Source organism: Coregonus lavaretus, assembly GCF_964263955.1.
Source record: "Coregonus lavaretus genome assembly, chromosome: 10".
NCBI classification, from domain to species: Eukaryota; Metazoa; Chordata; class Actinopteri; order Salmoniformes; family Salmonidae; genus Coregonus; species Coregonus lavaretus.
Window position 1 is genome coordinate 37,198,637 of NC_139997.1, and position 70,704 is coordinate 37,269,340.

The 70,704-nt window shown below is 42.6% G+C and overlaps 3 protein-coding genes and 1 pseudogene across 11 annotated transcripts in view; all 4 read right to left on the reverse strand.

Annotated features, from left to right (window-relative positions):
* The window catches only part of LOC311135733 (THO complex subunit 2-like), a gene marked incomplete at its 5' end in the record, with an annotated part of 73,662 nt that extends 62,913 nt beyond the window's left edge, over positions 1-10,749 (reverse strand). For both annotated transcript variants that reach the window (XM_084169762.1, XM_084169761.1), the window contains 7 exons: positions 294-427; positions 1,018-1,139; positions 5,299-5,369; positions 5,493-5,544; positions 6,088-6,179; positions 6,436-6,491; positions 10,664-10,749. In XM_084169762.1, coding sequence (XP_084025888.1) covers positions 294-427; positions 1,018-1,139; positions 5,299-5,369; positions 5,493-5,544; positions 6,088-6,179; positions 6,436-6,491; positions 10,664-10,749 — 613 coding nt within the window. The remainder of the gene's footprint in view (positions 1-293; positions 428-1,017; positions 1,140-5,298; positions 5,370-5,492; positions 5,545-6,087; positions 6,180-6,435; positions 6,492-10,663) is intronic.
* A 648-nt stretch (positions 10,750-11,397) lies between these two features.
* On the reverse strand, positions 11,398-27,070 carry LOC311135735 (cohesin subunit SA-2-like). 3 transcript variants are annotated; one of them, XM_084169766.1, is made up of 35 exons: positions 26,858-27,070; positions 26,130-26,232; positions 25,324-25,442; positions 25,089-25,167; positions 24,802-24,957; positions 24,586-24,682; positions 24,369-24,445; positions 24,059-24,263; positions 23,698-23,849; positions 23,206-23,279; positions 22,525-22,648; positions 22,246-22,344; positions 22,066-22,145; positions 21,809-21,916; positions 21,527-21,635; positions 21,063-21,180; positions 20,877-20,980; positions 20,322-20,414; positions 20,076-20,165; positions 19,744-19,947; positions 17,802-17,872; positions 17,602-17,689; positions 17,410-17,490; positions 17,170-17,262; positions 16,806-16,980; positions 16,407-16,546; positions 16,218-16,319; positions 15,958-16,106; positions 15,666-15,794; positions 15,326-15,534; positions 14,161-14,392; positions 13,676-13,786; positions 13,427-13,553; positions 13,259-13,336; positions 11,398-13,029 (listed from the first exon to the last, which is right to left on the reverse strand). In XM_084169766.1, exons 3-35 carry the CDS (start codon positions 25,365-25,367, stop codon positions 13,006-13,008), a joined length of 3,822 nt encoding a protein of 1,273 aa, XP_084025892.1. In that variant the 5' UTR covers positions 25,368-25,442; positions 26,130-26,232; positions 26,858-27,070; the 3' UTR covers positions 11,398-13,005. The 3 variants fall into 3 exon arrangements, with proteins under 3 accessions (XP_084025892.1, XP_084025890.1, XP_084025891.1); XM_084169764.1 differs by lacking the exon at positions 26,130-26,232; XM_084169765.1 differs by having other exon boundaries at positions 25,324-26,232.
* A 5,975-nt stretch (positions 27,071-33,045) lies between these two features.
* On the reverse strand, positions 33,046-60,683 carry LOC311135741 (long-chain-fatty-acid--CoA ligase 4-like). 5 transcript variants are annotated; one of them, XM_084169779.1, is made up of 15 exons: positions 60,649-60,683; positions 50,378-50,614; positions 49,731-49,908; positions 49,458-49,567; positions 49,015-49,153; positions 48,586-48,736; positions 48,130-48,253; positions 47,932-48,003; positions 46,548-46,687; positions 39,161-39,333; positions 37,338-37,412; positions 36,789-36,977; positions 36,441-36,555; positions 35,618-35,775; positions 33,046-35,454 (listed from the first exon to the last, which is right to left on the reverse strand). In XM_084169779.1, the coding sequence occupies exons 2-15, from the start codon at positions 50,603-50,605 to the stop codon at positions 35,297-35,299; spliced, it is 2,010 nt and encodes a 669-aa protein (XP_084025905.1). In that variant the 5' UTR covers positions 50,606-50,614; positions 60,649-60,683; the 3' UTR covers positions 33,046-35,296. The 5 variants fall into 5 exon arrangements, with proteins under 5 accessions (XP_084025905.1, XP_084025904.1, XP_084025906.1 ...); XM_084169778.1 differs by having other exon boundaries at positions 50,378-50,931; positions 60,649-60,679; XM_084169780.1 differs by having other exon boundaries at positions 50,378-50,611; positions 60,649-60,673.
* Positions 60,684-66,200: 5,517 nt separating this feature from the next.
* The window catches only part of LOC311136315 (DNA excision repair protein ERCC-6-like), a 9,127-nt pseudogene continuing 4,623 nt past the window's right edge, over positions 66,201-70,704 (reverse strand). Inside the window, exon 9 of the transcript in view lies at positions 66,201-68,632. The product of the transcript in view is annotated as a DNA excision repair protein ERCC-6-like (transcript). The remainder of the gene's footprint in view (positions 68,633-70,704) is intronic.

Genomic DNA, 70,704 nt, shown 5'->3' on the forward strand with positions numbered 1-70,704 from the left:
GGTACAAAATATGGCGATGTGTAATGTAACCCCCATTTGGGAGTCTAAATGGAGAGTTATTGTCTTTAAAAGTTAAAAATATATAAGCGTCCCAGGAAACATTTCAACCCTCAATTTAAACTGTAAAAAGCACTTCTGCCAAACTTAAAATCTCCATTACTTTCTGGGTTGGTCACAGAAATTATTCATACCTGTCACAGAAAATGCAGCGAGACTAAGAGTGCAACAAGGGCCTGCTGCGTCTTGGCTGTGGAGAACGTGATGAAAATGAAAAAAGACAAGGTATTTCATACCTATTAGGGACTTGATACTCTCTAGGACGACGTGGCTGGTGATGTTGCCTGAGAGGTCTTGGCCCAGCTCAGTGATCAGCTTGGCATAGCCCTCATTCTCTTCCCTCAGCAAGTTGAACTTCTGCTGCTTGTAACTGTAAGGGGACAGAGTCAAAAACAATATGTAGGAGGCCACACTCGGAACCATTCAACATTAGATAAACAACTTCAAACTTTAGGCCCACACATGAATGCAAGTGAAATGATCATTTATTGTGTTTCTAGTGTATTATAAGGTAATAGAACCCTATACGGCCTGAATTACAATGTATTGCAGCAAGGTAGTGTGTGAACAACAGCCTGAAAGAAAATAAAAAACTAAAGTGATGTAATTTCTCTACATTCTGTGCTGACATTACATTTGGCGTTCATGGCAAAGCTCTCATCCTATAGGGTAAATGGTCACATATTAAATGCTACAGCCACAGGCTGCGAGGTGGATAGCCCAGGGTTGGAGATGTAACTTTGGGTTAACAGCACATTCAGCCCAGCTGAGTAATAGAGCTGCCCTGACCTGGGGATAACAGTAGCTAACCCCAGTTCTGGAGGGCGACTATGTGGGTTTTAACCTTTGGCTGGCTACTTGGTCAGACCATTCAATTTATTACATTGTTGACGTTTTGACACTGAACATTACAGGATTTTTGTTTTTTTAAAGATGAAAATAAGTTACTGCTCCACTTACAATAGTTTGGTCTTGATTTTGACGATTTTCTGGTTGAACTGATGGGCTTGCTTTATGAGTCCCAGGGACTCCAGGGTCTCTGGGTCCAGCCTCTCCTTCAGGATGGCATCTGGCACAAAGAACTGAAGAGAGGGCAGGACGAAACAAACAAGTGTTATATAAACCTCCAGGATTCCGCGGTCACAAATATTCCCAGCATATTGTGCAAGGGCTTGCAAAGTTGACCAATCACTGCACGATTTCTGCATAAAACAGTCAAATTCTTGCAATATTATCACATTAAAACTGACCCATCGCCACAGTACAATCACTGCGCGTTTACCGAAAATATGGTTCAATCAAGCCACACATCAAACCTTTTTCCATATCAGCGCATTTTCGCAACAAATTGGACAAAATCATTGCATATCGCCATGCAAAATGTCAGAATTGCCTAAGCAAAATCAAACATTTTTGCCAGCAATAATAACAAAACATCCAATGCGAACTCCTGGAGGGACTCTATAAAGACTAGTAAATAGATCTTATATGGTTATGAACAGGGGTGAAAGAAGATTTAATTTCTTACCGGTATGGGACACCCAAGAGTGCACAATTTTGTTTTTTTGTATAGCCTATGTGTAATCATAGAATTACATATAGAACCCTTATTACATTTTATATATGATCTCTGTGGGCTAAGGCCTAGTAAAGATTTGTCATATCACTTTTAACATGTATTACCTTTTAACATAGCGTGGGTTTCAAGTTTGGGGAAGCTAATTTTCACCATAAACATGCACATTTATAATAAAGCATTCCATGCATCCTTGCATTTGCAGACTTATGTAAGATAGCCAACTATTCCTAATGTGATGATTTGAATGGATAGTCATAATTTAGGCAAATACTATAACTCCATCACTGTTAACAAAAAAATACTTCAATACAGTGGCGTAGAGTAGGCCTAGGCAATGGGCCTATCAGATACATTTCTTGTTCTACTACACTTTATATAACTGGAGATAAAGTGCATTCGGAAAGTATTCAGACCCTTTTTCCACATTTTGTTACGTTATAGCCGTATTGTAAAATGGATTACATAAATACAAATCCTCATCAATCTACACACAATACCCCATAATAACAAAGCGAAAACAGGTTTAGACATTTTTGCAAATGTATTAAAAATAAAACAGAAATACCTTATTTACATAAATATTTCAGACCCTTTGCTACGAGCCTCAAAATTGAGCTCAGGTGTATCCTGTTGTTTCCATTGATCATCCTTGAGATGTTTCTACAACTTGATTGGAGTCCACCTGTAGTAAATTCAATTGACTGGACATGATTTGGGAAGGCACACACCTGTCTATATAAGGTCCCAAAGTTGACAGTGCAAATCCAAGCCATTAGGTTGAAGGAATTGTCCGTAGAGCTCCGAGACAGGATTGTGTCGAGGCACAGATCTGGGGAAGGGTATCAAAAAATGTCTGCAGCATTGAAGGTCCCCAAGAACACAGTGGCCTCCATCATTCTTAAATGGAAGAAGTTTGGAACCACCAAGACTCTTCCTAGAGCTGACCGCCCGGCCAAACTGAGCAATCAGGGGAGAAGGGCCTTGGTCAGGGAGGTGACCAAGAACCCGATGGTCACACTGACAGAGCTCCTCTGTGGAGATGGGAGAACCTTCCAGAAGGACAACCATCTCTGCAGAACTCTACCAATCAGGCCTTTATGGTAGAGTGGCCAGATGGAAGCCAATCCTCAGTAAAAGGCACATGACAGCTCGCTTGGAGTTTGCAAAAAGGCACCTAAAGGACTCTGACCGTGAGAAACAACATTCTCTGGTCTGATGAAACCAAGATTGAACTCTTTGGCCTGAATGCCAAGAGTCACGTCTAGAGGAAACCTGGCACCATCGCTACGGTGAAGCATGGTGGTGGCAGCGTCATGCTGTGGGGATGTTTTTCAGCGGCAGATGAACGGAGCAAAGTACAGAGATATCCTTGATGAAAACCTGCTCCAGAGCGCTCAGGACCTCAGACTGGGGCAATGGTTCACCTTTCAACAGGACAACAACCCTAAGTACACAGCCAAGACAACGCAGTAGTGGCTTCGGGACAAGTCTTGGAATGTCCTTGAGTGGCCCAGCCAGAGTCCGGACTTCAACCCGATTTAACAACTCTGGAGAGACCTGAAAACAGCTGTGCAGCGATGCTCCCCATCCAAGAGAAGAATGGGAGAAACTCCCCACATAGAGGTGGGCCAAGCTTGTAGCGTCTGCCAAAGGTGCTTCAACAAAGTACTGAGTAAAGGGTCTGAATACTTATGTAAATGTTATATTTCATTTTTATTAAATTTGCAAAGAAATCTAAAAACCTGTTTTTGCTTTGTCATTATGTGGTATTGTGTGTAGATTGATGAGGATAAAATACAATTAAATCCATTTTAGAATAAGGCTGTAACGTAACAACATGTAGAACAAGTAAAGGGATCTGAAAACTTTCTGAATGCAGAATCTTTTTTATTACGACAAAAATTATAGGGTAGCCTACTTTGCTGACACTGACAGATCAATAAAAACAATGTCTGATCCATATAATAGGCCTACAAAAAACGGGAGACACAAATACAATATGACATCTATCTAACCTGGAGGAGGAAATTATTGTCCAAAAAACAAACAAAAAAGTGTTACTGACCCAATGATAAAGCAGTGAATATGCACACTCACCAGGGATATGGCTGATGTTCTCCACTGGTGCAAATAAAATAGGCTACTTACTGTTCGCTCAATTAAGTCAAGAATTGTAATAACTAAAAGACAGATTGGAGTCTTTTCATTGTTATCTCTTTACAGCAACAGCCATTTGCTTTCCAAACTGTTTTTCTGCAATTGTATTTTTAAATATTGCGATATGGCTGGCTGGGTCTCTACTTTTCACTGACAGTCGCAACTCAACAATAATCTATTTGGTATTTGCTGTGCGCTGCCCAAATTGCGGGCCCTTCCGACTGTAGGCTATGCGATTTAAAACAATCCACAGCAACAAAAAAAAGAGAAGAAGCTAATGATCCTCTGTGGCCAAATGATGCTTTCTGGTGTAGTTGCTTATTTTGAATAATTAAATGTATTTCTGTGTAGACAGGAGTACGCTAATTACATTTAAATTTTAGTCATTTAGCAGATGCTCTTATCCAGGGCGACTTACAGGAGCAATTAGGGTTAAGTGCCTTGCTCAAGGGCACATCGACAGATTTTTCACCTAGTCGGCTCGGGGATTCGAACCAGCGACCTTTAGATTACTGGCCCAATGCTCTTAACCACTAAGCTACCTGCCGCCCCGGTTTTAATAATTAAATAACACCAATTAATTAGGCTATATAATTTGGCTATTTAATTCAATTTACTTTAGGGAAAGCTTAGCTTCCCCTAGCCTTATGGACCTGTCGCCTATGCCTTTTAACGCGGCATAAACAAACAGTCATGATGTTTTCATCTGATTGTCAAACAATCACTTAACAAAGGCGCTCCTGTAGGCTACCCGCTCACATACGTCCACTCACAAAATAATTCCAGCATCCAAACCCCGACAGTGCACTATACACCCGCAATTTGACGAATGGAAAGAGACATCTGTTACAAAACACCTATGTGTATTGTAATGACATTCTGTGATTGTCATTAGGCCTACACGTGTAGCCTGAATTGATGAGTCCACAGTTGTCCGCAAGTGACTGTCTCAGCCACTCATTTCCGTCTTGTCCGTCTCGGCCACTCATCTCTGCCTTGGCAAAACGTAAGTGTTCTTGTTGAACGACAGCACAATTTGGAGCGTATACCACCCGGTTTCAAGTAAATTCAAAAAAATGTCATGCGGCTGACATGCAGTAATGTTAAATAATGATGTAAAACCCTATCGTTTTTTGGCATTTTGTGTTAATTGTGATAGGCTCACGTTTTACCGGTACGATGTAGCCCCACTACTTATTTTGCCGGGACACGGTACCGGACCTACTTACTTTCACCCCTGGTTATGAACGATAGCAAATGTAACATTTCTGAAGAGAATCAAACGTTAATATAATATTGTAAATTCAGAGCCAATAGTATTTAAAAAAACGTTTGTTCGTATTCAAGCTTGAAACTCAAATAATGTGTGTTTTGCCTTACAGTAGGAAATAGAACAGAAAAAGGCTGAGTTTTCTATGATCAATACTGCCACCTAGTGAAAGTTTGACATCATTTCATGAGAATGTATTTTTGCTCTTCGCAATAAAAACTTGAAATACACTTACCAGACAGGCTCCCACTAGCTGGGTGTAACGGTCTCGTTTGTTTTTTTCCTCTAAAGAACTGGTCTCTATGTCTGTCAAAAGAATGATTAAAACATTACAATATTATGACTGTAATTCAGCAACACATTTTTTGACATTTAGGCAACCAATTGCAAATGACTGTCACAATATGCCCAAACTGAAGTCATACCCACCTAGTATACTGAAAACATCTGCTAAAATGGATGGCATGTCATCCCGCAGTTCCTGGAAATAAACAAGAAATCAGAAGCATTCAAAAGGTACATTCTTAATGAAATTTGTTTGCTGATACAGAAGTTCCAGAAGCGGTGTTTAGCTTTCTTTACAAGCAAAGCACACGGTTTCAGTCTGAACTGAACTAATAATGAATTGGCTGGTCGGCAGAAGAGAGGACCGTTTTATTATGGCGCAGCTGCAAGTGTACCTTCCTAATCATAGCGTCTGTGCCTCTATTGGTAACATTACAAAAATCCCACATTCCAGGGAACACAGGAAAAACTTGTGGATTCATTGAGTTATCACATTAAATACTCTATCAACTTGAACACCTGCTAAATGAACCTCCTTCGATTAATAACCACAAATCAAGAACTAAATACACGTCACTCCTCAATGGCAGATACTGCACTAGTCAATGTTTTCACTAAAAGGACTCTCCTATATGACACAAAACCCTAATTTTGTTAATGCACTAACTAACGCATGGCAGATTTTCTGAGATGACAGACATTGTAGAGAATGAGAGGACTTCAACAGGGCCATACATACCATCATGTCACATAGGACGCTAGCAGCAAGGTCCAGCTTGAAGTTCCCCTGAATGACATGCCAGCAGAGTTCGTACAAAGCAGCCTGTATATCTAGAGAATGAATAAAAGAGGCAAACAGGCAGATAATTACTATCAATACAATGTATCAGTATAACCCCCTTCTCACAAACAGACAACTGAAGAGCTGTTGAGGCGTAAGTTCACTATGATGCTATATGAACATTAGATGACACCTGACATAGCGAGACCCTATCATTGATTGTTACAAAGACTAAATTGTTGCAAAACTAACATGCATACTGTTCTTTCAAGGAGCACAGATGTGTACTTTCATTTTTGAGCTTACCTTTTATTGTGCTGTCATGATTTGTTTTGTCTGCAAGATTCTTACATAGTTGTACACTGAAAAGGAGGGGAAAGGTGATTATTTACTACATATTATCTAGTTTATTTTCAGTGACTAATAAATAGTTATCTAAATGATCATAGAACAGTTAGTGTGCAGTAGTATGTGTAAATAATTTGTACAGTATGTGTTGCAGACATGCAAAATCAGCCTGATGTCAGCCCCCAATTTTAACACTAACTTTTTGTTTGAGTACACCATTTTAAGCATTTTTGCTATGACACTTTAAAACATAGTCCAAAACTGTAATGTCCAGTTACTAGAGAGCTTGATGACAAAATTCTTATCAATGCAAACTGTTGGCAATTATTAAAACAGCGGAAATCGCCCCCATACTACCAAATTCAGTCGACGACATGTTTTCAATTCTAGCTAGCTAACTTTAATACTAGCTGGCTAGTTAGGGACTAGTTAGCTACAGTGGGGGAAAAAAGTATTTAGTCAGCCACCAATTGTGCAAGTTCTCCCACTTAAAAAGATGAGAGAGGCCTGTAATTTTCATCATAGGTACACGTCAACTATGACAGACAAAATGTGGAAAAGATATCCAGAAAATCACATTGTAGGATTTTTAATGAATTTATTTGCAAATTATGGTGGAAAATAAGTATTTGGTCAATAACAAAAGTTTCTCAATACTTTGTTATATACCCTTTGTTGGCAATGACACAGGTCAAACGTTTTCTGTAAGTCTTCACAAGGTTTTCACACACTGTTGCTGGTATTTTGGCCCATTCCTCCATGCAGATCTCCTCTAGAGCAGTGCTGTTTTGGGGCTGTCGCTGGGCAACACGGACTTTCAACTCCCTCCAAAGATTTTCTATGGGGTTGAGATCTGGAGACTGGCTAGGCCACTCCAGGACCTTGAAATGCTTCTTACGAAGCCACTCCTTCGTTGCCCGGGCGGTGTGTTTGGGATCATTGTCATGCTGAAAGACCCAGCCACGTTTCACCTTCAATGCCCTTGCTGATGGAAGGAGGTTTTCACTCAAAATCTCACGATACATGGCCCCATTCATTCTTTCCTTTACACGGATCAGTCGTCCTGGTCCCTTTGCAGAAAAACAGCCCCAAAGCATGATGTTTCCACCCCCATGCTTCACAGTAGGTATGGTGTTCTTTGGATGCAACTCAGCATTCTTTGTCCTCCAAACACGACGAGTTGAGTTTTTACCAAAACGTTATATTTTGGTTTCATCTGACATTCTCCCAATCCTCTTCTGGATCATCCAAATGCACTCTAGCAAACTTCAGATGGGCCTGGATATGTACTGGCTTAAGCAGGGGGACATGTCTGGCACTGCAGGATTTGAGTCCCTGGCGGCGTAGTGTGTTACTGATGGTAGGCTTTGTTACTTTGGTCCCAGCTCTCTGCAGGTCATTCACTAGGTCCCCCCGTGTGGTTCTGGGATTTTTGCTCACCGTGAGATCTTGCGTGGAGCCCCAGATGGAGGGAGATTATCAGTGGTCTTGTATGTCTTCCATTTCCTAATAATTGCTCCCACAGTTGATTTCTTCAAACCAAGCTGCCTACCTATTGCAGATTCAGTCTTCCCAGCCTGGTGCAGGTCTACAATTGTGTTTCTGGTGTCCTTTGACAGCTCTTTGGTCTTGGCCATTGTGGAGTTTGGAGTGTGACTGTTTGAGGTTGTGGACAGGTGTCTTTTATACTGATAACAAGTTCAAACAGGTGCCATTAATACAGGTAAAGAGTGGAGGACAGAGGAGCCTCTTAAAGAAGAAGTTACAGGTCTGTGAGAGCCAGAAATCTTGCTTGTTTGTAGGTGACCAAATACTTATTTTCCGCCATAATTTGCAAATAAATTCATTAAAAATCCTACAATGTGATTTTCTGGATTTTTTTTCTCAATTTGTCTGTCATAGTTGACGTGTACCTATGATGAAAATTACAGGCCTCTCTCATCTTTTTAAGTGGGAGAACTTGCACAATTGGTGGCTGACTAAATACTTTTTTCCCCCACTGTACCCTAATAATTACCATTATAGAAAATGTCTAGACAGTGATAGCTGCCTGGGAACCATGCATTAGGTAAAAATACAACTTATGATAATACAGGTTGTGTGTGGCTATTATAGACAAAGTGGCTAACGTTAACTACCTAGCTAATGTTTTCGTGTAGCAAGAGTCAAGTTGTGGTGCCATTAGCTTGCTAGGTACGCTAGCTAGCTAATTAGCTACACTACATGGCCAAAAGTATGTGGACAGTGCTTGTCGAACATCTCATTCCAAAATCATGGCCATTAATATGGAGTTGGTCCCCCCTTTGCTGCTATAACAGCCGCCACTCTTTCGGGAAGGCTTTCCACTAGATGTTGGAACATTGCTGCGGGGTATTGCTTCCATTCAGCCACAAGAACATTAGTGAGGTCAGGCACGCAGTCTGCGTTCCAATTCATCCCAAATCAAGTCAGGGCTCTGTGCAGGGCAGTCAAGTTCTTCCACATTTCTATATGGACCTCGCTTTGTGCATTTACATTTTAGTCATTTAGCAGACGCTCTTATCCAGAGCGACTTACAAATTGGTGCATTCACCTTATGATAGCCAGTGGGACAACCACTTTACAATATATATATTATTATTATTATTTAATTTTTTTGGGGGGTGGGGTAAGGGGGGGTAGAAGGATTACTTTATCCTTTCCCAGGTATTCCTTAAAGAGGTGGGGTTTCAAGTGTCTCCGGAAGGTGGTGAGTGACTCCGCTGTCCTGGCGTCGTGAGGGGGCTTGTTCCACCATTGGGGTGCCAGAGCAGCGAACAGTTTTGACTGGGCTGAGCGGGCATTGTCATGCTGAAACAGGAAAGGGCCTTCCCAAGCTGTTGCCACAAAGTTGGAAGCACAGAATCATCTAGAATGTCATTATATGCTGTAGCATTAAGATCTCCCTTCACTGGAACTAAGGGGCCTAGCCCGAACCATGGAAAACAGCCCCAGACCATTATTCCTCCTCCACCAAACTTTACAGTTGGCACTATGCATTTAGGCAGGTAGCGTTCTCCTGGCATCCGCCAAACCCAGATTAATCTGTCAGACTGCCAGATGGTGAAGCGTGACTCATCACTCCAGAGAACGCGTTTCCAGTACTCCAGAGTCCAATGGCGGCGAGCTTTACACCACTCCAGCCGACGCTTGGCATTGCGCATGGTGATCTTAGGCTTGTGTGCGGCTGCTCGGCCATGGAAACCCATTTCATGAAGCTCCCGACGAACAGAGGCAGTTTGGAACTCGGTAATGAGTTTTGCAACTGAGGACAGACACATTTTTATGCGCTACGCACTTCAGCGGTCCCGTCCTGTGAGCTTGTGTGGCCTACCACTTCGCGGCTGAGCCGTTGTTGCTCCTAGAACTCTCCCGCTGAAGAGCAGCTCTAGCAGGGCAGAAATTTGACAAACTGACTTGTTGGAAAGGTGGCATCCTATGATGGTGCCAAGTTTAAAGTCACTGAGCTGTTCAGTAAAGCCATTCTACTGGCAATGTTTGTCTATGGAGATTGCATGGCCGTGTGCTCAAATGTATACCTCTGTCAGCAACGGGTGTGGCTGAAACAGCCGAATCGACAAATTAAGGGACGTCCACATACTTTTGGCCATGTAGTGTATGTGAGCGCAAACCGCATGTTGTGATGCACATGCATGCAACGCTATTATTAGTTAGCTAACTCAATGTTCACGAAGTTACCTTGCCAAATAGGTATATAGGTAGCTAGTTATCGAACTACAGTGGGTAGCTACTAGTTAGAACGCACAGTGTCAACCATCAGGCTAGCATGCATCAATAGCTGACTAGTTAGCTAGTCCATTGGCTTTCAGCGCTAAGCTAACTAGCTAGCTGCCTCGGAGGACAGACGGGACTCAAAAGTTATTTAGCTAGCTAGTTAGCATCTAATGGCCTGGGCCAGTGTTGCAGTACAGGGATTGTACAAGTGCTGTACCAAATTATTACTTCAAACAACATTATTGAACTGTAGCCAACTTTATCTTGCTATTAAGAAATAGTTAGCACGCTAGGTTGGCTAATTCACATCGCGAGTTTGCCCGGGTCTTGTACAGGTCAACGATGGGAACCGGTTGCATGGCTCAACAACCATAATGGAAAACTAAATACCAAGACATTCGTCTTCACAATTTAACAATATAATACAACTTACAACTCATGTTTTCCAGATTTTTCCCAGTTTTTGATCCAATCAGCAGGGATAATACGTGTCGCCATCTTCCCCACAATACCACACATAGCCCGGATGTTTAACTGAATGCACATTAATGGTAGCTAGTGCATCGTGGGACGCTGAGTCAATTTGAAGTCTTCCAGTCAGTTGAACCACAAATAAACGTTGGAAGCCTAAAATTACAATGCTACAATAATTAACATGTACGATTTTATGTAGATTAGTGTAAGGATAATAAATTATGCTGTACAGCTCCACTGGGTTTTAGGCTTCTCTATCACTTCAAGTCTTCAGAGCATGTGTTGAGTACATGATGGTTATGTGATGCTGGGAGCCTCTAAATTTCAGTTTATGAACAGTATTCCCGCAAATTCATGGCAGAGGTGAGCACAAAACATTTAAAGATAAAATCCAGTTGACCCACTTGTCAACTTATCCCATTGCCTGTCTCTTAGGATGATGTGTGTGTGCGCGTTTGTGCATATGTAGAATTATCACAACACATATGATCCACAACCCCATTATTGTAACAGTGGCTTCATTATTCTTTAAAAAGACCCATATTCATCCCTTAGAGGTCTACATGATCACCATCCCAGTAATGCCACCAGTGTAGCAACCCCTGACAACCAGTGACTATACTGCACTCTGTCCCGCAGACATTTCATTTAGGTGTAATAGGCCTACTAAAAACTGGTAACACTTAATTCAAATCAACACACAATTGCAGGGGGTTTATTTTGTTCAAAAAGTTACTGGTCTCCAGACATAAATACAAACCATAAATGGTACAGTGGACTTTGTAAATAGAATAAAAAACACATTTATATACATTTGAATATATATATGTATGTGTGTATACATACACATATAGACGTATGCACACACTTTCAGCAGTTCAATGCAAGGACAACAAAAGGTAAATATCAAAAGGACAGTATGAAGCCTACATAAAACAAAAGAACTATGCATTCAAATGATTTTTTAAATTTGTCTAACATTGCTTCAATGTAAATAATGAAAAATATTAAATTCTCAGGTTTGTGTTTTTGTATTTAGATTTTGATATAACATTTTTGCTTTTGAAAATGGAGAGGCGGTGTTTTAAGCTGTTGTGGCTGTATAAAACTATCATTTACAATATTAATGATTACAATTTTACTCCTCCAGAAAAGCTTGTTGGGAATCTGGAAACCAATCTAAAAGTACATAGAGGTAAAGAAAAGTTATTCAAACAAGAATCCTTAGAAAAGACAAACAAAACATTTACCATTTAAATACAAATTCAAAGGTAAATTCTTATGCATAACTGCACATTAGTTAGGAGGTTAATTTAAACCACTTTACATTCTATTTAACCTTTTCCTAAATTAGACTTCAAATTAACTAAAACTGAGCAAATATAAAATGAGCACCGATTCACAATATATTACACATTTCTATAATTGTATAATATACAATTATATATTTCATTATATATAATAATAATATATTATGATACCGTGATAGCTAACCCAAAATCTTACATGTGGTATTTTAGAAACATTCTATAACAAGCTCTCTTACAGACACAACACAGTGGTACAACAGAGAATATTTTGACCACTCTTTTATGCAAACCCTCTGCACAGTATACTTTTGTACCACTCTTCAAAAGCCACACAGCATTCAAAATCATCAAACCTTTCAAAGTGATTCAGAATTTAAACTAAGCTTGTCAATGGGTCAAATGGCATTTGGGAATTATTAGTTCTCCAAGAGGTCTCACCTATTACATTGGAAAAAATAAAAACTGCAGGCCACATCCATTATTACACACCAGAAATTCCATTAAAAGGTTAATTTCTGTACTCTCTATGAGTAATAACATGATTATAAAGTACTAATTTACATCTGATTGTCATTACAAAATATCTATAAATCAAAGTATTCTATAAGTTATAAAAGCAGGACAGACAAACCTCTAAAAAATAATATGACAGAGAGAATTCTGAGAAGCCTGTGTTTCATATTTGCGGTAAGGCCTTCCAACAATATGAAGACATTTCACATTTTCTCCTAATGTATATATGTTTTAATATATGGCTACATGTCATGCCAGATTTTATATTTTAAAAGTATGTCAGCAACTATGTATTTACATGAGACAAAAACCTGCCCATTGATTGACAAAATAAAGGTGAAATTCAACCATTGCTGCCTCACAAGCAAATAGTCCCATGAGCTTATTTTAAAACAATTCTCTACAGAGAATACTTCTCGTCATCAAAACATTTTCGGTAACAACAGTGTCCTCTTCACGCAGATGTACCATAATCAACTTAGAACATTGAAACATTGAGGACCTAAAAAGGAAGAAAATACTCCATTTAAATGTTTAGTTACTTGCTGTATAATATGGAAAAGAATGAGAGAATATGAGTATAGCCTTTCCGTATGCATACCAAAGACATTAACTAGGTATCTGGACTTCACATCGGCACTGCCACTGTTATTGTTGATCATATCGTTTGTTGTACGTTATCTTTAACAATGTAGATATCACTGTACTCTCAATAACAAACCAATACCCACCGAATCATCCATGATGGAAGAAGGATCAAAGTAGTCTGGCTTCAGCTCTGATCTCTCTCTGCGATTTTTCGATGGTGGCTAAACAATAAACAGCAAAGTAAGAAAGAAGAGACACCAAGGCAGTAATATTCATAAATGCACTACTACATCTTTATGAGTGTATTTTACCAGATCAATATCCATAGTGTCGAAATCCATGCCCTCATTGAGATCTTCCAAACGGTCCTCTGACGACATCATTACATCCTCTACTATTGGCTCCTCATCGTCCTCCATGAGTCCTGAACCGCGGCGGCTAGATGGTCAAAGACATGGCCACAAATTACTATATACATTACACACATGGCAGCAAATGACTGTATGTACTACACTGGGGTTGAAACACCACTGTGGTCTGGAAGAGAAGTGCCGTCTTACATTGAGTTCTGCATGTGGCTCCTCATCTTGGCGTACTGCATGCTGGCCCGCTCCTGCTGCTGCCGGGCCTCTGCCTGCTGTCTCTGGGCTAGCATCCAGGTCACCTGGGTACTGAAAACAGAGTCAGACACATTAATACAGACAGTCATACTTATTCAAACAAGAGGCGAACTACCGTGGTTTCATTGAAGATATAATTCATTGTGATAACATTGCATACGTAGCTAAGTAACATTACATTTGACGTTTTAGTCATTTAGCAGACGCTCCTATCCAGAGCAACTTACAGGAGCAATTAGGGTTAAGTGCCATGCTCAAGTGCACAGACAGATTTTTCACCTAGTCGGCTCGGGGATTCAAACCAGCAACTTTTCGGTTACTGGCCCAACGCTCTTAACCACTAAGCTACCTGCCACCCTACAATGGATGGCTAAAGATACTCATGAAAATCAAAAGGTGTTGAGCCATAGAAAGGTGTTCTGTACTTGTAGTCCATGGGGATCTGATGGTGATGCTGCTGGGGGGGCAGCTGTTGGTGCTGCTGCTGCTCTGATGTCATAGCGTAGATACCCATGTAGCTCTCCTCTGGCCTCATTTTCTTGGGGTCCCTCAGCACAGTGGAGGTGAGATGTGGCGAGGGCATCATCACTGGCGTCTGTACGTTCTGCTCCTGGTTCATCCACACCGCATCTGTGCTGCAGCTGCTACTCTCCTCTGCTGCAATAGCAAGGGTTTAATGGGGTTGTTATACAGTGAGCCGACTACTCAGTGCTCAGGTAGACATCTTAGCGTATTGGCTTTTTATAATGCCAACATCAGATAACATCTAGCAAACACTCAATTCATTAAGGTATAATCTTCATTCAGCAAGTTATTTCCCCAAGTGAAAATCTAATTGTACATTTGGCAACATTTATTTTATTGCTTGTATGGGCTTTCAGCATATTTGGCCCAGCTCAATGATCTGACATTGAGCTGCAGGTGACAGATTCTGGAACACAATTAGTTGTGTACACTGAGTGTACAAAACATTAGGAACACCTGCTCTTTCCATTACCTAGACTGATCAGGTGAATCCAGGTGAAAGCTATGATCCCTTATTGATATCACCTGTTAAATATACTTAAAATCAGTGTAGATGAAGGGGAGGAGACTGGTAAAATAAGGATTTTTAAGATTTGAGACAATTGAGACATGGATTGTGTATGTGTGCCATTCAGAGGGTGAATGGGCAAGACAAAATATTTAAGTGCCTTTGAACAGGGTATGGTAGTAGGTGCCATGCGCACCGGACTGTGTCAAGAACTGCAACTCTGCTGGGTTTTTCACGCTCAACAGTTTCCCGTGTGTATCAAGAATGGTCCACCACCCAAAGGACATCCAGCCAACTTGTCACAACTGTGGGAAGCGTTGGAGTTAACATGGGCCAGCAGCCCTGTAGAACACTTTCAACACCTTCTAGTCCATGCTCCGATGAATTGAGTCTGTTCTGAGGGCAAAAGGGGGTGCAACTCAATATTAGGAAGGTGTTCGTAATGTTTTGTACACTCAGTGTATATCATAACACTAAACACTGAGCTTTCAGGTTTAACGCCAGTGAGTCACAGTATGTTGCCCATGCTGTTCTATGGCTCTGTGTCTGCCCCTCACCTTCAGGCAGTTTCCTCTTTCCGGTGCTGGCTGGCTTGGCCTTCTTGCTCCTGATGCTGGAACCTCGGCTGCTGTAGCCGCTGATAACAGACATGGTGTCGTCGTCCCCTCCGGCCTGCAGGGAGTTCCTGTAGGAGATGAGGGGCAGCCAGCAGTCCTCTCGCTGCAGGGCCATCTGGAAGGTCATGAACCGCTCCAGGTAGAGGTGACTGCAGGGGACAGAGGACCACAAGTCAACATCCATGATCTAGTGTCACTGTGGTCTGTCTGGCTTAGGAGAATACAGTCACTAATGATTGACTGCACATAGGACTAAATATAACAGTTTCCTCTGACGTACACTGTCTTCTTGTCCTGACGGAGAAGTTTGGAGGAGAACTCGCTGAGAATGTCCAGGAAGGCAAGGTTGAGAGGAGGGTTTCCCTCTCCCTGGGGACTGGGCTCCTTGAAGGCAAACTCGATTCCATCCCTGCAGCAAGTGCAGCACAAGATAAAATGTTTAGGAAGGAATGGATTGAAGCTGTAAATACTTTAACAGTTCTGGGAGGTTGAGAAGCCTCAAATAGAAGCATGCCTGCAGAGCTGTTAAACCTTTACTTACTGATTTCTACTCAGATTTGCTGCAGGCTTACTTGTGTAACATGGCGATAGCCTCTCTGGTCTTCAGCTGATCCAGGCCAAAGGTCAACGAGAAACGTCGGGCCAGTTCTTTAATGCCGCAGAAGGACGACGACGAGCGGTCAAAGTTGCAGCCGAGGTCAGATAACATCTCATTGAAAAGCTAAAAATAGAAAAAAGTGTTGCAACTTTTAAAACGATCATCAAAACACTCACATTGTTACAAAATGAAGACAATACTTTAATTGAATGTTAATTTCTCCAAAGCTCCTACCTGCTGCAAACTCAGTATGAGGGTCTTGGCACACTGGATCTTGTCAATTTGTCTTGTTTTACTCATCGTTTCCTTGATGATATCTCCATAGTCGTTGTAGTACTAGAGAGAAAAACACACATTTAATTGATTGGCAGAACAGGAATGTTTTCTTTTAAAGGTCTAAATATGGCAGGAGGCCAGACATACCCTCATGTACTGCTTGAAGATATCAGCTCCAGTGTTCATCTCCACCACATTGTAAATGATCAGTTTGCAGTACGCTGCCAGCAGGTTACGCCTCTTGTGTAAGGCCTCGATTTTACTCGCTTCATCATCTTGCTGCCCATCTGATAAAATTAAGAACACTGAGGTAACCCCTTGTAAAACTTCACCATTCCTGTCTCCATATAAGGTGTTCGCTTCAACTCAGAAACAGCTCTGGTGTTTTAACTTGTGTGTGCACTATTCACATTAAAAGCCATTCTCAGCTGTCTCCTTGTGTTGTGACTAGCTGCCAGGTGGGCTGTGTGGATGTCTGGCCTGTGCTGTGTGAGGGGGGTCTGTCTGGCCTGTGTTGTGACTGTCTTCCAGTGGGCTGTGTCTGACCTGTGCTGTTGTTGTCATCGTCTTGGTCGATAAAGACGTGGTCCAGGATGAAGTTGAGCAGCTCGGCCTGCAGGGAGGAGTCTGGCGTGTAGATCAGAGCCTCCAGCTGCTCCCGGCCCGATGACACGATCTGGTGGCTGAAGATCATCAGGGCATCACACAGGATGGTGAAGGCCTGGAACACAGTCAATCAATCAATCAATCAAATCAATCACATAACACCCGTACATGTCAACAGTTGTCACACAGTGCTTTACAGTAATCCAGCCTACACAACAGAGCAGCAACCCCTCAGCACTCACTTAACAGTGAACACACACCTACACAGTTAGGGAACAGACTGACATGACGTAGGACAACCCACCTGCTCTTTGACAGTGGTGTTGACACTGGTGAGGTAGCGTTGACACATCAGACAGAAGGCCCTCATCTGCTTCCTCAGGGTGACCATGTCCCCCTGGAAACCAACAGATTCTCTCAGTATTCAGTACTCACTATTTACTCAGTAAACCACATTCATTATCCAGACACCCAGGGGTGTATAGTCACAAACATTGGTAGACACTGGATAGTCATTAGTCACTGAAAACAACAGTGTGTGTACCTTTGTAGAGCTGCCATCGGAGACCTTGGCTAGGTGCCACAGAATGATGTAGTGTGTGCACTGCATCGCATGAATTACAATCTGGGAAAAATAGAGTATTACAAGGTAAGTGATAGTAAACAGTGGAGATGAATGTGAAACATTTCTGGGGTAGGTGGGTTCGAGGGGATAACAGGGTTATGGTTTAGGTACCTGCTCAGGCATATCGCCATTCTGAAGTCCTGTGTTTAGTAGCTTATAGTTGCTGGTGAACAGGTCCCATTTAGAGAGGTCATGTGCACTGCACAGGAGAAACACAGAATCTAGTCAGATAAGGAGTTATGATTTATCTACCGTTCATTGGTAAATGCTTGGATTACACATTACTTGTTTAATATTGCTCATGGCCTTACTTGTGGAAAGCAGTGATCCTCTTTAGTGTGGACAGGACCTGGTAGGCATCATCCTCATCTGGTTCCTCACCCTGAAACAACAGATAACTAGCTCGTGAAATCCTACACAGCCACGTGTCACTCAATTTACAGTCCCAGTTTCAATTAACACCAATCTGAGTACTACCCTAGAATACTTATTTTTCTTTGACAAATAATCTACAAAGATTAAAGATAGGTAATGTCCTTATGCATTGCCAAATCTGCCATAGAAGTTCTCAATCTGACAGACTGCTCAGTCTCTGAGACACTCAGCCAGCTGAACATAGAATTAAATAGAATACAATTGACATTTTATGTACAGTGGGGAGAACAAGTATTTGATACACTGCCGATTTTGCAGGTTTTCCTACTTACAAAGCATGTAGAGGTCTGTACTTTTTTATCATAGGTACACTTCAACTGTGAGAGACGAAATCTAAAACAAAAATCCAGAAAATCACATTGTATGATTTTTAAGTAATTAATTTGCATTTTATTGCATGACATAAGTATTTGATCACCTACCAACCAGTAAGAATTCCGGCACTCTCACAGACCTGTTAGTTTTTCTTTAAGAAGCCCTCCTGTTCTCCACTCATTACCTGTATTAACTGCACCTGTTTGAACTCGTTACCTGTATAAAAGACACCTGTCCACACACTCAATCAAACAGACTCCAACCTCTCCACAATGGCCAAGACCAGAGAGCTGTGTAAGGACATCAGGGATAAAATTGTAGACCTGCACAAGTCTGGGATGGGCTACAGGACAATAGGCAAGCAGCTTGGTGAGAAGGCAACAACTGTTGGCGCAATTATTAGAAAATGGAAGAAGTTCAAGATGACGGTCAATCACCCTCGGTCTGGGGCTCCATGCAAGATCTCACCTCGTGGGGCATCAATGATCATGAGGAAGTTGAGGGACCAGCCCAGAACTACACGGCAGGACCTGGTCAATGACCAAAGAAAACCATTAGTAACACACTACGCCGTCATGGATTAAAATCCTGCAGCGCACGCAAGGTCCCCCTGCTCAAGCCAGCGCATGTCCAGGCCCGTCTGAAGTTTGCCAATGACCATCTGGATGATCCAGAGGAGGAATGGGAGAAGGTCATGTGGTCTGATGAGACAAAAATAGAGCTTTTTGGTCTAAACTCCACTCGCCGTGTTTGGAGGAAGAAGAAGGATGAGTACAACCCCAAGAACACCATCCCAACCGTGAAGCATGGAGGTGGAAACATCATTCTTTGGGGATGCTTTTCTGCAAAGGGGATAGGACGACTGCACCTTATTGAGGGGAGGATGGATGGGGCCATGTATCGCGAGATCTTGGCCAACAACCTCCTTCCCTGAGTAAGAGCATTGAAGATGGGTCGTGGCTGGGTCTTCCAGCAAGACAACGACCCGAAACACAAAGCCAGGGCAACTAAGGAGTGGCTCCGTAAGAAGCATCTCAAGGTCCTGGAGTGGCCTAGCCAGTCTCCAGACCTGAACCCAATAGAACATCTTTGGAGGGAGCTGAAAGTCCGAATTGCCCAGCGACAGCCCCGAAACCTGAAGGATCTGGAGAAGGTCTATATGGAGGAGTGGGCCAAAATCCCTGCTGCAGTGTGTGCAAACCTGGTCAAGACCTACAGGAAACGTATGATCTCTGTAATTGCAAACAAAGGTTTCTGTACCAAATATTAAGTTCTGCTTTTCTGATGTATCAAATACTTATGTCATGCAATAAACTGCAAATGAATTACTTAAAATCATACAATGTGATTTTCTGGATTTTGGTTTTAGATTCCGTCTCTCACAGTTGAAGTGTACCTAAAAATTACAGACCTCTACATGCTTTGTAAGTAGGAAAACCTGCAAAATCGGCAGTGTATCAAATACTTGTTCTCCCCACTGTATCTCTATGCATCTGAGCCCACCTCCAGCAGGAAGTCCTCCAGGAGTCTGTTGAACTTGTCCACCAGCTCGTCCAGTAGCTGGGACCTGGCGATGTCCACCCTGTTGAAGATGGTAAACTCCTCGTTGCAGAGAGCGTGGTAGGTCATGGAGCACGCCTCCAGCACGTCAGTCTCTGTGTGCTTCTCCACCACCTCCCTGATCTGACGCAGCAACGACTCTAAGTGCTGCACACAAAGGGATGCGAGGTCTCAAACTACATTCTGCCACAATGGCCGCGTGAATAACTTACTGTTAACAATCTAAGGTACGGTAGGATTAGTTGCGGTCCAGGAATATCAGATGATTCACAAACCTTTTCCAATCGACCAGTGGTGTAGATTTCCAGGTCAAAGAACTGCGGCAGCTGCAGTAAGTTGGTCACCTTCTCAGCATCAACGGAGTACTGTGAGGGGAAGATGGAGAGGGTGAGGGGAGCTACAACAAGAGACCTAGCGTTGAGTAATCCTGCATCTATCTGGCAGTCCCAGGGGTTGAGTTAAATATAGCAGCCATGTATAGACTGTAAAGTGACAGTCATGTACACAAATTGATAACTGACCTTGGCCAACAACAGAGGCAACGCCACAGCAAAGATCTCAGTGATTCTCGTCCGGTCATCCAGCTGGGTTTTCTTTTCTTTCGCTGTCAGGACCTAGGAGGATTTTCAGAAGAGCACAATCACATCACAATCATGAGAATGGCTAACCTAGAAAAACTTCCAAAAGGACTAATCTTAGGTAAAAAGGAGTTGGAGAAATCAACAAAAAAAGGCAGAAATGTCAGTCACCTGTTAGCATCCTGTACAAAGGATTAATTGTTGAGTGCTGAGTGCTCCAACTCCTTTTTACCTCAAATGAGTCCTTTTGGACGTTTTCTTGGTAAGCCATTCTCGTGATTTTTGTCATTGAGCACCCCTCCTTTCCTTTATTTGCTAAAGCGCAAAGGCCCACCTGAACTCACATTACAATCATGTTATATGAAAGGTTTTTTATAAAACCTCAGATATCTGAGTGAATGTTCAAACATGTCTTCTGAGCATAAAGCCTTAAGAGCTCACTAGTACTGGAGTTGACCGCTGAGGGGCTTACATTGGAATATGCCAAGCAGCACTCACCCTCTTCCCAGTGCCTCTGCCCACTGGTGGGTGGCACTCACAGGCCTGGCGGATGGCACACAGCATGATCTCGATCAGGGCAGTCTCCTGGTGGTCTGTCAGGGCTGGACAGGACAGGGGAAAACATGTTGAGACATGACAGTTCCAGTAACAGTGTGTGTGTGTGTGTGTGGTGCTGCTCCTTACCCTCCTCCCCTGGCATGGGCTCATCCAGCAGCAGGCTGATCATGCTCTCCCAGTCTTTAAGCAGCTCCCCTGCACACTCCCACAGGCTGTCCACCAGGTAGGCCCCGTGCTCATGGAGCTGCAAACATTCAGAGGTTATCACAACCGAAACACGTCAATAGTCACTTTACCCCTACCTATATGTACAGAGCTACTTCAATTACCTTGTACCCCTGTATATAGCCATGTTACTTTTACTCTTTATTGTTATTTACTGTGTATTTATTCCTAGTGTCGCTACTGTATCGCAATTTTTTTAAATCTTTAACTCTGCATTGTTGGAAAAGGGCCCATAAGTAATCATTTCACTGTTAGTCTACACATGTTGTTTACGAAACATAACACAATTTAAAATGTGATTTTGATTTGTGCCCCAAGTAGGTCACTTCAAACAGAGACAGACTCTTCATGGAGACTGAACACACCTCACTCTCCAGGAAGAAGAAGACGGTGGTCTTAATGAGGTTTCCGTTGAGGCTCTGCCTGCCCCTCCTGGGCATCCCCTCCTCCTCTGGACCTCGATGGCTGAAGAGCCTATGGACACGGCAACATTGAGGTCAGGCTAAATGCTGCTGGATAATTCAACAACAAAAAAATCTGTTTCTCAGCCTGAAGGCATTTCCAACCCAAATAGGGCTTTAATAACAATTACATAAGAGTATTTTTCAGCTTCCACCACAGCTTTAGAGAGCCGGTGTGATACCTACTTCTTATAGAGGAACTCTCCTGCAGCCACAGCCACAGGTCGATGGGCAGAGTAGACCAGATGGTAGACACTTTCACAGTCCTCTGCTGTCAGGACCTCATCACTGCTACTGCAAGGTGACAACACCACACAGGGCTGTAAGGTCTCATCGGGGTCAGCGAAGGGTCAGGAGTGCATGGAGTACTGGACACGAATACGTTTGCTAACGTTGTGAAGGATGAGCAATTATTTAAATGTTTTGTAGACACGGTTACTTACTGCAAGACAAGAGTCAGAAGTTTTATGGCTTGCACTGCAACATCATACTCCTTGTCCAGAGTCATCGACACAATGCGATCCTGTCAATGACAGTAAAGTCAACCATGGCCAACCATGATGTGTGTATGTTATGTACAGTATTTCCCAGTCAGTGGTGAGATGGGGGAGCGTCTGACATACCTTGAAGCGGCTGGTGAAAAGCTCCAGTCGAGTGTTGAGCTCCCGGTTATAGTACAGGCCCTGGAGCGCAGTCAGACACTTGAGACGCACTTCTCCTTGCTGCAGTCACAGGGAGGACAATATTCAAACCACAACGTTCAAACCTCAATGCTGTAGCTTTCAAGTCTGATAATATACCTACTGTTTAAACACACAGTAAATCTTACTTGTATAAAAGAGACTACCCGCAACATGCTTTACAACTCCCACAAATGTGATTTGACATATTGCATGACTCACCTTGTCATGCATGGTCCATCCAACATACTTCAGATAACTGTCATTGAGAAAAGCATCGCTGTACATCTTCATCCATACCCCAATCTCCTCAATGCAGATTGCCCGGACTTCAGCTATGGCATCGCTGATAAACAGAGAAGAAATGTCCAGACTTATTCACAGCCCCCATTACGCTCAATGATCAAATCAATGATTTGATATCTTATGGTAGGGCAGTAAATATTGATTTCATTAGAAAAACTTAAGTGGTACAGCCAGAGGCAGTTCTACTTAGATCAGATATCAGTGCTACATGGTGTGCCATGAACAGCTGTTCTGCCTCAGCAACCGTTGCTGCCTGTTGTTTAGCACAAGATGGCGCCCCAGAGCCTTGGAACAGCTCAGTGAAAGACCAGCCTGCACATCTCAGAGATGCTATATGCCTTCAATGCCTCTGAAGTCTCTCTCACTGCAATGTCAGTACCTGAAGTTGGTTTTCACACAGAGATCGAACTCTCTGACGTCTAGTGAATGCACCCACAGTTCTCTTTTTAGACCCCTTTTAAAAATCCACTACAAAAATACCATTCAAAATATCCACCCTAAAACAGTACATAATTCAAAATATAACACATAATCCATTACAGTTTTAATTGGATTCATTGTTCTGTACGTAGAAAGATGACAAGTTCCAATACATACCGATATCTGTGAACAAACACTCCTTTAAAAATTGCATTCATCATGTTTTCAATTTCGTCTTGATTTTCTTGAAGCTGAAAAGAGGAGACATTTCAAATTGAAAATGCTTTTTACATTTCTAAATGGAAACAAGTGGAGGGCGCACAACCAACGCGAGTCGAGGTGCAACCCAAAAACTAAATGATAATTGAAAAGGAAAAGGAAAATGCGCAACCCTCACTCACCATTAAAAACATATTATTTTATTCTATTAAAAGACTGACGTTTCGGACTTCATCGATGGCCTTCATTAGAAATTGGTTGTCAAGCTTTTAGTTGTTTAAATAACATAATGTTTTAAATGGTGAGTGAGCACTGCACCTTTTCCTTTTCAAAAATGTAATTTCTAAATGGTCAGGTTAGAATTATTAGGACCAGGTCAAGTTATCTTACCCCTCAATACAACAACCGTAAGGAAGAAACGGTTGAGAGACACGAGAAGAACCCACTCACCTCTTTACGCTTCTGTAACAGGAGCTCTAGCCTATCGTTGGCCCTCTTGGCCATGACCTTGTTCCTCTCTGCCTCATACTGCCTCTGAGTGTTGTCCATGTTGATGCTCAGGTTCAGAGCCACGTTCACCAAGGCTGTCATCAATTTCATGGCTGGTAGAGACAACGACTCACTTGAGTGACATCTACTAATTAATAAGGCACTATTTATGTAGACCTGCCTTATATTCAATAGGCCTACATATAGACACAGTGTAGCCCTCATAAAAGATGGCAATGCATACATCAAGCTAGTAGTTTAACAGTGGTTTAACTACAGACTTCCCTCAACTGCCCAGGGTCTGTATTGTGGGAGTACTGACCTGCCAGTGTGCTGGTGTGTCTGAAGGCTCGGACCTGCGAGTCAGACAGGCCCGTGAGCAGCGAGATGACTGTGTCCATCATGTACTCGTCATAGATTATGCTGTACTGACACTGCCGCACCAGCACCCCGATAAACTCACAGAAGCTCGACTTGAACTTCTTCCACAGTGGCCCTGCCATGGTTAACGGGTAGTCCCCGCTGTCCTATATGATAACAGAGAGAAAGAAAATGGGAATAATGTTAAAATATACGCTATAGACAGAGAGGCATAAATAACAATGTACAGTAAGTGTACCATCAGACAGTACCTCGTCAAATTCCTCTGTCATCTTCCTAATGATCTCAGAGTTTTGCATGTGTCTGAACATCTCTGCACTGACAGCACCTGTAGCAAAACAAAAAAGAACAAATAATCTTAGCTCGTTCAATCATCACAAGTAATGGATGCAAAATGATTTAGAAACGTCCTTCACAGCGGATAGTATTCTATTCAACAATTCTATTCAATCCACTCTGGGTGCCTACCTTTACAGCCTGAGCACTGGATGAAAAAGTTGATCAAGTCCAGGAGAGCAATGTCTCGATCATTCTTGTAAGACTCAATCCAGTCATCAACGATGGACTAAAAGAAAAAACACCCATTAGCCATCACTTTAATATGAAAATACTACTATCACCAACATGCATTGAGAACGACTAGTTTATTACCCTATCCTTCTAATTAAAAAAGTTTGAACCAACCTGTGTGGCACTCTTCCCCATTTTCACCACCTCGAACAGGGTCATGCTCTCCATCCCATTCTCCTGGTGGTGGCCATTCACCCGGCCAAGGCCAACACACTTCGCTGCACCACCCTTTCCCTTATCTCCAGGGGCTTTCTTCCCCTTCTTCCCACCCTACAACAGACAGGAATACCATGTAAGTGTTAGTGTACATTGTGTGTGCGCAAATGTAAAGCCGTAGGTGACCATACCCATTTTATTATGGAATCCTTGTGTTGATAGAGGATTTTACATGCAAGTCTCACCTTTCCTTTCCCAAGCTTTGCATTCTTGACATCAGGGTCCTCAAGGTCTGTGTCAGAGGACAACTGTGTATCAGCCTCTCTGTTCAGAAAACAAAAAAAGGTAATTGCAACAATACACACAGAACTAGTTTGAAGGTCTATCTATGCAATACAAAGCCTATGTCCTCTGCATCTTCACGGTTTGCAAAAAAGAAGGTGATACAATTTGCACATTTCACATCTAAGTTATACTTACTGAGGAAACTGAAACTCTGTGTGCAACTCTTGTGCTGCTATCATTTCTTTAACATTTTCTGGACCCACTCTAGTAAGTATGGACTTCTCAGGATCCACCAAAATGTAGGGTAATACAACCTAGAACATATGAAAAGAAAGCTCAAACTTTCAAATGAACAAAAGCAGTCCAAATATGTTATTATGCCTATGTATAACTTGATAACGTGTGTGTAGCTTGATGTGTAACATGGATTAACAGTATAAATAGGAAGTGAGGATAACCAATTCCGTTTGCACACTCAGCAGTTTACAAATTGACTGCTGAAGTCAAAGGTGTATTCATTAGTCGGATTCCGTTGCAAAACGTTTGGTCTGTTGCTAACCGTTTTGCAACGGAAACTGTTTACGCCAAACAGAAAAAGCTTTGCAACGAAAACGAGAGTTTTTACTGGACAAATGCAGGTAGGTCCCTTTCCTTTTCGTTTGTGTCCGTTTGGTTCCTATAGTAAACGGTTTCCGTTGCAAAACGTTTTGCAACAGACAACAGACTAATGAATACACCTTCCATGTGTAGCCAGCTACTGTTAGATGGGTAAATAACATGACACTAGAACCAGAAGACAACAGCAGACTTTACAAATGGGGAAAAATCAGTTATGAAGCCAACAACAATTATTTACGAGATAGCTAGGCCATTCAGAAAGATGCGTCAGCAAATTTCTTTACAAATGAGAATCACGAGCTAACTAGCAACTTGTCGGCTTCAAACAAAACAAAACATTCCTTCCATTTTGAGGACTACTCCATGTAAGGGCAGCTACAGACGTTCTTAAACTACTCCATCTTTGTTCATTGGTTGATGTCGGCGAATGGAAGGTTGGCTAGCTGGTAACGTAGCTATGCATTCTGCGGCTGTCAGACAATGTAACTGTAAAACAGTTAAACAAAACCAAGAATTATGCAACTAGCGACATGTAAGAAAAATTATTTGTCATTCAGTTAGCTGCACACATGTTCAATATAGCTAACGTTACTCCAAAAACAAGCTATCCTTGATAGGGTACAATCCTCTTCCGTGTAAACAATGTTTGACGTCCTCCATCTTTGCCAGCTAACGTTAGTTGGCTATCATTCCTGTTGCTAGCTAACGTTAGCTGGCTATCTTATGGTTAACTAAGAGACGGGTTAACTATAAACAAACACTCGCATGATGTGTTATGGTGATCGCAAGACGATTTAGGTAACGATGCTGACTTAAATCAGGCAAAGTCGCTACACACATCGTGAAAGAACTAGCTAGCTAAATAACTAGTACTACTAGCGTGTTAATAGATAACGTTACAGTCAAGGGAAACGTCAATATGGTTTGATGATTAAGTTAACTGCTAGCTAGTTATTTTGCGACACAACCGCTACTAAAAATCCCAGTTCCTTATTGTATCCAGCTAACATTGATTGTCCTAGCTACATTTAACTAATAACTTGCTAGTTTATTCAACATTACTAGCAACACAGCTAGCTCCCCAAATTTTATCCGCCATTTTACAGCTTACCTCGTTGTTTGACTCAAACACTGTAATCAACCATAAAAATAATCCAGATGTTTCTGAAATTGTCTCGCTGGAACCTTTATTAATTATTACATGTATAATTGGATTTGTATCACACTCTTAAATGTAGATTTGGTCAATTTGATTCCTGAGCAATGGCTATTATTTTTCTCTGCTAGCTAGCTAGCTAGCATGGCTCAGTTTGTTGTCTATGGATTCGTGTCGCCGATGGCGCACCACCTGTCGGTCAAATTGAACAGTACACTTGACCGCAACTCATTTTCGTACAAAACTCATAGGACATGAACATAACAGACTGTTGACGATACAAAATACCGAGAACCATACACATGCAGCCTGGTCTCATAGACTAGACGTAACATAGTAAATGTAAATCTGGGGCACTCAAATTTGTATAATATGTTACGTTTGGAATGGTTACATAAGACAGAAGGTTACTTATAGGGTGGTTGGTCGCGAACATCTAGCAACCCGAAGTTTGCGTGGTCGAATCTCATCACAGACAACTTTAGCATTTAGCTAATTAGCAACTTTGCACTACTTACTACTTTTTAGCTACTTTACACCTAAACTCAGCAAAAAACGAAATGTCATCTCACTGTCAACTGTGTTTATTTTCAGCAAACTTAACGTGTAAATATTTGTATGAACATAACAAGATTCAACAACTGAGACATAAACTGAACAAGTTCCACAGACATGTGACTAACAGAAATTGAATAATGTGTCCCTGAACAAAGGGGGGGGTCAAAATCAAAAGTAACAGTCAGTATCTGGTGTGGCCACCAGCTGCATTAAGTACTGCAGTGCATCTCCTCCTCGTGGACTGCACCAGATTTGGCAGTTATTGCTGTGAGATGTTACCCCACTCTTCCACCAAGGCACCTGCAAGTTCCCGGACATTTCTGGGGGGAATGGCCCTAGCCCTCACCCTCCGATCCAACAGGTCCCAGACATGCTCAATGGTATTGAGATCCGGGCTCTTCGCTGGCCATTGCAGAACACTGACATTCCTGTCTTGCAGGAAATCACGCACAGAATGAGCAGTATGGCTGGTGGCATTGTCATGCTGGAGGGTCATGTCAGGATGAGCCTGCAGGAAGGGTACCACATGAGGGAGGAGGATGTCTTCCCTGTAACGCACAGCGTTGAGATTGCTTGCAATGACAACAAGCTCAGTCCGATGATGCTGTGACACACCGCCCCAGACCCTCCACCTCCAAATCAATCCCGCTCCAGAGTACAGGCCTCAGTGTAACGCTCATTCCTTTGACGATAAACGCGAATCCGACCATCACCCCTGGTGAGACAAAACCGCGACTCGTCAGTGAAGAGCACTTTTTGCTAGTCCTGTCTGGTCCAGTGACGTTGGGTTTGTGCCCATAGGCAACGTTGTTGCCGGTGATGTCTGGTGAGGACCTGCCTTACAACAGGCCTACAAGCCCTCAGTCTAGCCTCTCTCAGCCTATTGCGGACAGTCTGAGCACTGATGGAGGGATTGTGCGTTCTTGGTGTAACTCGGGCAGTTGTTGTTGCCATCCTGTACCTGTCCCACAGGTGTGATGTTCCGATCCTGTCCAGGCGTTGTTACACGTGGTCTGCCACTGCGAGGACGATCAGCTGTCTGTCCTGTCTCCCTGTAGTGCTGTCTTAGGCGTCTCACAGTACGGATAATTTATTTGCAGCATGCCTAAGGCACGTTCACGCAGATGAGCAGGGACCCTGGGCATCTTTCTTTTGGTGTTTTTCAGAGTCAGTAGAAAGGCCTCTTTAGTGTCCTACATTTTCATAACTGTGACCTTAATTTCCTACCGTCTGTAAGCTGTTAGTGTCCTAACGACCGTTCCACATGTGCATGTTCATTAAATGTTTGTTTCATTGAACAAGCATGGGAAACAGTGTTTAAACCCTTTACAATGAAGATCTGTGAAGTTATAAGTTTCTTTTTTTGCTGAGTTTACTTAGCATCTTAGCTAACCCTGCCCTTAACCTAACCTCAACCCTCAGCCTAGCAAACGTTAGCCACTTAAGGCGTCAGCATGCTTTGGTTCGGCTGGCACCTAGCTTAAAATACCTTAGCTTGAAAAAAGCGGCAATAGTACTATTTGTCCATCTTGAGACGCCGTAGCTATCTCAAAATAGTCAGAATTCATCTAAGATAGCTCAAGAAGTGTGTAATTAATGATGATGTTTTTGCAGAGGAAATCTTAGTCGGCAATTTTACATCTAAGATGAGGTGGTGATGAAGGAGTCAGGCGCAGGAGGGTAAATCACAGAATAACAGGCTTTAATCCACAAAAAACAGGTTTACGCAGAAATGCGTCAAACACACTCCAGGGCACAAAACAGGCGCACTGGAAAATACAAGGCACACGGGAAAAATACTCCCGTCGAAACACAACGAGCTCCACCGAGCTTCACTAACCTCCACAATAAACAATCACCCACACAGACAAGGAAGCAGAGGGAACACTTATACCATGACTAATGAGGGAATAAGGACCAGGTGTGTGTGATTGAAGACAAGACAAATGGAGTGATGATAAATGGATCGGCAGTAGCTAGTAAGCTGGTGACGCCGAATGCCGAAACCTGCCCGAACATGGAGGGGAGGCAGCCTCAGCGGAAGTCATGACAGATGTTTGGTGCAGTATTTCTCAAGTGAGAGAATTTGCATGAAAATGATTTGTCTCTCATTGAATGATCCCTACTGTTGACAACTCACTGCCTAAGGGGCATAGACTTAAGCTTGCCTCGAGAAAAACTGTTGTGTGCACGAACAGCCGAAAAAACACAGACCAAAACAAACAAAAACTTCACAAAATGTCGTCATAATATATGCACAAACTGTTCCGGATGGGAAGCATACGGACGACTTCAGCCACTTAGCTAACATTAGCCACAACAAATCGGAATTCGTAACATAGCATACGTTTAGCAAATTCATAACATATTGTACGAATTGTAATTCGTAACATATCATATTAAATGGATGATGGACATCCACAAATTAATACATACCATATGAAATGTAACATATCATACTAATTGGAGTGTCCTGGATTTACATTTACTATGTTACCTCTACCCCTGAGTCCTGGTTGCACCATGAGGTAATATAGGCTTTGCACAGCAATAGGAATACCTTTTTACTCACAAAACATGTTTTATTTATCTAACAGATCATTGAGTTATTATTTATAAGGGGCTTTACATCTCTATACCAGTTTCAGCTCCCACAAACTCCATTCTTTTACTTACCTTTTTCTTGACTCTCACATAATGAAATTATCATGTCAGGTTGTAGGACAGTATTGGAAATCAGGATATAGACAATACCTTTTTTCTTAATTTACAGTCACTAGTGAGTCTACAATCCCCTTGCACAGTCTTCACATTTTGTGACTTAAAATTACATTGAACAGAAATATGAATGCAACATGTAAAGTGTTGGTTCTATGCATCATGAGCTGAAATAAAAGATCCCAGAAATTATTCCATACGCACTAAAAGCGTATTTCTCTCAAATGTTGTGCACAAATTTGTTTACATCCCTGTTAGTGAGCATTTATCCTTTGCCGAGATATGCCACACCTGTCGGGTGGATGGATTATCAAGAAACTGATTAAGCAGCATGATCATTACACAGGTGCACCTGGGGACAATAAATGGCCACTCTAAAATGTGCAGTTTTGTCACACAACACAATGCCACATATGTCTAAAGTTTTGAGGGAGCATGCAACTGAATGCATGCTGACTGCAGGAATGTCCACCAGAACTGTTGCCAGATAATTGAATGTTAATTTCTTTACCATAAGCCACCTCTTTCGTTTTAGAGAATTTGGCAGTACATCCAACCGTCCTCACAACCTCAGACCACGTGTATGGTGTTGTGTGGGCGAGCGGTTTGCTGATGTCAATATTGTGAACAGCGTGTTCCAGTTCCCGCCAATATCAAAGAGGAGTGGGACAACATTCCACAGGCCACAATCAACAGCCTGATGATCAACTCTATGCGAAGGAGATGTGTTGCGCTGTATGAGGCAAATGGTGGTCACACCAGATACTGACGTACCTTTTTTTTAAAAAGGCATCTGTGACCAACAGATGCATATCTGTATTCCCAGTCATGTGAAATTCATAGATTAGGGGCTAATTAATTTATTTCAATTTACTGATTTCCTTATGTGAACTGTATCTCAGTAAAATCTTTGAAATTATTGCATTTATATTTTTGTTCAGTATAAATCTAAAAAGGGATTAAATTTGATCTTTTTTTTACCGATCTACACAACCCACTCCACATTTTCAAAGTGCAAGAAAAATTGTCCAGTGTTGAGGATCAGCGAAGTGGAGAAGTTGTTTCCTACCTTCACCACCTGGGGGCGGCCTGTCAGGAAGTCCAGCACCCAATTGCACAGGGCGGGGTTGAGATCCAGGGCCTTAAGCTTGATGATGAGCTTGGAGGGTACTATGGTGTTGAATGCTGAGCTATCATCAATGAACAGCATTCTTACATAGATATTCCTCTTGTCCAGATGGGATAGGGCAGTGTGCAGGCGATTGCATCGTCTTTGGACCTATTGGGGCAGGATGCAAATTTAAGTGGGTCTAGGGTGACAGGTAAGGTGGAGGTGATATGATCCTTGACTAGTCTCTCAAACAACATCACTCCACATTACTGGCCTGTTTGACAAAGTGAAAAGAAGGAAGCCTGTGTTTAAAAAAATCAAAAATCCACAATTCTGTTTGCAACAAGACCATTAAAGATGCACTATGTAGAAATCACTCCTGGTTGCTAAAATTCTAATAGTTCTTATATTTCAGTTTGTGAAAAAACAAGTAAGTATAGTGTAGAGAATCATTGTACCATCTAAACCGCTGTGAAATATATTTTCCATAACCAAAAGATATTGTGCTTGAAGCTGGTGTACAAAAGAAAGTAAAAGACGCAAAAACTAAACTTAAGAACAGGAAGCATAGAAAGAGTGCACATAGAACATATCTACCACTTCTTAGACTTGCTTTCAATGAGAATGACATATCTATAACTCATTTCTATGTGAATTTGGTTGGGTTGCCCCAAAAGTTACCTATTTCAGCTTTAAGTAATACTGCAAGACAACATGGCAAAGACAAACTTTTTTGCCTAAATAAAAAAACTACAGGTTTGGGTCAAATCCAATACACACCCTCTGTATTTTCAAGTATTGTGGTGGCAGCATCATGTTATGGGTATGCTTGTCATCGGCAAGGAATGGGGAGTTTGTACGGATCAAAATAAATACGGAAGGAGCAAAGCCCAGGTAAAAAAAGTTAAGAGGAAATCCCACCTGTCTACTGAAAACCTAACACTGGGATAGAGTTTTATTTTTCAGCGAGACAATTATACAAATGTTAATGCCAAAGACACACCAGAATGGCTTTCCATTAGGTGTTGAGGGTTCCTGAGAGGTCTAGTCTTAGTCCTGACTTAAATCTGCTTGAAAATCTGAGACAAAGTTTGAATTTGGCTGTCCATCAATGATTCCCAACCAAATTTACTGAGCTTGAGAAATGTTGACAAAAACAATGGATATATGATGTAAAGTTGGTAAAATCTTATTCCAAATGATTCACAGCTGTAATGGCTGCCAAAGGTGCTTCCACCAAGTACTAACTCAGGGGTGTGAAGACATGCACAATCAAGACATATTTTAAATGTTTAATTAATTTGGAAAATGTTCTATAACTTTGTAGGAAAAAAACATCCAAATTAAATCCATTTTTAGATTTGTTTTTAAAATGTTGAAGACTGTGCAAGCTTTGTAGACTTTCACTAGGCACTATGTTACCTGCCATGACGCACTACAATAAACAGCCATGTCCGAGTGGAGCAATGACACATTTGAGTTTGCTGTGAGCCCTACACTACTTACTGAATTTATGAGAGGCACTAGAATCATTCATCACCTCATACCGTGGGCTTGGTTGAAATTCTGTCATTCTTCTTGCTTGAAAGATTTGCAAAGCTTGCCCCAAGGATAGGGAGAATGCATCTTTCTTGACAGTGCTGTGAAATAATGGGGTAGATTTAAACTAGTGAACCTAATTATAAATCATTGAACAATACTTTAGATTGATATTTATCTGACTGACAATTATTCAAATAATAAACAAACATTTTACAGTGGGCAGAAAGCTTTAATATATTCATATAAAAAGAATATGTACTTTCAAATGACATAACCAGAAGGTACACACTGCCCATCCCTATCACACGTTGTTTCATACACATATTAACAGATTTGAATAAATAATACAAATGAACTAACAAAACATCCCATCAATATAAATGAATGAAGAGAATAAGGCTGCATTTACCCAGGCAGCCCAATTCTGATCTTTTTTTCACTAATTGGTCTATTGACCAATCAGATCAGCTCTAAAAAAGATCTGATGTGAAAAGATCTGATGTGATTAGTCAAAAGACCAATTACTGGAAGAAATATCAGCATTGGGCTGCCAGTGTAAACGCAGCCTAAGTGCTTCACAATTAACATAATAAGATGAAAGGTTGGTCTCAAAATAAATACTACTGCTGTCACATTCTTGGTGGATGTAACCCTGAGTATAAGAATAATAAAAACTTGACAAAAAACATGTAGTGGCTTTTGACCTTTCTCACTCCTATTGGAACATAGCCGTGATAGGACTCAATGGATTAGAGTGGTATCATGGCTAATTTGAACAGTGTCTATGTTTCACCCCAATGTGTTGGTCATTGAGGATATTTGCAAAATCGTTAAATTGTATTATATGTTATGAATGCAATGCATCCTGGAATATTATTTTTGGCATTGATTTGCACGTTTCAGTTGTCACGACACCATCAATTCTCTCTTACTGCATTATATGCCACGTTAAACAGCTTCCGAATGCTATAACTCATTAGCTTTGAATTTCTGTACATTTGATGAAGCAAACTTGCTGATGCACAGCATTTTCATTAAGGTTCCACACAAAGTTTCAAGAAGCACAATTGTGACCTTTAAACAGTTCAATAGTACAAATTCATCCAAAAAATGTAAAACGGTTCAACGTTTAACTTGACCTTAATGTACATACAAAATCTTTTACATTCAAGTTCTTTACACATGCAACTCAATTGGATTTTCAACATCATATAATCCAAAAATTACATTGAATTATATTGAGTATTTCATATCTTGATAAACTTTGTATGTGACAAAATATCAAATTTAAGAGCATACAGGCTATTAAGAGGTCCAGAGGTCAGAAATGTAGAACTATTACATTATAAAGATGACTTGAAACTCCAAGTCTATAAATATTGTACAGTATATGACAACAGAGTTGTAGGAAGAGATCAGCATAAAACAAAAAGGCTAAAGGTCTATCTTCATTTTGCTCAAATAAAAATGATAATCCATGCTGTAACATAGCAAGTATGACATTAACCATAGCAATTACCTAGTATCTGAACAATCTAAAACATAACGTGACATACTTGGCTTGGGTTGTGTCACTATGACAATGTCATGAGCAGGTTCAAAACATGAAAACAAAAATGACACAAGCACAGGTGACAGAAATGGCCGACGTTACACTCAGGTTTGATCTATGTGCAATAGCCTAAAGGATTGTTGGGGCTTGGCAGTTGTTATGTGGCAGTAATGTGATCCTATGTACAGAACAAGCAAACAATTTATACAGCAGCACTGTGGGGGCTTGCTCACTAGGGGGCAGCAAAATGTTTTCTTTGCATCAATTACGGTTGACCTTTTTCAAAAGGAGGCCAGATAGGACAGACGACTCAGGAGTTGAGCAAATCGAATTGAGAAAAGGACATGATGACACCTAGCTCCCTTAGACACAAAAATAGTAGTATTTTCTGACATGTCATAATAAATCCCAAAGGCTAATTACAATATGCAAATACAATACTTGCATTCGAATGGCAGTTTTACACAATGCTGTGCGATCTCCAACACAAATAGCCGTAACTAACCAGCTGATCCCTCTGTGCTGAACTTTATGGACTGACATTCATAATTTGACAAAAGAGACGACGTGGAAAGACAATTCTACAGTTCACAGGCATAATGCTTTGAAGCAGGGGTGTCAAACTCATTCCATGGAGGGCCGAGTGTCTGCGGGTTTTTGGTTTTCCTTTCAATTAAGACAGACAACCAGGTGAGGGGAGTTCCTTACTAATTAGTGACCTTATTTCATCAATCAAGAACAAGGGAGGAGCGAAAACCCGCAGACACTCTGCCCTCCGTGGAATGAGTTTTACACGTGCGTTGAAGCATATGCACACGCACGCAAGCATACACACACATTCAGACACGCACACACTCATTTCACTGGTGAAAGTTGTGAGGAAACCGTTCTTAGGTTAGATCGGATGGTGGCTCTACTTCCCTCCGTACATTCTCTCGATATCAGTCTGGAAGTGGTTCTTCAGCTCCTTCCTTTTCAGTTTGAATGCATCCGTCACCAGGCCAGTCTCAGGGGTCCAGGGCTCAGGGCTCAGACGCACTTTCACTGGGATCTCAAAACGCTGCAGTTTGACTGAGGGGGAAAAACACAATGGATAATATAAAAGGGATATGCATGGCATGAACAAAGCCCTCTATTGTCACACACTAAAAGGATGTGTCTATTAATTCTAAGTTATTATCCATCTGGTTAGTCAAGTTAACAGGATGTGTCATAGAGTAGGTGTCAGCCTTACTTGAGACAGCCACCTCTTTGATGGCCTTCAGGACCTCCTTCTCCATGGCTGGGTGGTTACAGATCTCCTCCCAGGCGACACTGATGCCGTTCTTATTGGCCAGAATTGTCAGCTGCTTCTGGTTCGGTACCACAAAGCTTATCACATAGTTCTGGTCACTAAAAGCAAGATAAAATGTTAAAAATGATACAGACTAGGGCCTCCCAAGTGGCGCAGCGGTCTAAGGCACTGCATCGCAGAGCTTCAGGCGTCACTACAGACCCGGGTTCGATCCCGGGCTGTGTAGCAGCCGGCCATGACTGGGAGACCCATGAGGCGGCGCACAATTGGCCCACATTCGTCCGGGTTATGGGAGGGTTTGGCTGGCCGGATGTCCTTGTCCCATCGCGCTCTAGCGACTCCTGTGGCGTTCCGGGCGCATGCACGCTGACACGGTCGCCAGTTGTACAGTGTTTCCTCCGACACATTGGTGCGGCTGGCTTCCGGGTTAAGCGAGCAGTGTGTCAAGAAGCAGTGCAGCTTGGCAGGATCGTGTTTCGGAGGATGACCTTGGCCTCTCCTTAGTCCGTACGGGAGTTACAGCGATGGGACAAGATTAACTACCAATTGGATATCACGAAAATTGGCGAGAAAAAGGGGTAAAAAGTAAAACAATATTTCAAAAAATAATAAGATACAGACTAGACTTGAGCATGCACATTGAATATGTTTTAAGGGTGATACACGTAGAATAACTACTAAAACATAACCACAAACGCATGTGGTGTCAATGTAATAGCGTTCGGTCCTATGTAAAGAAGTGTATGGTATATAATAAAGTTACCTGTTTGCATATGCACAGATGTTGTCAATAAGGGGACAGTTTTTCAGAGCAGACTCCACTTTCCCCAAGGACACGTATTCTCCAGCCTGCAGTTTGACCAGGTCCTTCTTACGGTCTACATGGAACAAACAGAGCAGAGAGGGTCAGTGAGAACACTAAAATATGGCAGCACAGTGTTGTCTACATCTTCTGAGAGGTTTTATGGCAGTTAGCACTGTTTACATCCATTTGAATTGTTTATGACAGTATTGCCACATGGTCATAAAGTGTTGAAGAGGCAGCTGTTGTGCAATGTTCAGTGAACATTGGTGTTATTATTCAGATGTTCTCCACCTCTCAGCCACTCACCCACTATCTGCAGACAGCCATCAGGGTGGATCTCCCCCACGTCCCCGGTACAGAACCACCTCTGGCCCTGCTCATCCACCCAGAAGTCATTGTTCAGGTGCTCACTCTTGTAGTAACCCATGGTAACGTTGGGCCCACCAATCATGATCTCTCCACGGGGGTGGGGCTGGTCCTGGCTGGTGTATCCGCCTTGGGAACACAGTGGGAAGATAAGAGTGAGGCATGGTGGTAGAGAACAGCTGTATAGAGGATTGTTTGGACCAGGAAAAAACCTGGAAGCTAAATCGGGCACATACTGAGAGCCACATGAAAATACGGTAACAACATGCAAAGGAGGCAAATAGGGCAGCTACTAAATGAGGATGTCCAAGTCATCTGTGATACACATACTATAGGTGTGTCAAAATCAATGTTTATTTGTCACGTGCACAGGATACAGGGTGTAACTGATACAGTGAAATGCTTACTTGCAAGCTCTCCTCAACAGCACAGTACACTTTATCATAAATATTCACAAATAAGTGTGTGTCCATAGGCTTTATTACTTACCCTCAACCCAGTCTCGTAGTTTGACCTCACAGCAGATGAGGGGGGCTCCTACTCTCCCAGTGCTGTAGTCTGCCACTGGAGAGAGGAAACACACAATCACAAATAAATAAAATAGTCCCATGTAGAGTTTAATACCTGATGCCAGTAGTAGGCTGCAACCCGGCCTACTAAAAACCAGCCTGGGAATATTTGTCAAATCAAGGTTTTCTTATTAAAGAATAAGCGTCAGTGCTTATGCTCATGCACATCTAAGGCATAGAGCAAGATACACACGTTAGTGATGTGTGGGTTGACTCATAACCCGCAGTCCCTGCGGTTATATCTGAAGAGCGGGTGGGTGGCGGGCCCATTGAATAAAGAGAAAACAATGCATTTAAAAAATCTATAAATCTATAATTGTGTAATTCATATCTACAGGATAGGCTACATTAAGGTTTTTCTTTCATTCTTTTTATCTAGCTTTAGACAAGGGTACAAAAAAGCCTAAGCTTTAGGGCCTAACATTAGCCTACGCACGGCAAATGCACGCCAATCACCAAATGCTTTTGGGAAGATGGGCAGAAAACATTTACGTCGATCCACTGAGGCAAAAAGGACAATGTCAGAGTTTAATTTAAAAATTAAAGAAGGGAGGGCCAGAACAGTAATGTTTGGGAAAGATTTGGTGAAGTGGTAAAAGAGGTTGATAACAGCGGCTATGTTGTGTGATGATTGTGAGGCGCTATACAAATTTGACAGTCACAAGATGGGAACTGTAGTGTTCAGATGGGTTAAATGGAATAGTAACTGAAATCTCGACACTGACTGTAGGCTAAGTGTATAACCTCTCACATAGCCTAACATAATACAGCGCATGTTCTATATTTACGGGTTTGGGTCGGGTGCAGGCCTCAGATTTTGACTTTATCACATATAGTCGGGCGGTTGCGAATGTGTTATTAGCAATTGCGGGCGGGTGCGGGTGAACAAACAGCTGACCCGCGCATCACTAACACACGTGTCCTTCAGATTGACCTGAGATAAAACACAGTGTGGTGGGAGAGTCACAATTATAACACTGTCATATTTAGTTCATACACGGCTTTGAGCTATGAGGAAAATCAAATCATTGCCAACATTGATTTGTTATAAAATAATGTTGTTTGTTTTTAAACTAAGAACTTGTACATTGTCCTCTGCCTTGCAAGAAAATTCAATGAAACTGAGAACACTATCCTGAAGTCCTCTTAAATGATATGACCTTATAAAATCGGCCCCAGTGGTTATTTGGCATCATTCAGCCAACTGTTTCACACTCAAATACTGCTGCGTAGCATCGCACAAGCATATCCTTCCACATTCACAATGCACTGAAAAGTAACTGATACCTGCGTGACCTATACAGCAAAGCCGATTGATGCAAAACAGTTAGATATTTAGTATAGCTGTCATTCCTCTGTCATCAATGATCCCAGTATCACAGAACGTTTCACAGGTTGGGGCTTGAACAAAGACATCTACCTCTGAGAGCATGTGTGTTTAAAGACATGAAACCCTCAGTGCACCTCAATAGATAAAAAAGCCTGAGCAGTAGTCTGTTCTCCGTTTTGGCTAAAGCCCAAATTTACCATGGCATGCATAGGTATAATTCCTCAACAAAAAACACAATGGTGAAGATTCTCAAATGACAGAGCGCCCACCATTCCCCTACACACTACTACTACTACTACTCTGCTGGTGAAGGAGCCAAGGGTGCACTTGGTAATGATACCACTTCCAGGGTGAATGTCATTAGCGAAGGACCCCAGCAGTAGTAGTCCGTGGCTGTGCCTGCCGTGACTCACCCTCTGTGATGGTACCCGCTCCGCAGGTCTCTGTGAGGCCGTAGCCCTGTCCCACGGGGCAGCAGAAGCAGATGTTCATGAAGCGCTGTGTGGCGGAGGACAAGGGCGCCCCTCCTGACAGCATCATCCTGATGTTCCCTCCCAGCTGATCCTTCACCTTCTTAAACAGCAGCCTGACAGAGCAGAGGGGGGGAAATGAACTTATTACTACTTCCTAGTTTAAGATACCCATTGGTCCATGCTTACTGATACAGTTTCACTGTCTGAAATCAAATATTTTGCAATCAACCCTTATCAATCAGAAGGATCCCCTGATAAGCAGCTTGCAATGATGCAGGTTGTTGCATGTTATGATGATGCATACAGATTCTGATCCTGTCAATGGTCTCTGCCATCTCAGAACTAGGTCACATTTGACTTGCAATGGAAGTGAGTCCTAGGGCTGTGGCGGTCACGAAATTTAGTCAGCTGGTGATTGTCAAGCAAATAACTGTCGGTCTCACAGTAATTGACGTTAATTAACAAACACATTTAGCATCTCCTGGCTTCCACACATACCCTACAAGTCACTGATGCAGACCTTTGGAACATCTACATTTAAAAAAGTCTAATAAATCCATTATTTATTTTACACTGGTCTAAAGAAGCATGATATGAAGAAAATGTAGTCTATTTCAGAAGAACTGAATAGCATACTCTGAGTTGTCCTTATGTTAGGTCCTGATCTGGCTATGCCAAACGTCTGTGGGATATACTAGTTCATTTAGCAGACAAGATTTGCTTAGAATTCCATGGCATTATTTTATATTATTTTATAGTATGAAGAATACAATTGAACAAAGCTGAATAAAATAGAATGGATATTTTCTCCAAACGATTTGAGGGAGTGCGCACATGCGGATATTCTGTGTTGAGCGGTTAACAAAGAAATATATATGAAATATGTATGCACTCACTAACTGTAAGTCGCTCTGGATAAGAGCGTCTGCTAAATTACTAAAATGTTAAACGTAAATAGGTAATCCTATATGCTTAATTTGATTTGAATGTATTAATGTAACCTGTTAATTAATGTAAGTTGTTCTACAAACGTTGGGCTATACGTTTTGATTTTTAGTACATTGTAAGGCTGCATGATGCGACTCTAATGATGATTTGAAAAAAGTTGCACGAAAGGCATGAGCTCTGCTTTGTTTTTTGCTCAGGCATTCACAATTTGACAAGCATTTGATAATTTCACGGCCGCATCCCCGTTGTGTGGCCGTAATGCACCCTAAAAAAAGCAATGCCTTTTGCGCTGAAGCACCTCTCACTCACATGGCTCTCCATCACGTGATCAGGTCTTTCTCACAGGCTACAAGTGAAGACAGACACATCGGGGACGCAATTGCACGCCTCCTTATCCAATTCCAAGGTGCATATTGAAGATATTGGAAGAACTTTCCACATTAACTTTTCGTCAGCCAACAAGATGAGTAGGCCTAACGAACAGCAAAAGCACTAGCCTATGTCAATCTACTATCCCCCATAGTACAAAAGTTGACCTATTCTATTCTGTGCGAGAAATAAATATTCCAAACATAGTCTGGGACAGTTGTGGGATGCGATAGATCCCAAATTAATACAACCACTAGCATCAACAAAAACTTTTTTACGCAATGTGGCTGACGCAAAAGATCAGAACGTTTAGCTTTAAATGTTGATAGACTATTAGGCTATTTCTTCACATTATAAGCGCAGCAATGCGCACATGGCAGTAGGGTATAAGCACGAATGTTCCATTAGCGGAAAACACCATTATCAAAAGTGACCGCAAATGCGATTATACATGTAATGGTTTTATTATAAAAGGTGAATTTTATGGTGAAAATTATCTTCCCAAACTTGAAACTCACACACTGCTTATGTATGCCAGCTAGGCTCTACACCCTTGTAAAGCGTATTAATGTGCTTATGTTATTTGGCCACTTTAGTTGTGATACAAACCTTATCAAAACATATAGGCCTATGGGCTAGGCTACATGAGGTGTGCGACTATGATTCGAAAAAAGGCATTGTTTCTTGCCTTATGCTGGGCATCATTCACAAGTGAGAATATATAATTCACAAGTGACAACCTAATATTGTCACCCATCAGACTATTCTTGATTTAATCTTGTCTTTACATATACTAAATAATATATGTGTGAAATTTGTTTTGATTTAGAATGTACCATTATCATGCACCTGTCTCGAAACAGTGGGAGCGGGAAAAAATACATGTAATCTATGCACTTAAATAGCAAATGGAGGACACTTTTCTCGTGGTTCATTTTCATGCCAGCCAGGTTGGCTATACTCCTGTTGTAAAGATAAGCAATGTGCTTAATATTAGGAAAGTTGAGAAATAAATATAGTAGGCCTAGCCTATAGAAAGCTGATGGATCCTCTTTTTTAAAATAAAGGCCATCACTCTGTTTTCTCGTGCAATTGCATAGCCTATAGAAATGTTGCGCAACATGAGCTCATGGGCTCTCATTAAGTGTTTGATTAGATTTGACATTTGCATTGATGTCAGAGTGATTAGAGGGACAATCGAGTGCTGAGTACCAGGCAGTTAGCAAGTTTGGTAGGCTACTGATGACCATCAGCAACATCAGAGCTTGGAGAAGCCTAATTACCATGACTAAACAGTCACGTGGAATTTGACTGCCTTCATGACTCGTGATCGCCGGTGTGGCGGTAATACGGTCACCGCAACAGCCCTAGAAGTGACACACTTCTAGCCTATTTATTAGAATCCGATAAAGTAAAATTGGCAACAAAAACAATGGTTGAGAGGGTCACCAAGAGGCCAATGTCTCTGTCATGCTGATACCAAGAAATGGGGAAAGGAAACTAGACATGACTGGCAGACAAGAAAAGGAGAACCAAAACCAGTCAAAATACAAGCGTGCATTTAACGGATTCCAGGGGACAAATCTATCCCTGCATTTAAAAACCCACGTAGTTTGATATAGCCTACCTATACCTGTTACTTCCATGTAATGGCATGTTGCAAATACTTGTGTTTTTATGTACTGTCACAAATTCAGCCGAGGCTGCCCCTCCACCTTGCTCGGGCAGGTTTCGGCGTTCGTCGTCACCGGCTTACTAGCCACTACTGCTCCATTTATCATCACTCCATTTGTCTTGTCTTGTCAATCACACACACCTGGTACTCATTCCCTCATTAGTCCGTGTATAAGTGTTCCCTCTGCCCCCTTGTCCTTTGTGAGTGATTGTTCATTGTGAGAGTGAGTAGCTCGGTTGAGCTACTCTTTCCTTGTATGTAGCCAAGGTGGATTTTTCCCTTGTGCTAGTTTCGTTTTGACACTTGCTGCGCTTTATTCATGTACACTGAATAAACTCTGGATTTCGGTGTTTTACCTCCTGCGCCTGACTCTGTCATTCACACCTCATCACAGAATCACTCACCTCTATGGAGTCAGCAGGAGAGGAGCGCATGCCTGGAATAGTGGCAAGGGTCCAGGAACATTCCACTATGCTGGCCAGCTTGGGGGAAGTGATGGATCGGGTTCTTCAGGTCGTCCAACGCCTGGAGAGAAGAGGAACCGATCCGTCGAGACCAGCTGGCCAACCGGATCCAGCCATCTACATCACAGCACCCGGAGAGTTCCAGATATCTCGACCACGGGCGTTCGATGGGACGCCGGCTCTATGTCAGGGATTCCTTCTCCAACTGGAGCTGTACTGCTCCAGTGTTAGGCCGGCGCCATCAGATCGATAGCAGGTGTCAGTCCTCATTTCCTGCCTCTCGGGGAAAGCCCTGGAGTGGGCCAACGTGGTTTGGAGAGAAGGAGGAGCCGTGTTGGAGGACTACAGGGAGTTCACCCGCCTATTTCGGGCGGTTTTCGATCACCCGCCCGAGAGGCAGGTGAGCAGCTGGTCCACTTGAGGCAGGGGTGAACTCCCTGGAGTTCCGGATTCTGGCAGCAGGATCCGGGTGGAACGAGCGGGCCCTGATCAACCAGTTCCGGTGCCATCTACGGGAGGACATCCGACGGGAGCTAGCCTGTCGTGACACCAGTTTGTATTTTACCGAACTGGTGGACATGGCCATTCGTCTGGATAACCTGCTGGCAACCAAAGGACGTCCTGGAGGAGGTCTGCCCGTTCCCGCCCCGACCAACGCAGATCCAGAGCTCATGGAGCTGGGTGGTACCGCGCACCAAGAGAGCGGAAGACGACAGTGCCAGTGCCAATCGGATGGCACGAAGGGACATTCCACCACACGTTGTCGTCAGCGCTCTTTTGGGTCAGGAGGCGGCCGGCAGGGCACTCTCGCATCACCCCAGGTATTGAGCACCCACACTTGTTCAGAGCCCTCTGCTGCGCACTGTACCATACCCATATACTTCCCTGATTACATGAGAGTTCCCAAGTGTAAGGCGCTAGTGCATTGACTATCGACCACTGAACAAGGAGACGATTAGATTTAGTTATCCTCTCCCCCTCATTCCGTCAGTGGTTGAGTCATGGAGCGCGCTTCTTCACTAAATTAGATCTCAGGAGTGCGTACAACCTGGTGCGTATCCGAGAGGGAGATGAGTGGAAGACATCATTCAGCACAACCACGGGGCATTATGAATACCTGGTGATGCCCTATGGTTTGATGAATGCTCCCTCAGTTTTCTAGTCCTTTGTGATCGAGGTGTTTCGGGACATGCTTGGTCGCGGTGTAGTGGTCTACATCGATGACATCTTGGTGTATTCCGCTACGCGCGCCGAGCATGTGTCCCTGGTTCGCAAAGTACTGGCCCGACTGTTGGAAAATGACCTGTATGCTAAGGCAGAAAAGTGTATGTTTTTTTCCAGCAGTCCGTCTCCTTCCTCGGATACTGCATTTCTACCACAGGTGTGGAGATGGAGGGCGACCTCATTGCAGCCGTGCGTAATTGGCCGACTCCAACCACGGTAAAGGAGGTGCAGCGCTTCCTTGGCTTCGCCAACTATTATCTGAGATTTATCCGGGGCTTTGGCAAGGTCGCAGCTCCCATTACATCTCTGTTGAAGGGTGGGCCGTCCCGGCTCCGCTGGTCTGCTGAGGCTGACAGGGCCTTCAGTAACCTGAGGGAACTGTTCACCTCGGCCCCGGTACTGGCCCACCCCGATTCATCACTACCGTTCGTAGTGGAGGTGGATGCGTCCGAGGTTGGGATGGGAGCAGTCCTGTCTCAACGCTCGGGCACGCCACCCAAGCTACGCCCCTGTGCGTTCTTCTCAAAGAAGCTCAGCCCAGCGGAGCAGAACTACGGCATTGGTGATCGGGAGCTGTTGGCTGTTGTCCAAGCGCTGACCGTGTGAAGACATTGGCTCGAGGGGGCGAAATACCCATTCCTCGTCTGGACGGACCACCGTAACCTGGAGTACATCCGGGCAGCGAGGAGGCTGAACCCTCGCCAGGCCAGGTGGGCCCTATTCTTCACCCGGTTTGATTTCACACTGCCATACATTCCGTGTATGAAGAACGTGAAGGCAGACGCACTGTCCCGGCTGTATGATACAGAGGAGAGGCCCAGAGACAATACCCCCATACTGCCAGACTCATGCATTGTGGCGCCGGTGGACGCGGATATAGCGCAGGCATTACGCACAGATCCATCTCCACCGCAGTGTCCAGCTGGGCTGCAGTACGTGCCTGCGCTTATCCGTGATCGTCTGATCTACTGGGCACACATGTCACCCTCCTCTGGTCACCCAGGTATCGGTCGTACAGTGCGCTGCCTGACCGAAAAGTACTGGTGGCATGGTCTCATTTGAGTGTTGATTTTTTAACTGATCTGCCTCTCTCTCAAGGGAACACCACCATCCTGGTCATTGTGGACCGCTTTTCCTCTGCCCGGTCTCCCCACGGCTCTGCAAACTGCGGAGGCCCTGTTTACACACGTCTTCCGGCACTACGGGGTACCAGAGGATATAGTGTCTGACCGAGGTCCCCAGTTCACGTCAAAAGTCTGGAAGGCGTTCATGGAACGTATGGGAGTCTTGGTCAGCCTGACCTCTGGGTTCCACCCTGAGAGTAATGGGCAGGTGGAACGAGTAAATCAGGATGTGGATAGGTTCCTGAGGTCCTATTGCCAGGACCGACCGGGGGAGTGGTCGGTGTTCCTGCCATGGGCAGAATATGCCCAGAACTCTCTCCGCTACTCCTCTACGAACCTAACGCCATTTCAGTGTGTTTTAGGTTATCAACCGGTTCTGGCACCGTGGCATCAGAGCCAGACCGAAGCTCCTGCAGTAGATGACTGGTTTCGGCGCGCGGAGGAGACGTGGAACGCTGCCCATGTTCACCTCCAACGCGCCGTGCGTCGTCAGAAGGCCAACGCTGAACGTCACCGCATGAGGCCCCCGTCTTTGTACCGGGGGATCGGGTCTGGCTCTCGACCCGGAATGTGCCCCTCCGCCTGCCATGCCGGAAGCTGAGCCCGCGGTTTGTAGGGCCGTTCAAAGTCCTGAGGAGAATCAACGAGGTCACATATAGGTTACTCCCCCCTGATTACCGTATTAACCCCTCGTCTCTCCTCAGGCCGGTGGTGGCTGGTCCGCTCCAGGAGTCTGAGGTGCGGGAGGTCTCTCCACCTCCTTTGGACATCGAGGGAGCGCCGGCGTACTCTGTCCGTTCCATACTGGATTCAAGGCGCCGGGTGGGGGGCCTTCAGTACCTTGTGGAGTGTGAAGGGTACGGTCCGGAGGAAAGGTGCTGGGTCCCGGTGAGGGATATCTTCGATCCCTCTCTGTTGAGGGACTTCCATCGTCGCCATCCGACTCACCCTGCTCCGCGTCCTCCTGGCCGTCCCCGAGGCCGGTGTCAGAGCGCTGCTGGAGCTGCGCGTCAAGGGGGGGGTACTGTCACAAATTCAGCCGAGGCTGCCCCTTCTCCTTGCTCGGGCAGGTTTCGGCGTTTGTCGTCACCGGCTTACTAGCCACTACCGCTCCATTTATCATCACTCACATTTGTCTTGTCTTGTCAATCACACACACCTGGTACTCATTCCCTCATTAGTCCGTGTATAAGTGTTCCCTCTGCCCCCTTGTCCTTTGTGAGTGATTGTTCATTGTGAGAGTGAGTAGCTCTCCTTGTATGTAGCCAAGGTGGATTTTTCCCTTGTGCTAGTTTCGTTTTGACGCTTGCTGCGCTTTTGTTCATGTACACTGAATAAACTCTGGATTTCGGTGTTTCACCTCCTGCGCCTGACTCCGTCATTCACACCTCATCCCATGTACTGACAATCAATGTTTATGTCTTTATGCACTGACCTTGTATCGGGGATTTTATCTCTATAGAGAGCTAGGAACATGCTGGTATGTGTATGTGCGTGTGTGTCCTCACGTACAGTATACTTACATGTTGCAGAGTGGGGCATCGTAGCCCATTTTGATCTGTTCTAGTTTGTAGTTGTAGCCCAGTTTAAAGAGTGTCCTCTGCACATAGCTCATCTCCTGCACCTTGTTCATTACATTCTTGTAGATGCGGTCCATTATTTCCTGACAGATAATATACAATAAACAGAATAGACAAACATCACGCATCAGTTTGTGACTGTTTTTCTTTTTACCTTATCCATCTCTCTGCTTCCACTTTCTCTACAGAGGAAATCAACACTGCAGGATAGTTATCAAATAACCTCAAAGAATCAACATCACCTGTTAGAGGATGTCCTCTAAACATCTGTAAAGAAGCCAGCCTTATAGTAGGGATATGGGTTTGAAATAATGTCACTATTCGAATAGTATCATACATTTTTGTCGGATATCTGGATATTTGAAATACATAGAGCTGGCGCTCTATTGCTGCAGCCGTTGAGGTTATATGGAGCGGTGTGTGTAGCGAGCAGACGGAAGGAGAGAGACGTCAAGGCAACTCGGCTACAGTCAAGACTAGCTAACGTTTATTTATACCAGCCATAATGTTATTTATCATCCCATATAACAAGACAGTGACTGTCTTGACTGGAGTAGCTTAGCACAATAAAAGGTGTGTATCAATTTAACCTTTTGTTTTTTGAAAATTATTTATTGCTGATATAAAAGATAAGGTCCTTATGCTTCCAAAACCGTACCACAAGCGATGCGTGTTAATGTTCAGACCAAACGTTCGGGGATCTTAACAAAACTCCCCCGTACAGAAGACGCCTTCGTCCAATGACTCTTATGTGTAATGTAATGGAACAGAGTCATGATCAAGGGCTAGGAGTAGCCTAGAGAAGCTAGCTAAGCTAATGGAGGTCACATGCTGCGTAACCCCATTCAGATAAAACAGCCTACCCGTTGGTTACTGATTGTAGCCTACTCCTTGTAATTCAGTAATTTAGTCCATCTTGCATTGCATTAGTGAACTTTCACTACACATGCTACACATTGAACCTCTTTGCCACTTTGATTGGCCAACAATCTACATGAAGGCAACTGGTGGGCTCCCGGTCTTTTTATGGGGTGCACATAATAACTACATTGAACGTTTTTTAAAATTAAATTAATAATTTGAAATGTCATGGTTTATCCTTGTATGTAACAATGTCACATCGATATTTTAATGTAATAAAAAAAAAGCATTTTCAGTGTTAGAATCAGGTTAAAATTGGCCTATACTTTTTTGGGGGCAAAAATGTATACTCACACAAGTATTCGAATAATACGTCCGTTCCGATATTCGAATAACCATGCACATCCCTATTTGATAAAACACTAACAAATCAGTGAAAAGACTAAGGAAGGATGTTGGTTCTTACCGGAACAGCTGCCATCAGAGTAGGCCTCAACACAGAGCAGTCTCCCTTACTGCCTTTCTTGATTTTTGTCGACTGCAAAAGAGAAGCGATATCAAAATAACATTAGATTGTTGCCCACTTTGCAATAAAATTACAAATCCATAAGAAAATATGCAACCTCAACTCTATCTCTTTATATCAAACTGCTGAGTCCATTACCTGGTCAGAGAGTGTTTGTGGTGATGAGTAGCCAATCCTGCAGCCATACGTCATACATGAGATCTCAGCAGTCATCTCCAGCACATGAGCTAGAGGCAGGTAGCCAATGTAGGTATCCTTTGGCCTGCACATGGACACAAACACAACACAATACTGTAAACAATATGAAGATGAGAACAATTTACATCTTCAATATCTGGAACCATTCACGACAGTATACAAAAATAAGGAAGTGGTTATGCACTTCAACAATACTGTGTCTAATTATCAAGTTGAGGAGGAAGAGCGCATGAGTAAATATGTTCAGGCACGGTTATCTTGAGTACATTACACTGTTTGTCTGCTGTTTTTAAAACATTGCGTCAAATTCCCATGTCAGACGCAGAGACCTGACCAGCCTAGTTAAATGGTGGTTAGATACTAGATCGAGGCCCTGTGGTAGAGTGCTCTGCTCACCCCAGTCCTGGAATCCTCTCACACTGGCCCGTCATGCCAGCGATAAGATTGCTGTGGATGATCATGACTCCTTTGGGTTGTCCTGTGGAGCCGCTGGTGTACATGACCACGGCCAGGTCTGTGGGCTGGGGCCGCTGCACCGCTACACTCACTGCCAGGAGCAGAGGGGGACACGTCACTTAATAATGCTTAGAAAAGAAATGGTAAAGTTCAAGCCAGTACATACATTCTTTACTACGTTGTGGAACTAAACTAAACTGCCAGCATATGTGCATATTATACTTTACTAGTTGCTTAGACATTTTACCATCTCTACAATGACATCTGAGCCATATGTAAACTCAAGTTTTAGTGCAAACACTGTTTGACCCAACAGTGTGACCTGTGTGTTTTGTACATGCATAGTTTTGTTGATGTGTTTCCACATACAGTTGTCAGCTTTGGCTCCCAGCTCTTGTACTGCCTGCATGCTGTGGATCTGAATGCCCTCTGGGTAGCCCGTCCTTCTGATGCTCTTGTTGTCCACATAGATAACGTGCTTCAGGTTATGCATTTCTGGCAAAACACTCTGTCAGAGATACAGGAAGACACATATTTGTCTACACATGAGTAATCTCAGCTCGTGTCCTAAATGCCTATAGGGTTCATTCAAGTTTCAATGACATCAGTGTTTGTTTTTCAGGTGAACGACACACCTCAGTTCACACACAAACACCCCATGGCTAATTTTTAATTCCTCCTTGACCTACGGAGGTGATTACACACATCCTGTCTGAAAAGATAGCTCTCTTTCCCACAAAGAGAGGAGCTGAGAAAAGCAGTGTGTAGTTAGGCTGGAATGTGAACCATGTATTTCCCCATATGACTCCTACCTTAAGTTTAGTCTCCAGTAGCTCTGTGCTGGTGATCAGGTGAGTGGCCCCACACTCATTCAGGCCATAGGCCACTGCCTCCTCCCCCAGGGTGGCATACAGAGTGACCACTGCAACACAACCAAACATGTTGTTCACATGCAAAAACACAACACAATGTCATCACAAATATTGCTGTTCTAACAGGAAATATCTTTATAATGCAAACTAGTGGCACTTTATGTGCCAGTGTTGGATCCTCAAATAGGGAAGTGTTTTGCGGTCAATGCCTACATGGAAAGTTGCGTCTGAAGCAGGCTTGTGCAGTGATCATCCACTCTGCCCGTGTCTCACAGAAGATGGCGATGGTACTCTTGGGCTGCTGGCCCAGGGCTGCCAGTCCACTACCTAGATGGCTGATGATCTGGTCCACCTCGTCATAGGACAGCCACCTGTACTCCCCCAGGATCAGCTGCAGCAGAGGAGAGAGCAGGGAACAGGCCATTAGGGTTGGTTCTACTAAGGGCCTTCAGTTCACAGGGGTAAATATCCCACTGGAGAGTCAATTCAAGTCATTTCCAGTGTAAATATTTATGACATTTGATTTAATAACTCAACAAGGAGGGATTTCTGTAACTCAACAAGGTGGTCCTCTGTAGCTCAATTGGTAGAGCATGGCGCTTGTAACGCCAGGGTAGTGGGTTCGATCCCCGGGACCACCCATACGTAAAAATTTATGCACACATGACTGTAAGTCGCTTTGGATAAAAGCGTCTGCTAAATGGCATATTATATTATATTATTATTTCATCTAGGACAGTTAGATATTATATGAAGTTACACAAACTTGCTTTAGGTTACCTAACTTTTGTAACTTATTTGGCAGAACCTTGACTGCACTCTAATTGGTTCCTGGTGAGATGTGTGTGTGATCACTCTACCTTCTTAAAGATCTTGCCGCTGGGTTGCATCTCATTCTCCTCATTTAGGACCTCCCTGGTGCCCAGGCAGTCTGCCTTGCCGAAGCGCTGCACTGCATGCTCAAACAGCTTGTCTAGAGTGTCCTTTCCCTCAAAGTCCTCCCGGGCCAGGTTGTCAATGTTCTCTACACAACGATAGGGGCCCTCAGCTTTGCCTGTGGTGGACTTGGCTTTCTCTCTCTTGGCCATGGTTTTCTTCTTCCCAGCATCAGTGAGGAAATACCATGGGATAAACGTGATGAGCGTGTACAGCCACATCAACAGGTACACAGGCGAGAAGACTACGTAATGCATGTCTACTTTGAACCTCATGTTTGAAGGTGAGGCAGAGGTGAAGAGAAAGAGAGACTTGAGGGAGAAGCGTCTGCTTCAGGGAGAGTTCAGACGGCTCAGCTCTCAGGTCATGGAAAGGTTGCCAAAGCAGTTGGCGGTAATTACAGATTGGACAGGTAGCAGCACATGCACCCAGACAATTCAATGGAAAGGCTTGACACAAGAGGTCTGTGATGCTAGCTCTATAGCAGGGTGATTGGTCCAGAATTGTTGAGCACAGGGGAAGAAGAAAATACATGGAGAAAGAGAAGTATGTTAGTCATATTGTAAAATCTTGTGGACAGAATCTGTGCGTAAACTGAAGAATCTGTCGCGACGGGATGGAATGCGTAGGATAACGAGCAACAGTAGTTCCTGTGTTTTGGTTTTCTTCACTGATTATTAGGACGTATCAGGATTGGGCGAAGGTGGTGTTTAAACTTCTGTATGGGCATGCACAATAAACACAGGTGAAATTAGCAGAAGGGGGTAGGGGAGAGAAGACTTCACAAACCGGAACTACCCATTTCTAACACATATAGACCCAGAACTAAATCACACAGCTGATCAAACTATGAGAGATTTTAGTTCTGGGTTAACCAAGATTAGTTATATTGAAGTAATAGCTAGGAGCTAGCCAGTAGCCACAAGCACGCACTGTGCATTACAAAATCTAATTCATAGACTAGCCAAATGTAATGACTTTATTTGTTTTCAAAGAGGCTTCTTGTATGCATTTCATGTCAAAGCATATATTGCAACACACCAAACCTAGATGTGTTTTATTATTGGGGGGGTGACGGCGTCAAAGAAGAAACAGCTGAGGTATTTAACACATACCTTACCGCCGGTAAATATTGCTGCACAAAATAGCTGAGTTTCACTGGAAGACTTTACTGACTGCTGCAGCTGTACATAAACATCGAGGCCCATGTCTGGTCAACATCACTTCAGTTTAGATTTGACAACATTTTATCTTATCTACACTACTGGTCAAAAGTTTTAGAACACCTACTTATTCAAGGTTTCTTCTTTATTTTTTAAACTATTTTCTACATTGTAGCATAATAGTGAAGACATCAAAACGATGAAATAACACATATGGAATCATGTAGTAACCAAAAAAGTGTTAAAACAAAATATATGTTCTATTTGAGATTCTTCAAATAGCCACCCTTTGCCTTGATGACAGCTTTGCAAACTCTTGGCATTCTCTCAATCACCTTCACCTGGGATGCTTTTCCAACAGTCTTGAAGGAGTTCCCACATATGCTGAGCACTTGTTGGCTGCTTTTCTTTTACTCTGCGGTCCGACTCATCCCAAACCATCTCAATTTGTTTGAGGTCGGGGGATTGTGGCGGCCAGGTCATCGGATGCAGCACTCCATCACTCTCCTTCTTGGTAAAATAGTCCTTACACAGCCTGGAGGTGTGTTGGGTCATTGTCCTGTTGAAAAACAAATGATAGTCCCACTAAGCCCAAACCAGATGGGATGGCGTATAGCCATGCTGGTTAAGTGTGCCTTGAATTCTAAATAAATCACAGACAGTGTCACCAGCAAAGGACCCCCACACCATAACACCTCCTCCTCCATGCTTTATGGTGGGAAATAAACATGCGGTTGGAACACAAAGATACAGCGGTTGGAACCAAAAATCTCAAATTTGGACTCCAGACCAAAGGACAACTTTCCACTGGTATAATGTCCATTGCTCGTGTTTCTTGGCCCAAGCAAGTCTCTTCTTATCATTGGTGTCCTTTAGTAGTGGTTTCTTTGCAGCAATTCGACCATGAATAGTCTCCCGAGTGGCGCAGTAGTCTCCCGAGTGGCGCAGTGGTCTAAGGCACTGCATCACAGTGCTAACTGTGCCACTAAAGATCCTGGTTCATATCCAGGCTCTGTCGTAGCCGGCCGCGACCGGGAGACCCATGGGGCGGCGCACAATTGGCCCAGTGTCGTCCAGGGTAGTGGAGGGAATGGCCGACAGGGATGTAGCTCAGTTGGTAGAGCATGGCGTTTGCAACGCCAGGGTTGTGGGTTCGATTCCCACGGGGGGCCAGTAAAAGAAATAGAAATAAAATGTATGCACTCACTAACTGTAAGTCGCTCTGACTAAAATGTAAATGTAATGAAGGCCTGATTCTCAGTCTCCTCTGAACAGTTGATGTTGAGATGTGTCTGTTACTTGAACTCTGTGAAGCATTTATTTGGGCTGCAATTTCTGAGGCTGGTAACTAATGGACTTATCCTCTGCAGCAGAGGTAACTCTGGGTCTTCCATTCCTGTGGTGGTCCTCATGAGAGCCAGTTTCATCATAGCGCTTGATGGTTTTTGCGACTGCACTTGAAGAAACTTTCAAAGTTCTTGAAATGTTCCGTATTGACTGACATTCATGTCTTAAAGTGATGATGGACTGTCGTTTCTCTTTGCTTATTTGAGCTGTTCATGCCATAATATGGACTTGGTCTTTTACCAAATAGGGCTATCTTCTGTATACCCCCCCTTCCTTGTCACAACACAACTGATTGGCTCAAACGCATTAAGAAGGAAAGAAATTCCACAAATTAACTTTTAAGAAGGCACACCTGTTAATTGAAATGCATTCCAGGTGACTACCTCATCAAATCAAATCAAATGTTATTTGTCACATACACGTGTTTAGCAGATGTTATAGCGGGTAGCGAAATGCTTGTAATGAAGCTGGTTGAGAGAATGCCTAGAGTGTGCAAAGCTGTCATCAAGGCAAAGGGTGGCTATTTGAAGAATCTCAAATATAAAATATATTTTGATTTAACACATTTTTGGTTCGTACATGATTCCATATGTGTTATTTCATAGGTTTGATGTCTTCATTATTATTCTACAATGTAGAAAATAGTAAAAATAAAGGAAAACCCTTGAATGAGTAGGTGTTCTAAAACTTAACTTTTGACCGGTAGTGTATATATGATGCTTGCAGTGTGCAATCATTTCCCAGCACTGGAAGAATGTTAGGTCGGTGTTTGAAAAACCTGAAAGACTACCTGTATGTATTAATGCCAATTGATGGTGCCTTGGTTAAGACATAGAAACATTTATAAAGGTAGAATAATCCGAATGAGCACCACAAGTTGTTAAAAAATAAATAAGTAGGCCGACCCTAGGAAAATACCCCTTGAGAATGATGTAAATGAAGAGACTGAAATACAAAGACTGCAGAGCAGAGTTCAGCAGAGTGGTTATGAAGCCAAAGAGGTTAGGTTAGATTAGGTTAGATGACAGAGACAGCATACATGAAACCTTACTTAACCTTTTAAAAGTAAAACATTTTAAACACTTAAGTAGTATCAATACTTATTTTGTTACTTGGCTATTACATTCTTACTATTGCCACATTTCTGGTGCCACTTGGCAACCCATTCAACATAGGTCTACATTCTAACCTCGATCACCACCATGGCATATGGGCATCACCAGTCTTTTCCCATGACCAAGGCAAACCCAAATGACTTCACTGAAAACTATTCAGGAGAAACCGGAGTCATGACATCACTGAAAACAACTTCCTTGTGCAAACCAGAGACATTTCAATGTAAGCCAAAGAACACATTCTTTCTTTGCGCAAGATTCTCAAAGGTGGCAACTGGCAAGAGGGCAATTCCACGGTAAGAGTGATGCAGACTCTGTTTTTTTCCCACTTTAAAATGTATGTCAAACAAAAACCGATGATTACAAAGTTAAACAAACCATACAACTCTATGCACAAGGACTATATGCACACATTTACTTGAAGAACAGTGCAGATGCAAAGTTTGGTAACAGAATGATGGCACTAACCAGCACACTGGAAAGTGTAAAAAGGGCACCAAAGGTTAATCTGGACTTCATCCAAGTCTAAACAAAAATCCTATTTTAAGCGCTGAACAGATTTTTTAAAAAGTCCATCCTTTTTCTTTGTATCCATTCCACTATCCAGTAAAACCATATCAAATCACTTATAATACAATGAGAGACACGATGTAGCCTAATGGAGGGCAGCTTGACATCAGAGATAAGGGGAACATTTCAGGTAAACTCAAACTGTAATAAAAGTGCCCAACACATCAGACCTACATTCCATTGAAAATTTTCTCTAATTGATATTGCTGCTGATACTGTAACTAGCAGCTGAGCATGTCTAGACAGGATCACAACTTGTAAAATTATAGAAAGGCCACGTTGTCATGCTTGAATCATGATCTGCTACGTTGCCCTGATGGTGAATGCTTGTGTGACTTGACATTCCTCCAGACAGTACCTGTTTAATGAAGGCTCAAGTGCTTTAGTACACAGGATGCTGCCTGTGAGTGCTTATACTGCTCATGTGCCACTGATCTGGCCTAATCCCATTTACTACATAAGCACACCGAGGCCCAGGCATCACAACCCCAAAAGGAATCAGCCACGACAAATTCCTCCTTCAATCAGTATATTTTCTTCATTAAGAAGAGATGATCTACATTCTAAATGTATTATATTATATTTCTATATTTGATATGATGCCCCCCAATAAAATGTCCAACCGCTTTCATTGCTCTTAATTGAAATGATATCCATTATCAGGTATATCAGTCCTTGAAACAGAATCATAATTTTCAGAGAGCCTCAAACATTCGGCAGAGGAAAGACCCTTTACCCTTGAAAAGAGGGGTAATTCAGAGATGGTCTGACTGGCTTTGGATAATTAACACATGCACACACTTCTGAAAAACACTATACCGTTGAAGAGCAGACCGAAACAGTGCAAACCTTTCGGGAGAATGAACAAGAGAAGAAATTGGTTACCTTAACTACTGTTCTGAGGCACGCTAACGAAACACACTTCTTCCTCTTTCCTTGAACAAATAGCCTAGTCCAGATAATGTTTATTGTACACAAGATGTTTATTCTTCACTCCCTGTCTCAGATTTTTCGTTAACTCAGCTGCACTCACAAAGAGCTAACATACATTCTCCTGCTACCACCCACAACTGCTCTCATCCAATAGGAGAGTGTATTGGACAGGAAGTGATACGGTTCCTCTCTACAGTAGTCATCCCAACATACTCAGGGCTGACTGACTGTGACTAACCCTTTTTGCATCATATTTCCAGAGACCACATCTATTAAAACTCTGTTACGCAAACACAGCTGGTTGCTCATAGTGATACACATTACACAGACTGACAATACATTTTTTTACTGATTTAGTTTAATGTATTCCAAGAAATAAGGAGACAGACATGTTTATCCAAGCCACATGATTATTTTTCTTGATGTGCTCTATTGCTTTCAAATCAGCAACAGTGAATTCCTTTCAGCTGTTTCAAGGGAAACATTTGCACTGCCTCATCATCCGACAGGATACTACTACCCACCTAAAAGCATGTCATAGCATGAGGTCAATGACCTTTAACACACTGAAGAATACTGTGTGATGCATGAAATGTGGGACCAAGACTCATGGCAAGGTTGTGTTGTAAGAAATAATATTCAATGCTACTGCAGTGTCTATAAAACAGATGGCAGAAAAATAATGACACAAACCAGCAACACAAGCCTTGTACTGTACCGCAAGCCTTGAACCAAGCCTACAGTGTACATCATACTCCTCATCTGTACAAATTGTAACACAAGCACCTTATCAATACAAAACAGGGTGATGACTGATTTGAAGTAGGTTCACCAGACCTTGGCATTAGTTTTCTATCCTGTTATTAGGACTGATATTGAACATTCTTGGTAAATAAACCATATCAACATACCACCATCACGTTTGGAGTATAACCCATATATAATATGACCCATACATGTATAACCCATATATAATATAATTAAATAGAATACAATTGACATTTTATGTACAGTGGGGAGAACAAGTATTTGATACACTGCAGATTTTGCAGGTTTTCCTACTTACAAAGCATGTAGAGGTCTGTAATTTTATCATAGGTACACTTCAACTGTGAGAGATGGAATCTAAAACAAAAATCCTGAAAATCACAATGTATGATTTTTAAGTAATTAATTTGCATTTTATTGCATGACATAAGTATTTGATCACCTACCAACCAGTAAGAATTCCGGCTCTCACAGACCTGTTAGTTTTTCTTTAAGAAGCCCTCCTGTTCTCCACTCATTACCTGTATTAACTGCACCTGTTTGAACTTGTTACCTGTATAAAAGACACCTGTCCACACACTCAATCAAACAGACGCCAACCTCTCCACAATGGCCAAGACCAGAGAGCTGTGTAAGGACATCAGGGATAAAACTGTAGACCTGCACAAGGCTGGGATGGGCTACAGGACAATAGGCAAGCAGCTTGGTGAGAAGGCAACAACTGTTGGCGCAATTATTAGAAAATGGAAGAAGTTCAAGATGACGGTCAATCACCCTCGGTCTGGGGCTCCATGCAAGATCTCACCTCGTGGGGCATCAATGATCATGAGGAAGGTGAGGGATCAGCCCAGAACTACACGGCAGGACCTGGTCAATGACCTGAAGAGAGCTGGGACCACAGTCTCAAAGAAAACCATTAATAACACACTACGCCGTCATGGATTAAAATCCTGCAGTGCACGCAAGGTCCCCCTGCTCAAGCCAGCGCATGTCCAGGCCCGTCTGAAGTTTGCCAATGACCATCTGGATGATCCAGAGGAGGAATGGGAGAAGGTCATGTGGTCTGATGAGACAAAAATATAGCTTTTTGGTCTAAACTCCACTCTCCATGTTTGGAGGAAGAAGAAGGATGAGTACAACCCCAAGAACACCATCCCAACCGTGAAGCATGGAGGTGGAAACATCATTCTTTGGGGATGCTTTTCTGCAAAGGGGACAGGACGACTGCACCGTATTGAGGGGAGGATGGATGGGGCCATGTATCGCGAGATCTTGGCCAACAACCTCCTTCCCTCAGTAAGAGCATTGAAGATGGGTCGTGGCTGGGTATTCCAGCATGACAACGACCCGAAACACACAGCCAGGGCAACTAAGGAGTGGCTCCGTAAGAAGCATCTCAAGGTCCTGGAGTGGCCTAGCCAGTCTCCAGACCTGAACCCAATAGAAAATCTTTGGAGGGAGCTGAAAGTCCGTATTGCCCAGCGACAGCCCCGAAACCTGAAGGATCTGGAGAAGGTCTGTATGGAGGAGTGAGCCAAAATCCCTGCTGCAGTGTGTGCAAATCTGGTCAAGACGTACATGAAACGTATGATCTCTGTAATTGCAAACAAAGGTTTCTGTACCAAATATTAAGTTCTGCTTTTCTGATGTATCAAATACTTATGTCATGCAATAAAATGCAAATTAATTACTTCAAAATCATACAATGTGATTTTTTGGATTTTTGTTTTAGATTCCGTCTCTCACAGTTGAAGTGTACCTATGATAAAAATTACAGACCTCTGCATGCTTTGTAAGTAGGAAAACCTGCAAAATCGGCAGTGTATCAAATACTTGTTCTCCCCACTGTATAACCTATATAACTAAGGGATAAACTCTGACATAACCTTGAAAATAATGGACGAGCCACTTTGCAGAGTTAATTTTCCCAAGGTAATGTACTGAACAGAGGTGTTTATCCCTCTTTAACCACAGTTGCCAAAGAAAACAATACTAAAGCAAACATTTACCAGTAAAAATAAATAAATAAATAATACATTTTCATTTATATAAGCAAATTCATACTTTCTCATATTTTGGTTGCTAGAGACGCGACCCAGTCGTTCGTTCGATTAGTTCCAGTGAGCATGTTCCGTTGCCATGCTCGCTGGTAATGTTCTTATCCAGCTAGCTACGGATAACACAGTCACAACCTCTGTAGCCAGAATAACAGCAAAGTAGCTGTTTTCTATTGACATTCATTTGGAGACATCCATAACAATGAGCTGATAATGCCCTATTTTGCCTGGCATAGCTAGAAAAGTTTGCCTTCTCATCAGGACACTCGACACTGTTCATTACGAGGAGATAGCATTGTATACAAAACACTAGGCTAGAAGCTAGCTAAATAGTTTGTTGCTAGCAAACCTGCCAATATGACATCCGAATTCAAAAATACTAGTTGCTGAAAACAGCTGGTCAAACTAGAAACATGTGGGAGGATTTGACAGCATAGCGCCACTTGCGTCATGACTGCAACAGTAAGGACCAGAGAAATTAATGTTCATCACTCGCCACTTGCGTGGTTGTTGGTTTAGCTTCCTGTAACGTTAGGTCATCAGATGCTAAAAAAAAAAAGTATCTGCAAAAACAAATAAATGTTAGCTAGCTACGTTTTTCATCGTTGGACCTGCGTTTACATTGTATCCAATTTCGGTTTGTGTGGTTGTTGGTTTAGCTTCCTGTAACTTTGTAGAAAAAAAAAAAAAAAAAAAGGTAAGGTGAACATGTGTAGGGGCTTATTGCGTCATTGCAAGGTGTCCCGATATCTTTTCCAACTGACCCAATATCTTTTCCAACTGTCCCATTATCTGGTTATATAAACTTGGTGGTTCGAGGAGCCCTGAATGCTGATTGGCTGACAGCCATGTTATATCAGACCGTATACCACAGGTATGACAAAAACATGCATTTTTACTGATCTAATTATGTTGTTAACCAGTTTATAAAAGCAATAAGGCACCTCAGGGGTTTGTGGTATATGGCCAATATACCACGGCTAAGGGCTGTGTCCAGGAACTCTGCGTTGCGTCGTGCTTAAGAACAGCCCTTAGCTGTGGTATATTGGCCATATACCACACAAACAAGTCTGTTTGTTTGGTTACCAAGGCGACCACAGTCACTATCTAGTAAACTTGCTAGCTATTTCAGTGGATGTTGAACAAAATTCTACCTGGAAATTAACCAATTTCTAGCAGTAAATGTGTTAAATTATAGCCATGGTATAAAAGTGATAATCAACTCCGGGCTCTATGCTTTCTCTGGAAAATAATGCAAATCCCTGGAAGGATAGTTCCACTCTGCTAGGGTGTCATGGAACACACCTTCCACGTCGTTCATTATTTTCCAGAGAAGCATAGCCCCTCGTTGATTATCCCTTACTTTTTATCCATTATACAATGTCATTCTAGCCAATCAGAAACGACTATTCGCCAACGCTTTGGTATAAACCTGTATATAACCCACATAGCTATCAAATCGTTTCCTCAAACGTTCATTCGTTTTTTATAATTGGGCAATGTTACATGACTTTTAGATTACGGACATCAAATTAATAAATCAAATAAAGTTCCAGTGAGTGAGGCCATGTCGTTGTCTGACCAAAAGTAACCTGTGCACCTGTCAACTCCGTTGACATACATAGCTTCAAGAAAAAAACATACCGGTACTAGTCGTGCTATTTATCCCAACAAATGTAAGACTGTTCACATATCTAAAAATAATCCAGCATATCAAAATTACGACTTTTTTGTAGCTAGCTTCGTGGTATCATTACGAAAATGAAAGGGACAACGAGGGATATAATTTGGTGACTGGCGTTCAGCAACTGTTCTGTAATGTGATGTTTGAAAACAGAGACCCACAATGGAAGACACCCATTATGCGCTTCAAGTATTTTATATTAATAGGTGCTGTTGCTTATTAAAATTCAAAACTATATTTCCGAGATTAGTATGACTTTTTGTTGGATCCCTAGCAAATAAGATAATAGCTAATACCGCTACCAACAAAATAATAATTCACATGTAGCCTGGCTGGCGTGCACTGGCCAGATAGCGCGAGAATCATAAACAAAGACAGGAATGAAGTTGGCATGGCTAGCTCTTTCTTACTACTTCAGAACACACGATATTCAGAACATTCAATATTGACACATTTCTGTAAATAACATAGCTATGATGATAACAGATATTATCTGACAGTTTACTTAGCCATTTCCCTAGCTAGCTAGTATGCTAGCTATACTCAATCTATCCTTACCTCAGACCCCGAGACGTGAGAGAGATCTTCCCAGAAGGATGAATGACCGATAGTAACCTCCAACAGAGGCGACAACCCGGAAATGTTACGTCATATGAGTCCATCTCTCATAACCAATGAGAATGGGTCTGAAGAACATGTTTATTTGATGATAGTTTCATTGAAAAATTGAAGGAAAATATGTGTCACACTTTATACGCATATCAACCAGTTATAAGTAATTAATCTCATCTGACTCTAGTTTACCATTGTGAATTAGGTGGGTCATAATTTAATACATAATCCCTGTAGACTAGGCAACACATCATTGTACTGTATGAAATATAGATGTGAGATAAGTCCCCAATCAGACATTGCATGCATTACCACTATATTATTAATCTCCCACATCCTTTGAAAACAGCAAAAATGTGTGTCTAAATTGCTTTAAGAAATAATAAATACAGTCAGAAGATTGGAGTTGTACCAGTATATAGTAATATTAATTCAAATAAGGCTATATGAATGTTATGGTATCTGAAGAAGACACCTTTGTACAGTTGTGTGTTGACGAGTTTGGAGACTGAACATGCTGCTTTATGGTGTGATATGGTCATCATTATACAATATATGGGTCAGATAATAAGAGCTCAAGTAATAATCAGAGTACTCAGCTTCATAAAACATATACACTACCAGTCAAACGTTTGGACACACCTACTCATTCAAGGGTTTTTCTTTATTGTTACTATTTTTCACATTGTAGAATAATAGTGAAGACATCAAAACTATGAAATAACACATATGGAATCATGTAGTAACCAAAAAAGTTTTTATCAAATCAAAATATATTTGAGATTTGAGATTCTTCAAATAGCCACCCTTTGCCTTGATGACAGCTTTGCACACTCTTGGCATTCTCTCAACCAGCTTCACCTGGGATGCTTTTCCAACAGTCTTGAAGGAGTTCCCACATATGCTGAGCACCTGTTGGCTGCTTTTCCTTCACTCTGCGGTCCAACTCATCCCAAACCATCTCAATTTGGTTGAGGTCGGGGGATTGTGGAGGCCGGGTCATCTGATGCAGCACTCCATCACTCTCCTTCTTGGTAAAATATCCCTTACACAGCATGGAGGTGTGTTAGGTCATTGTCCTGTTGAAAAACAAATGATAGTCCCACTAAGCCCAAACCAGATGGGATGGCGTATCGCTGCAGAATTTTGTGGTAGCCATGCTGGTTAAGTGTGCCTTGAATTCTAAATAAATCACAGACAGTGTCACCAGCAAAGCACCCCTACAACATAACACCTCCTCTTCCATGCTTTACGGTGGGAAATACACATGCAGAGATCATCCGTTCACCCACACCGCGTCTCAAAGACACGGAGGTTGGAACCAAAAATCTCAAATTTGGACTCCAGACCAAATAATACATTCCTCCATTTCCTAATGTCCATTGCTCGTGTTGTATTTGGGCTACAATTTCTGAGGCTGGTAACTCTAATGAACGTATCCTCTGCAGCAGAGGTTCTTGAAATGTTCCATATTGACTGACCTTCATGTCTTAAAGTAGTGATGGACTGTCATTTCTCTTTGCTTATTTGAACTTGCCATAATATGGACTTGGTCTCTCTCCCCCCCCCCCCCCCCCCCCCACCTTGTCACAACACAACTGATTGGCTCAAACGCATTAAGAAGGAAATAAATTCCACAAATTAACTTCTAAGAAGGCACACCTGTTAATTGAAATGCATTCCACGTGAATACCTCATGAAGCTGGTTGAGAGAATGCCAAGAGTGTGCAAAGCTGTCATCAAGGCAAATGGTGGCTATTTGAAGAATCTCAAATATAAAATATTTTCATTTGTTTAACACTTTTTTGGTTAATACATGATTCCATATGTGTTATTTCATAGTTTTGATGTCTTCACTATTATTCTACAATGTAGAAAATTGTAAAAATAAAGAAAAACCCTTGAATGAGTAGGTGTGTCCAAACTTTTGACTGGTACTGTACATCAAACCAAAATAGCAAGCAATAAATGCAATGCCAGTCCTTTGACTATTTAATGGGGTGAGAAATGACTGAAACTTGCATAGACACCAATTGCCTACACATTTTTGCATGACCTGTAACATTTCTGTGGGAAATGGTGATAGGAACATTACATGTGGATAATGGCTAAGAAAATGGTCAAAATAAGCCTTCAAAATCAATTGTATACATTCTGGGAAATTACAGTGCCTTCAGTGCCTCAACCTTGTCCACATTTTGTTGTTACAAATTGGGATTAGAATGGATTAGTCTTTAATTTTTTGGGGGATCTACACCAAAATACTCTAATATCAAAGTGGAAGAACAATTCAATAAAAAATTGATTAATGAAAAATAAAACACTAATAAATCTTGATTAGATAAGTATTCAACCCCCTGAGTCAATACATATTATAATCACCTTGGGCAGCGATTACAGCTGTGAGTCTTTTTGGACAAGTCTCTAAGAGTTCTGCACACCTGGATTGTACAATATATGCACATTATTCCTTTTTAAACTCTTCAAGCTCTGTCAAGTTGGTTGTTGATCATTGCTAGACAGCCATTTTCATGTGTTGTCATAGATTTTCAAGCCGATTTAAGTCAAAACTGTAACTAGGCCACTCAGGAACATTCAATGTTGTCTTGGTAAGCAACTCCTGTGTAATTTGGCCTTGAGTATTAGGTTATTGTCTTGATGAAAGGTGAATTTGTCTCCCAGTGTCTGTTGGAAATCAGACTGAACCAGGTTTTCCTCTAGGATTTTGCCTGTGCTTAACTCTATTCTGTTTACTTTTTTAACTCCCTAGTCTTCGCCGATGATGAGCATATCCATAAGATGCAGCCACCACCATGCTTGAATATATGAAGAGCTCCATGGGATATTCAATGTTTTTGTTTTTGATTTACCCATCTACCACTAGTTGGCCTTCTTTGCAAGGCATTGGGAAACCTCCCTGGTCTTTGTGGTTGAATCTGTGTTTGAAATTCACTGCTCGACTGAGGGAACTTACAGATAATTGTACGTGTGGGGTAAAGAGATGAGGTAGTCATTCAAAAATCATGTTAAACACTATTGCACATAGAGTGAGTCCATTCAACTTATGTGAGTTGTTAAGCACATTTTTTTCCTGAACTTATTTAGGCTTGCCATAAAGGGGTTGAATACTTATTGACAAGATATTTCAACTTTTCATTAAATTGTAAAAATGTCTAAAAACATAATCCCACTTTGACATTATGGGGTATTGTATGCAGGCCAGTGACACAAAATCTCAATTTAACCCATTTTAAATTCAGGCTGTAACATAACAAAATGTGGAAAAAGTCAAGGGGTGTGAATACTTTCTGAAGGCACTGTACTTCTGGCCAAACTGAGAAATTCTTGTTTCCAGTCATGGGCTCCCGAGTGGCGCAGCGGTCTAAGCACTGTACCCTGGTTCGATTCCAGGCTGTATCACAATCCGGCCATGATTGGGAGTCCCATAGGGCGGCGCACAATTGGCCCAGCGTCGTCTGGGTTTGCCTGGGGTAGGCCGTCATTGTAAATAAAAATGTATTCTTAACTGACTTGCCTAGTTTAAAAAAAATAAAAAAGTCAGATTTTTCATTGTGTTACAAACTAACCCATTACAGGGTTTGGTATTGTTGTTGCTAGCCCACCACAGTACAACTCTGTACTACAGAATAAAACTCTTTTTTAAAACTTGCATTTATGAATTACATACACATTACATACAACTTCCAATGTCAAGAATACACTATAGAAAAGAGAATTGTTCAAAATAAACATTTGTTTTAACTAGCCAGTTATTTTCACCATTTGTTTCAACATTGTTTTACAAGACAAATCCTAAAAAACACCACTAAACAGTGACATACATTTTCAATCATGTAGGTCAGGGTTTCCCAAACTCTGTCATGGTGCCCCCCATGTGCACGTTTTGTTTTTTTCCCTAGCACTACCCAGCTGATTCAAATAACCAACTCATCATCAAGCTTTTACTATTTGAATCAGCTGTGTAGTGCTTGGGCAAAAACCAAAATGTGAGTTTGGTAAACCCTGATGTAGGTGACAGCTAATCAGGGATAACAACCTTTTCAGAAATAATATTTCACTAATTAATTATCTCACTGAGCCGACGGTACAGTTGAATTGTCATTAATTGAATTTCAGGATCACCAGTTCTAATGTCAATTGCTTTCAAAAAGAAGCTTAGGGGAATATCAAGTTTCCCCTCAGAGTAAGATTGTTTTCCCTTTTTCACAAGGTTTTTATACTTTTCCTCTGTCACAGCCGGAGAATCGCTGTTGTTGTCGACACCATCCACAGTCTGCTATGTGGCATCTTTGCCACTGGCACATTGGTCAATTCTTTCACTAGAAGCAAGTTCAGGATCACCGGTAGATTCCTCCAAATAACTTTCTTCTTCCTCTCCCATTTCAGATTCTTCAGCAACATACATTGACTCACTTCCACCTTCCTCACCTCCCTCTTCGGTCTCAGTGTTGAAGGTCTCCTATGTGTGTTCACCCTTTTCCGTGGAACCCTCCTTTCCGTGGAACCCTCCTCTCCTCATGAGATCAGTCACCTCACTTGCCTCACAAGATCCAGTTACCTCACTTTCCTCACTTGCATCATCAATGTGCACCTGTGAAACCTCTGTAGCTCAGCTGGTAGAGCACGGCGCGTGTAACGCCAAGGTAGTGGGTTCGATCCCCGGGACCACCCATACACAAAAAAAATGTATGCACGCACGACTGTAAGTCGCTTTGGATAAAAGCGTCTGCTAAATGGCATATTATTATTATTATTTTATTATTAAACCTCAGCTTCCATGTCCTCATCGAGGTCTTCCACATCCTCAAGCACAGAATCCACAAACTAACGTCTTGAGGCCACAGAGGTATTCCCTCCAATGCTTTTCCTGGCTTTAAAGGAACTGGATCCAGATTTGACTGATTTTGGTGTGGAGGATCCCACGCCTTTTAATGATTTATCCAATTCAGTGCTCATCAAATGAGGCCTTTCATCTTCCTCAACATCATCCTCTGCACTATCGTAAATTACTGCTGCTCTTTTCTTTTTCCTGACAGAAGTAATGAACGAGTTCTCTACAGTGTCGTCTGCTTTAGAAACAGGAGAGTTGACATCATGGACATCTGCTACATTCTGTTCAACAGCTCCATTCACAGAGGGCTCGTCATCTACATTTAAGCTGACATCCATCTCTAGCTGGAAACCTGAATTCCTTTCGACATACTCGGATTCCTTCTCTGAAAACATATCACTAGCACTGTCCTCCAACTGTAGATTAGCAGACGCTCTTATCCAGAGCGAATTACAGTTAGTGAGTGCATACATTATTTTTATTTTTTTTCATACTGGCCCCCCGTGGGAATCGAACCCACAACCCTGGCGTTGCAAACACCATGCTCTACCAACTGAGCTACATCCCTGCCGGCCATTCCCTCCCCTTCCCTGGACGACGCTGGGCCAATTGTGCGCCGCCCCATGGGTCTCCCGGTCACGGCCAGCTACGACAGAGCCGACAGAGTCTCTTCAAGAGACTTGTCTATGGGAGAATGATGGTTGCTCTTTATTAACTTTTCCTCAGTCGCAATTGTCACAGTGGGTCCCATAATCTCAATGATTTCATCTACAGCTAGATCAATTAATTTGTTACTCAGATTGTGGATATCTTCCTCGTCACCAGACCCAGACCGGGTAAGATCCACCAACGCAGTGGAGTTGTGGTTATGCCTAGGAGAGGAGGGACTGGGCATTTCCATTGGCTTCTTCTCAGTTGACCCCACTGCATTGTGTTGAGGGGGTTTCCGCAGCCATGCCGGCTCTGTGTTTGACTCAATGCTCTCAGCAAGCTGCGGATGCAAGTCAGACTCAGCCTTCATCAGCTCCTGAGCTTTCTGCACCCTGTTCTCTGTGTACTGATGAGCTTCCTGATCCTCAGGGTCATCATTGTTGTTTTCTACTTCATGTGAGAACATGAGGTCATGATCAGAGATTCCAAATATCTCCATGGAGTGAAGATGGGTGATGTGTTCATCCAATTTTGGATCTGTGCGTCTGCCTCGAGTGCAGTGACTGTAGCTGCAGCTGTGTTGACGAGGATCGAGTGTCTTGTAGCGTGAAGAGATCTTTCAGATCTTGTTTGCTGAAGTACCGGAATGGATTTGTTTTGTCCCCGGTAGTCTGTCGGATCAAGGAATCTTTGAACACCTGCCATCTGTAGATCTTCTCCTCCACTGTACCACAAGTGATCAGTCAGTAGATGACAACGTTCTCAGTTTGTCCAATGTGGTAGGCCCTGTCAACAGCCTGGGCATCAGTGGCTGGATTCCAGCTGGGGTCTCAGTTTGCTGCTGTCAACGTGATGCCGACTCCTCCCACTTGGGTGGTTAGGAGAAAGACAGAGTATTGCTTATTGGTCTGGAACAGTTGGATGCGCCTCTCTCTTTCTGTGAGGTGAGTTACTGTGCCATCAATTCTCATGATCTTGAAACGCTTGTTTACCAGAACCCGTTCAAGGATGTCCAACATCTTCCTTGACTGTGAGAAAACAAGTGTACGATGGCCTTCTTCCTTAAGCCTTTCCAAAAGTGCAATGAGAAACATCAGCTTTCCAGATTCGGATATTAGCGTTTCATCAGATATGTTGTTAATTCTGTGTGCAGCAGACTCATTTTCATCCTCTTGATGGTTTGCGCTTGTTCCTTCTTCTAGGCCTAACTGAGCGACAGCCCTGGCGGAGAGAAGTCTTGGGTGGTCACACAACTTCTTCAGGATATTCAGTTCAGTCAACGGTGTCCTGGTGGTCATCAGCAGCTCCTTGATGTTATCCAGGGATAAGAACTGATTGTAGATGTCCTCCTGAACTGAGCTCAAGTACGTCCAGATGATTAGGTAATTCTTCCTGGTGAGGTTTGGCATTTCTGCACCACCACCACTTGGGACTTTGTTTTCCTTGTTTTCTGACTCCAAGTCCTTTCACAGGCTTTTACACGGTTTTGCGTTTTTCGCTGTACTTCTGCCTTGGTACTCCTTAGGAGGTATGGATTTATGATGGCCATGAGGTTCTCTGACATCTTGAGCCCCAGGGCTTTCTCACCTGGGGTAGCATCCTTCTCTCTTGCACGGGTGATGGGATTGTCATACTCTGTTTTGAAGGTTTTAGACATACCAAGCGAAATCAAAAAGAGCCCACATTTCTTTCAGGTTATTCTGTACAGGTGTGCCTGTAAGTAGTACACGATTCCTGGCAGGAATAGCATGCGCACTTTTGGCTGTCTTGGTTGACGAGGTTTTGATCTTGTGTGCCTCATCCAGGATTGCATAATCCCATTTGAATTATCTGCCATTGTAAGATGAGAGAAGCTCCCAGTTGGTGATCAGCATTTGGTATGTAGTGATGATGACACCACCTATTCTTTGAATCTTCTACAAGTTCCTGTTGCGTTCCACTTTGCTTGTGCCATGAAACTCTTTGACTCTCATTCCAGGAGTCCATTTGGAAAATTCCTTGGTCCAGTTCTTGAGGAGTGAGGTTGGCATGACAAGCAGGGTATGCTTTACCAAGTTAGCATCATACATACCAGAGAGAAACGATATAACCTGAATGGTCTTCCCTAAGCCCATGTCATCAGCTAGGATTCCTCCTTCACGACCATCTCTGTGGAGACCATACAAAAAAGCAACCCCCTCTTGCTGATGTTCATACAGTTTGTAATAAAGTTCTTTGAAAAGCATTAGACCGCTGTTGTTGACATTGACAAAATCTTCATCCTCACTCTCTGAGCCTTGCTGTGCCATCTCTTCTATAGCCTCCTGAAGTGTCTTTATCCTGCTCCGAATTTTATCACTAGGGTAGATGTCATGGGCCAGCTTGAACAGTTCTAATGATTTTGACATGTTTCCTTGTCTGGCAGAATCTTTTCCATCCTTGATGTACCTTTAAATGAAAGAAAATACTTAAATAGAAGAAGTCAGTGATAATCTATACTGAACAAAAAACGCAACATGCAACAATTTCAACGATTTAACTGAGTTACAGTTCATTTAAAGGAAATCCATCAATTGAAATAAATAATGAGGCCCTAATCTATGGATTTCACATGACTGTGCAGGGGCACAGCTATGGGTGGACCTGGGAGGGCATAGGCCCACCCACTGGGGAGCCAGGCCCACCCAATCAGAATAAGTTCTTCCCCACAAAAGGGCTTTATTACAGACAGAAATACTCCTCAGTTTCATCAGCTGTCCAGATGGCTGGTCTCAGACGATCCCGCAGGTGAAGAAGCTGGATGTGGAGGTCCTGGGCTGCCGTGGTTACACGTGGTCTGCGGTTGTGAATCCATAGATGAGGGCCTAATGAATTTATTTAAATTGACTGATTTCCTTCTATGAACTGTAACTCAGTAAAATCTTTGAAATTGTTGCATGTTGCATTTATTTTTGTTCAGTGCATTTGGAAAGTATTCAGACCCCTAAAATTGATTAAATTGTTTTTTCCCCCCTCATCAATCTACACACAATACCCCATAAAGACAAAGCAAAAACGGAAATATCACCTTTACATAAGTATTCAGACCCTTTACTCAATACTTTGTTGAAGCACCTTTGGCAGCAACTACAGCCTCGAGTCTTCTTGGGTATGACGCTTAAAGCTTGGCACACCTGTATTTGGGGAGTTTCTCCCATTCTTCTCTGCAGATACTCTCAAGCTCTGTCAGGTTGGATGGGGAGCGTCGCTGCACAGCTATTTTCAGGTCTCTCCAGAAATGTTAGCTCTGGCTGGGCCACTCAAGGACATTCAGAGATTTGTCCCGAAGTCACTCCTGCGTTGTCTTGGCTGTGTGCTTACGGTCTTTTTTCCTGTTGGAGGTCCTGAGCGCTCTCTCTGTACTTTGCTCTGTTAATCTTTCCCTCGATCCTGACTAGTCTCCCAGTCCCTGCCGCTGAAAAACATCCCCACAGCCTGATGCTGCCACCACCATAGGATGGTGTAAGGTTCCCTCCAGACGTGACGCTTGGCATTCAGGCCAAAGAGTTCAATCTTTGTTTCATCAGACAAGATAATCTTGTTTAGGTGCCTTTTGGCAAACTCCAAGCGGGCTGTCATGCCTTTTACTGAGGAGTGGCTTCCGTCTGGCCACTCTACCATAAAGTCCTGATTGGTTCTTGGGGACCTTCAGTGCTGCAGAAATGTTTTGGTACCCTTCCCCAGATCTGTGCCTCGACATAATCCTGTCTCGGAGCTCTACGGACAATTCCTTCGACCTCATGACTTGGTTTTTGCTCTGACATGCACCGTCAACTGTGGGACCTTATATAGACAGGTGTGTGCCTTTCCAAATAATTTCCAATCAATTGAATTTACCACAGGTGGACTCCAATCAAGTTGTAGAAACATCTCAAGGATGATCAATGGAAACAGGATGCACCTGGGCTCAATTTCGAGTCTCACCGCAAAGAGTCTGAATACTTATGTAAATAAGGTATCTGGTTTTTTTGTAGTAATACATTTGCAAAACTTTATATAAACCTGTTTTCGCTTTGTCTTTATGGGGTAGTGCGTGTATATTGATGAGGAAATATTTTATTTAATCCATTTTAGAATAAGGCTTTAATGTAACAAAATGTGGAAAAGGGGAAGGGGTCTGAATACTTTTCGAATGAACCGTATGTATGTATGTTTATATATATCATAATATAAGCCATTTAGCAGACACTCATCCAAAGCGACTTATCCAAATTATGTTTTTTTTTTTTTTGGGGGGGGGGCTTCAGAAATTACTCACCCTAGACTTCGTTTCAAATAGCATAATTTGCAAGAAAACGACAGACATGGCAACCATGCTGGTTCCTCCCACTAAAATGATTTTTCCTTCCTATTTGACAATACACAGCGCATGTGCAAAGTCGAAACATATGATTGATTGGTTTGAAAGATAGCTATAGCGGGGGAGAACCGTTGCCCATTCAAAGTACAGATGAAGCGTGAACCTCCTGGCAACCCTGCAG

Coding starts and splice junctions, on each gene's coding strand:
- LOC311135735 (XM_084169764.1), bottom strand. CDS start 25,367: ATGATAGCAGCACAAGAGTTGCACACAGAGTTTCAGTTTCCTCA. Junction 24,446..24,585: donor CCAGTGCTCAGGCTGTAAAG/GTAGGCACCCAG, acceptor GTTTTGCTACAG/GTGCTGTCAGTGCAGAGATG. Junction 22,345..22,524: donor GATGGACCATGCATGACAAG/GTGAGTCATGCA, acceptor CTGTGACTGCAG/CAAGGAGAAGTGCGTCTCAA.
- LOC311135741 (XM_084169778.1), bottom strand. CDS start 50,728: ATGAGGTTCAAAGTAGACATGCATTACGTAGTCTTCTCGCCTGTGTAC. Junction 39,334..46,547: donor GATGCCCCACTCTGCAACAT/GTAAGTATACTG, acceptor CTGCTCTGTCAG/GCTGCTGTTTAAGAAGGTGA. Junction 37,413..39,160: donor AGCGGGTACCATCACAGAGG/GTGAGTCACGGC, acceptor TCCTCTCTCCAG/TGGCAGACTACAGCACTGGG.